The 56,612-nt window shown below is 33.5% G+C and overlaps 1 protein-coding gene and 1 pseudogene across 1 annotated transcript; one reads left to right on the top strand and one right to left on the bottom strand.

Moving 5' to 3' along the window:
- Window positions 1-3,452: 3,452 nt before the first annotated feature.
- LOC132739158 (cullin-5-like) lies at window positions 3,453-28,288 on the top strand (annotated as a pseudogene).
- A 1,122-nt stretch (window positions 28,289-29,410) lies between these two features.
- On the bottom strand, window positions 29,411-50,748 carry LOC132739159 (methylosome protein WDR77-like). The gene is made up of 8 exons (XM_060726811.1): window positions 50,588-50,748; window positions 42,950-43,135; window positions 38,995-39,136; window positions 38,558-38,607; window positions 37,927-38,052; window positions 35,132-35,315; window positions 34,800-34,877; window positions 29,411-33,899 (listed from the first exon to the last, which is right to left on the bottom strand). Exons 1-8 carry the CDS (start codon window positions 50,643-50,645, stop codon window positions 33,617-33,619), a joined length of 1,107 nt encoding a protein of 368 aa, XP_060582794.1. The 5' UTR covers window positions 50,646-50,748; the 3' UTR covers window positions 29,411-33,616.
- Window positions 50,749-56,612: the final 5,864 nt, after the last annotated feature.

Below are 56,612 nucleotides of genomic sequence, written 5' to 3' on the forward strand. Positions count from 1 at the left end.
AAACACTTGACGTCTTCATCTATCAGTTAAGCTGAAAAATCGTCATATGACCTTTACAGTGTTTGTGCATATTGCAACCCAACTACAAATGTTTTAACTTGATTCTTTCTTGATCTGTCAGGAAGTAGACTCGTTATACACTGTAGTTATGGTAAAAGTATTACTCAGATTACAATCACAACTTGTACGAGGCCCTGAAATCTTTGAAAATATTTCATGGCTTTATTTGAGATAGATTTCTGCACGAGAAATAATTCCGTTCTGCTGGAACTAATACAATACATGTATATAACAACAACAAAATACGATCAAACGGCACCTTCTCTTCAACTGCTAAGTAGAAATTAGTGAAAAAAGTATAACGTTAGACGCTCTTTTTAAAAAAATGTTTCTGTCTTCTAAACAAGACTTTCGCTAGAGCTAAAAAAAACCACTTTAAATGACATGTTTTCCTTAATCGCTGGAAATCACATGAATGATCTTTAATAAATACATATCTACTAAAATTGTTCCAGTTTGCCGAACAAGATATCCTCCAGAGTTATAGACCTTTTTACGACGCTGTCCATTGTATTGCAAAACCGACCGGATGAAGTATTTTCTCCCGCATGCGCAATCTGCGAAGGGCAAAAGATCATCGCCCTACACAGAAATGTAAATCAGATAAAGAAGATAACCTATTCCAACTACAAGAGAGTTTTGGTCTTGAGAGCAGCTCGAGCCGAAAATTATGGTCGTCCTTCACCTAAAATGAATATCGCCGTATGTTCCCCATGGCGTAAATGTGTGACGTATAAACCACCAAACTTCATCACCACTATGGTTTTAACTTCAATAGTTCCTTTTGTCACGTATTTGAACAATATTAAGCTTATTTGCTCATAATAAGAAATCAAAGCACAGAAGGCGCTGAATTCGTTTGGGTCTCAGAATGTCAGAAAGGTGAAGGTTCTGAGATTATAAACCAATTTGTTTTTGTAAAGTGCCACCAATGCTTTCCAGTGTTTTAACTGTAGTAAATTGGCTATAAGACTAATTGCAACACTGATATTCAATTCAATGCTTATTTGACTTAAACAATTAAAAAAAATGAGTTGCCTTAACTGGGATTTGAACTCCAGACCTCTTGATTCCTAAGCGAGCGTTCAAACCACTCGGCCAGGTTGAAGCTATATGTTATTGGCCTGAAGAAAACCATATTATTCTAAATTCGGGTCTGTAACTCTTATTATTTCGACACTAAACCTGTTGTTTAACACAGATGTAAATAGTCATGGAGCTCACTATAAGCATGTATATCTATAAAGAATAAAACAATATTAGAAATCTTCGACCATTCGGGAACTATTTTGCTTGAAAATTAATGCGCTGTCATTTGACAATCTTTACGCAGTGATCTCCCCTGAATTGTTCGGCGTTAGTGTACATATAAAGGGAAGTAACCGCTTCAAAAAAGCGGACTACTTTCGGCATTTGCAATTAACAGCATCAGGGTCTAAAATTTCGCTACCATTATTTGTTTGGTCTGACGACCCAAACAAATAAAAACCGTATGGAAATCGGAAATTAAGCATGATATAATATCATACTTTAAAACAATTGACATGAATATAAAGCAATGTGCTTTATGTGAATGGAATCTAAAACAATGATAGCAAGTTCTACGAAAAGTAACAAATGTTTGGTAGAAATTTTGTTAATATAGTTACATGTATCTCTAAGATATTTTATAATGAATCGCAACTCTCTCACGCGATAGGTATTACGTGGCCAAAAGAAGTGTATTGCGAGTGCACGGGATAAAATCGCGTGACTATGCGATAAGTATTACCTACGCGTGCGCTCGTGAAAAATATCAGCGGCCAAATGTCAAAACCTATCTCCTATATATGCCGCTGCAGACTTGGTTAAGGTGATCGAGCTAGATTGAGCATGGTTTAGATTTAATTTGAGAACAGCTGCTTTGAAATACTATAATCACAGTAGTAAGGCACTGTAAGCTTATGGTGTGTTCAAATAATATGGACCAAATGCCGCAGGAACTGCAATGTTCTATGCTAAGTTTGACCGTAAACATTTTCTTTTTTCACTAAGTCTTGTAGAATTATGAACAAATTTAGTTGCGAAATTATTAATAAGCATTGCCTTTTTCAAAGTCACCAATTATGTTGCTAGGGTATTTAGTTGTGCATAGATCCTCGCTTTCCTCTTTAGATACTGAAAGCGGGTAACCAAGGGTAATTACAGCGTAAGTGTCCAGAAGTTACACCAATTACGTAATTTGTTGATATGAATATGTAGTTAAATAAAGATGACAATGTGTATATTATCATCAAAAATCGTTGATCTATTTATAATTTGTATTTGGCTCTCGAGAAAATTACTAGTACGGTTCACATGCGGCAATTCCAAACCTCGTTAGATTCTTGCCCGAGTGAAATAGAGAAAATAGAAATCCAGAAATCCATAAAGAAAGTCCAAAACGGCAAAATTTAAAATATTGCAGGCTCAGTTTGATTGAGCATGTTCATGATGCAAACAGAGATCTAGATAACATTATCTAAACTACCGCCCCCCCCCCCCCCCCAGCACAGGTTCAGCAGATGAAAATGGTAAAATTTTGAATTTAGCAACATCCATGCTCCAAATATACATGTCCCAGATTAGAAACTCCTATAATAACTCAATGTACAGCTAGAGACATTTTGCCCAACTTAGAGTATTTATTGAAAGAGTAGGTTACTTTCAATTCTATCATTTATTTCGCAATTACAAACGATTAATAACTTAAGTAACCCAAAGGTGATTTTGTAAAATTGTTTAACTGTAAAGTTCGGGCAATAATTTTAACAAGAAGCGGGGTAGTCTTTTCAATTTTAGGCAGATATATATATATACAATAAAAATTAAAACATTTTCCATTATCAACTGTCAGTAAATCACCATTTTAACAGTCGATATTTTAATATATAGATCTAGTCAAGCTAAATTTGATAAAAAGAGCATAATGTCACTTTAGTTATCGTGGGAAACTTGAGAAATTTATCTTAGAGCTATTTATTCTGAGGCCGATTTAAATTTCCCTGTTGGGTCTGTGTGACTTTTTATGTGACCGATTCACATGTATTTTCCTAGAATATAGTAGACCGATTTCTTATTTTATCTTTATCAAATGCCAATGTGTCATCTTAAACCATTTAACGTTGGCTCATTTCCCGTTTCAAAAACACTAACAATTTTACGTACGTATTCTAAATAAATGGCTATTGTAACGATAACTAAAGATTCTGTTACATCCATGATATTCGTAAGATATTTAGAAACACGGCTGATTAACAAATTATAGAGAGAACATATTCTTGTTCCAGTATCATGTTAATTATGTTATAATTTGTATACATTAGTTATTTTATTTCAAAAGCATTGAAAATAATTGAAGATAAACTAAATAATCATCAAAATTACACTTCAGTAGATATTAGTTCCTTCCCTAGAATTATATCATTTTGTTTCTTGCTCGGTTAATTATCGAACATAAACATTGCTGTGGCGTGAAAATCAAGTGACAACTAAAGTTGTCAAAATGTTGAAGGTAAATTAATAAATATTTTCAATCTTTTGAAGATTATATAGCTCATTCGCCATTTATACGAATAATGTGAATAAAAACAAATTTATTTGTTAACAAGATGACGTGCATGATATAGAGTCAGAAGCAATGTTATTTCTATTTCTTTGATTCATGGGAGGGGGGAATCAAAAAATGCGTTTCTTTGTCATGTTTGCACATTCATGTCTCTAATTTTAATACTTTCACTCTCTGTAGTGCCGATTACAAAATATTACAAGTGCAGATGATTTCTCTTGAATATAGTATTGTTAAGCATGAAATATGATTAGTCATCTGGTTAAATTAGGTCATGTTTTTTAACATAGAAAATAGACAAATAAATTAATTTTTTCCTACAACTTACAAGTAGCCTATATACAAGGGTAAACAAGGTTTATTTTAACAGATTTAACAATATACTTGTTCGATTTTATTTGTAAATGTTTAAGATAGTCCTGCCTGTTTAAACCAAATGAATATATTGACATCAAAATATTATGTGATAATGGATGTAATCAATTCTAAATGATTTATATCCAGTTAAAACAAGATCGGATTTACAATAGTTTTTAAGGCTATAAAAAACAAAGCTTACGCTTTTAATAGCTGTGTCTGTGAAATCCCAAAATCTTACATTCTTTACTTTGGTTAAACACCAAAAGTGTAGTGCTTCAAGTTCAACGCATGCATTTACTTTATTCAACACCAACAGTGCATTAAACTCTGCTTAAGTGAAATTGTCCTCAATATTAAGCATGTCTTAGATGAAAAAGTGATTCAAATGATAGTTAGCTGCTCTGAAATTGGGGAATACAATTTTCCACAGGCAATTATCATTGCCCTGCAATAATGGACCATTCCGGTTTCCACAGGCAATTATCATTGCCCTGCAATAATGGACCATTCCGGTTTTTCGTAGCGGAACATTTAGCCACATCTTTTCCATTCATTGCTAGGTCAACTGCTCACAAACAGTATCACAAACATAACCATGTGTTCTTTTGTGCAAACCAGGTCAACCAGTGACTATGTTTTATCTCAGTGTAGCAATTGGATACCAAGTTAGCCAATTTACATAAAACTGGAAACACTGGAAATGTCAATTGCTCAGGACTTATTACAGTTTGGGCTATGTAAAATCATTACATTTTAGGCTTTTCTTTGTTATTTTAAAACAGTGAAATGGGGATACAAAGAAAACTTTTCCGGGCTCTTTCATGGTAAGCCCAATAAGGGTCTTACAAATAGAATGGTCTGTAGTCAGACCAATTTTACGAAAAAAAGATGTCTCGGCTGAGTCACATGTTTAGGTTATCTATCAACTATGATTTTTGTGCCCCCACGTTAGTGGCAGGCATTTAGATTTACCCTTGTCCGTCTGTCAGTCCGCACTACCGAATAGGGATAGGGGGCCATCTAACTGTAAACAGAACAAAAGAGAACAATAGAGTTCATTCCGTAACAATAGAGTAAGGGGCCATTGGCCCTCTATTAAACAATAGAAAATAACAAAAGAAATGGCCCCTTATTCCATTTCGGCCGGACGTCCGTCCTTCCGTCCGTCCGTTCACTTTTGTGTCGCACGTAACTCAAAAAGTATTTGACCTAGAGTCATGAAACTTTACAGGAATGTTGATCAGCATGTGTAGTTGTGCACCTGGGTATTTTCGTCTGGATATTTTTAGTATTTTCAGAGTTATTGCCCTTGACTTAGTAAAATTTTGCAATTTTCAACTTGTGTCGAATGTAACTCAAAAAGTATTTGACCTAGAGTCATGAAACTTTACAGGAATGTTGATCAGCATGTGTAGTTATGCACCTGGGTATTTTCGTCTGAATATTTTTAGTATTTTCAGAGTTATTGCCCTTGACTTAGTAAAATTTTGCAATTTTCAACTTGTGTCGCATGTAACTCAAAAAGTATTTGACCTAGAGTCATGAAACTTTACAGGAATGTTGATCAGCATGTGTAGTTGTGCACCTGGGTATTTTTGTCTGGATATTTTTAGTATTTTAAGAGTTATTGCCCTTGACTTAGTAAAATTTTGCAATTTTCAACATGTGTAGCACGCAACTCAAAAAGTATTTGACCTAGAGTCATGAAACTTAACAGGAATGTTGATCAGCATGTGTAGTTGTGCATCTGGGTATTTTCGTGTGGATATTTTTAGTATTTTCTGAGTTATTGCCCTTGACTTAGTAAAATTTTGCAATTTTCAACATGTGTCGCACGTAACTCAAAAAGTATTTGACCTAGAGTCATGTAACTTTACAGGAATATTGATCAGCATGTGCAGTTGTGCACCAGGTATTTTCGTCGTGATCTATTTAGTATTTTTAGAGTTATTGCCCTTCACTTAGAAATTTTTTGCAATTTTCAACTTGTGTCGCAAGTTACTCAAAAAGGATTTTACATAGTCATTAAACCTTATGGGCAGCTTGCTCAGCATATTTAGATTTGCACCCTGGGTTTCGCTTGTGGATTTATCCAGTATTTTGTAGAGTTATTTCCCTTGACTTACTAAAAAGATTGACAGAACAGTGGCGCGGTGGGGGCACCCGTGTCCACTAGGCTATGGACACACATTTCTAGTTCTCAAACAGTTGTTATAGTGTATCTGGCTTGTTACTTTGAACACTTGGTAGCCCGAGGAAGTCAGGGGCTATAGGACTACTGCTAAAAATCAAATTATAAGATAATTTATTGTTTAATAAAAAAATACTTTAACCACAAGTTGGCTACATTACATTATCAGTTTTTACTTTAAAAAGTAACAATTGTGTAGATTTGCAATGAAATTAGGAATTTTCTTTTCATTCCCAGGTTTTAAGTAAAAATCTACTGTTCGTATTTGAAAATAGGTCCGAGAATCAAAATCTTTTTTAAGATTATGCATTGTTGAATGACAAAATAGAAATTGATTTTACATAGAGAAAAATGTTATTTAATCGTATCATGTAAATTTTTTATGATATTTCATGATGTTATTTACAAATATATGATGTGTAAATTGGTGCATTTTCAAAATGGCGCTGTAATATGTCGGCAAATTATCTGAACAAGCAATCAATGTTTTTCATCAGAGCATGGCTTTAAAAACATTATTTTCTGAAATATTTATCTTTTTTCACAAGCTTAAAGGTTTTTTAAGAACATCATGTTCTTGGAATTTTTATTTTTGCTCTTGTATTTAATTTTCGCCCTTTTCTTGAACATTTACATAATTTGTGCAGAGTTATACCGAGACATGTTTAATTGTAGCGAGAAGGGTTTACACAGCGCATTTCCAGCCCATTCTATTTGAAAGACCCTGGCCCAATAGATTTTTTTTCTTTTTACATTTACTAAAATAGAAAGTATTCATACTGGCCAGGGCTTCCATTAATGAAAGTTTGGGTGTCATTTACTCCTTGATTTTAACTTACAAGAGACTTCCAAAATCTAATACTTTTTTCTTTACCTATATAATGTGACTTCCAAAATCAGAGATTTTGCAGAATCTGACTTTCAAATTTTGAAACTTAATGGAAGCCCTGACTGGCAACTTGAATACAGTCAGGTTAAAGTACATTGAAGAACCTTCGTTTGAACAGTATTGTTTTCGGTTTTTAGCAATCTTGTAAATATTTACATAATATCGTAAATGTGGGTGCCCTAGTTTATAGATGGATTTATTTTTATTTCGCTGTCATGGCCCACTCATCAGCTTTGGTTAAAACCTTTTTGCTTTAAAAATGATTTAGCATTCAGCGCTACTTATTTCATGTATTAAGCATCTAACAAGCTCTAAACCATTATATAAATGTTACAAAACTCATGTTTGCTCTATAAAGATGGAAAAAATTATTCATTCCTGAGGCATAATGTCATTTTATTATTTCAGCAAGGGCAGTCACAATTTGAAGAGAAATGGCCCTCTATGAGACCATCAGTGCTGAAGTTACTAAGACAGGAACCTGTCACCAGATCAGAATGGCATGATCTATTTTGGTAAAATTACTAATATTTTATTTTACTTGTGTTTATGTACCATAAAATTTTATAACTAAAAGATGAAAGTTATGAATTTCCCAGCTAATCGAAGCCATAATATGTAGTAATATCGTAAATTATGTGCTGGGCAGATTTTTATAATGTGGTTTGTTTTTGAGGTACATTTGTGTAATCTATTGGTCAGGACTGAAAATATCAATTCAATACCAATTAAAGTTTTATAATTGAATGTGAAAATGTATTCTGTAATTGTATGAAAGGTTAAAATTTCTTTCTTTTATTTTGTAAATTCTATAGTTATGAATGATTCATTTCAGGGCTGTACATTCAGTGTGTCTATGGGATGACAAAGGTCCTCAGAAAGTTTATCAAGCATTACAAGATGATATTCTAGAATTTATCAAACATGCCCAAAATGTAAGTATTCTAGAAGTTAGCAAACATGCCAGTAGATATTATCAAGATTTGAATCATGAATATCCCAGCATCTTAGTAATCGTTACAGCTCTATCAAGCTCAATCTGCTTAACTATGCTACTTTGATTGAAACATGTCCAAAATATTTCACAATATATTTGCACATTAAATTGAAATTGTTTAACGATATGTATAAATGTTAACATTTTGTAATTTCAGAGAGTATTACATACTCAGGAAGATTCGGCTCTATTAAAAGCCTACATTGCAGAGTGGGGTAAATTCTTCACACAATGTGATTACCTACCTAAACCATTCATGCAGCTGGAGACATCTCTAGCCAGCAAAACACACACACCCATGCAGAAAAAAAATCAGGGTGAAGAAAGTATTGTCAGAAAGGTAAAACATATATTTGTATTTGGTGTATAAAAATCTATGCAGTTTTCAAACTAAAATTCTTCTATAATACATAATAAAGTATACAATTTAATGTAGAATGTATGACAAACACATCTCCAGAAAATCATTATGTAAAAGGTAAATACTGTATTACAATCAACATTACACAAATGTTGTGATTTTATTTTTCCCTCACCTGTCACAAAGTGACAGGGTGAGCTTTTGTGATCGCTTTTCGTCCGTCGTCCGTCCGTCCGTAAACTTTTACTTTAAATGACATCTCCTCATAAACCACTAAGCCAATTTCATCCAAACTTCACAGGAATGTTCCTTTGGTGATCACCTTTAAAAATTGTTCAAAGAATTTAATTCCATGCAAAACTCTGGTTGCCATGGCAACCGAAAGAAAAAACTTTAAATATCTTCTTTTAAAAAACCATAAGAGCTAGAGCTTAGATATTTGGCATGAAACATCTTCTAGTGAGTGTCTACCAAGTTTGTTCAAATAAAAGCCCTGGGGTCAAAATTGGCCCCGCCCCGGGGGGTCATTGATTTTCCCTATATGCATATAGTAAAAACTTAAAAAATCTTCTTTTAAAGAACTCAAAGAGCTAGAGCTTAGATATTTGGCATGAAACATCTTCTAGTGAGTGTCTACCAAGTTTGTTCAAATAAAAGCCCTGGGGTCAAAATTGGCCCCGCCCCGGGGGGTCATTGATTTTCCCTATATGCATATAGTAAAAACTTAAAAAATCTTCTTTTAAAGAACCCAAAGAGCTAGAGCTAAGATATTTAGCATGAAACATGTTCTAATGGGTGTCTACCAAGTTTGTTCAAATAAAAGCCCTGGGGTGAAAATTGGCCCCGCCCCGGGGGTCATTGATTTTCCCTATATGCATATATAGTAAAAACTTAAAAATCTTCTTTTAAAAAACTCAAAGAGCTAGAGCTTAGATATTTGGCATGAAACATCTTCTAGTGTGTGTCTACCAAGTTTGTTCAAATAAAAGCCCTGGGGTAAAAATTGGCCCCGCCCCGGGGGGTCATTGATTTTCCCTATATGCATATAGTAAAAACTTAAAAAATCTTCTTTTAAAGAACCCAAAGAGCTAGAGCTAAGATAATTAGGGGGGGGCCTATATACAGGTGAGCGACCTCAGGGCCATCATGGCCCTCTTGTTCTATATTCTGCTTGATAGTGTTATTGTTCTGTGGTTGTAGTACAGTAACTATTGCTTTAAAAAAATGTAAATATTGCCCTTTCAGTTAATGTTAGACAGTTTGGAAACCAGCAATATTTTCTCACAACTATAAAAACAGCCCGTACTGCAGGGACAGACGCAATTAAACTGTTGTACGATGCTAGAGAAAATGGGGTGACAGTTTTATAACTCAAAACTTTGTTCATGGTGTAAAACGAAGAATCTCTATGGAATAAAGAATATTTATGATATCGCAATAAACCTAATACTTAAAAAGCTCATATAATTAGTATGTGTGAGGACAGTCATATTTCCAGCAAGAGACCATTGATGGTAAAATTTAATCGTACATTTACAAATATTTTATTTCTTACGATTCTATTAATTGGTTTTATGATTTGATACAGTACAAAATGAAATTAGAACATTTTTATGCCCCACCAAGTGTGGGCAGAGATAATAATGCGTAGTGCACTTGTCATGTCCGTTCATCCTCAGGTCCAGTCCGTATGTCCCACTCTTGTGAACGCTAACTCTTCTTATAACTGGATGGCAGATTTTGCTCTAAACTAATCAGGGATGAACACCTTAATGAATGTAGGTGGTTAAGTAAAGGAAAGATTTTTATTTACTGCGCCCACAAATAACAGAATTATCGCCCTTTTGTTGATATTTTTCACTATGAACTATGTAGAAAATCACGTAGAACGAACTCTCTTAAACGGTGGCAGAATTTGCTTAAAACTTTAAGGGATGAACAATTTTTGTGTAGAATGATAGATAAAGTAAGGGAATTTATTGCTGAACCAAATCTTACAGAATTTATGGCCCTTTGTTGATTTTCCTACCCTATATTACTATGTAAATCTTTGTGAACCGCAATCCTCTTTACGCAGAATGGAGATTTTGGCTTAAAACTTTTTAGGGATGGAACACGCTTAATGGTGTAGCTGGCAGTTAAAGGGAGGCAATTTTTTGCCATCGCAAATTTAACAGAATTATGGCCCTTTTGTTGATTTTTAGCTCACCTTGCACAAAGTGCAGGTGAGCTTTTAGGATGGCCAACCAAATGGCGTCCGTCGTCTGTCGTCCGTCCACATTTTAGATATTCTAAGGACATCTTCTATGATACCGCAAGGCCAATGTTAATGAAACTTGGCAGGAATTACTCTTTGTATGAAGCTCTATCAAGATTGTTTCAAAGAATTCCATTTCATGCAGAACTCTGGTTGCCATGGCAAACGAAAGAAAAATCTTTAAATATCTTCTTTTAAAAGAACCCAAAGAGCTAGAGCTTAGATATTTGGCATGAAACATCTTCTAATGAGTGTTCTACCAAGTTTGTTCAAATAATAAAAGCCCTAGGGTCAAAATTGGGCCCCTGCCCCAGGGGGTCATTGATTTTCCCTATATGCATACAGTAAATACTTAAAAAATCTTCTTTTAAAGAACCCAAAGAGCTAGAGCTAAGATATTTGGCATGAAACATCTTCTAGTGAGTGTCTACCAAGTTTGTTCAAATAAAAGCCCTGGGGTCAAAATGGCCCCGCCCCAGGGGGTCATTGATTTTCCCTATATGCATATAGTAAAAACTTAGAAATCTTCTTTTAAAGAACTGTAAAAGCTAGAGCTTAGATATTTAGCATGAAACATCTTCTAGTGAATGTCTACCAAGTTTGTTCAAATAAAAGCCCTGGGGTCAAAATGGGCCCCGCCCCAGGGGGTCATTGATTTTCCCTATATGCATATAGTAAAAACTTAAAAAATCTTCTTTTTAAAGAACCCAAAGAGCTAGAGCTAAGATATTTAGCGTGAAACATTTTCTAATGAGTGGTCTACCAAGTTTGTTCAAATAAAAGCCCTGAGGGTCAGATTGGCCCTGCCCCAGGGGGTCATAGATTTTCCCTACATGCATATAGTAAAAACTTAAATAATCTTCTTTTAAAGAACCCAAAGAGCTAGAGCTAAGATATTTGACATGAAATATCTTCTAGTGAGTGTTTACCAAGTTTGTTCAAATAAAAGCCCTGGGGTCAAAATTGGCCCCACCCGGGGGATCATTGATTTTCCCTATATGCATATAGTAAAAACTTAAAAAATCTTCTTTTAAAGAACCGTAGAAGAGGTAGAGCTTAGATATTTGACATGAAACATTTTTCTAGTGAATGTCTACCAAGTTTGTTCAAATAAAATCCCTGGGGTCACAAATTGGCCCTGTCCCAGGGGGTCATAGATTTTCCCTATATGCATATAGTAAAAACTTAAAAAAATCTTCTTTTAAAGAACCCAAAGAGCAAGAGCTAAGATATTTTAGCATGAAACATCTTCTAATGAGTGTCTACCAAGTTTGTTCAAATAAAAGCCCTGGGGGTCAAAATTGGCCCCGCCCCAGGGGGTCATTGATTTTCCCTATATGCATATAGTAAAAACTTAAAAAATCTTCTTTTAAAGAACTCAAAGAGCTAGAGCTAAGATATTTAGCATGAAACATGTTCTAATGGGTGTCTACCAAGTATGTTCAAATAAAAGCCCTGGGGTCAAAAACTGGCCCGCCCCGGGGGGTCATTGATTTTTCCTTATATGTGTAATAGCAAAAACTTAAAAATCTTCTTTGAAAAACCCAAATAGTTTGAGTTTAGATATTATACATGAAACATTTTTAAGTAAATATCTACAAAGTTTGTTCAAATAAAAGCCCGGGGGTCAAAACTGGCCCTGCCCCAGAGGTGTCATTGTTTTTTAACTATATGTGTATAGTAAAAACTTAAAAAATCTTCTTTTAAAAAACCCAAAGAGCTAGAACTTAGATGTTTAGCATGAAACATCTTCTTATGGGTGTCTACCAAGTCTGTTCAAATAAAAGCCCTTGGGTAAAAATTGGCCCGGGGGGGCTATATACAGGTGAGCGACCTCAGGGCCATCATGGCCCTCTTGTTTCATTATATACTATGTAGAAATTTTGTGAACTCAACTCCTCTTAAACCGGATGGCAGATTTTGCTTAAACTTCCAGGCATTAACAACCTGAATGTGTAGATGGTAGTAAAGGAAGAATTTTTGCTGCAACCAAATTTAACAGAATTATGGCCTTTTGTTGATTTTTAGTTTTCAACTTGTGGCCCATGTATTCCAAAAAATATTTAAACTAGAGTCATAAGATTGACTGAACAGTGGCATGTGGGGGCATCCGTGTCCTATGGACACATTTTTTAGACACATCTTTTGTGTCTGTAACTGTGTATCAGAATACAAAGAAATTGTTTCAATTTTGTTCTTAATGGAGAATTTGGCTAAGAGTAACTGGTTTATAATTTTAAGTAGCAAACTGATTAATTGTTAACTTAACCTGCTTGTGGAAACTGTACCTACTTATACAACTAGTGCAACAAAGTTAATAGTCTGCAGTGCTTGCTGTTCAGACAGGACTTATTTTAAAATTATTCCTAAAATTATTAATGGATTTTGTCCACATTGAAATATCAACAAGTCCATTTAAGATAATTAGTGTAGTAAGGATTAAAGCAAAGAAAAGGTTATCATGAAGTTCATAATAAGATTGTGTTTCTTTTTGTAGTGAATCTCAGCTCTGATGTAGATGATAAATTAAAGATCTACAGAAAAAATTTGAGAAGGCTTTTTAGAGGCAAAAAGGCTTTTATAAGAAGGCGCCCCAAAAGTATTTAAGGCAAAAGGGTTAACAGAATTTTTGAAAAATCCCGCTGATCCCAAAGTTAAAGAGGAAAAGGGAGAGCTCGCAGTTTTTTGAGAAGGGGGGGGGTGTACGTCTGTCAGTGCTGTATGTATTGTTTACCTGTGTTTTATTTCAACAAATGTTTCATTGAGAACTGTAGTTTTGAATACTCAAAAAATATTTACATTTCAAGTTAACACTTTGAACAAATACAAATGATTATGTTTTTGTGCACATTTTAACTCTTATTTTGCCAGGTTGATTAGTCATCCAGAAAAAGCTTTTCCTACTATTTACTTCAAAAATAATAATTTATCAATATATCAGTACTTTGTCACTTTAAATTTTATCAAGTGGGCGGATAAATAATTGGCTTTATTACATGCTTAACAATATATTTATATAAAATGATAATTACACAGTGACGTTATCAACATATTCTGTAACCACTCATGAAAATTTTGCATCTAGTCTGCAATCCAAATTCCATGATATATATTATAATTTTACACTGAAACAATGATTTATTTTCTTTATAATATCACAAATCTATTATTAAAGAATGATAACTCCCAAATATAAAAATATTCTTATTGAATAAAACCAACAAAGTATTTTACTGATAGTTACCTTGATATATTTCAGCTGACAGAATGTTGTGTGAATGTGTTGGTTACAGCATTCAAGGAGACAATACTCCAGGAATGTGCTCAAATGATTAGATCAAATGAAACTGAAAGTAAGTTCTACTGCTGCATAGATGTGTTTATATTTTATGCTCTACTTGATGCTATTTAATGCTTATAAGATGGGGCGTCTGTTTATTGGTTAAGGTCATTGACTTCAAACCACTTGATCCTCACCGCTGTCCTGACAGGGACTTAGGATTCTTTCATGTGAGGGAGCTATCCAGCTAGCTTACGGAAGGTCGGTGGTTCTACTCAGGTGCCCGTTCGTGCCTGAAATAATGCACAGAAGGACAGTTGAGGTCTTCCTCCACCAGTAAAGCTTGAACACCGCGATATGACCTATACCTTGTCGATGTGACGTAAAACCCAATCAAACAAAGCTTGAAAAGTGAGTGCATCATAAATTCATCTGATACAGATTGCTTCAAGCAGTCCAAGGAAAGTTGGGGTAATAAATATTTCAAATTCTTTTGAGATATTTAACTCTCTTTCTTGTTTCTTGTATTTACAAATGTGATATTGTAAATTATTTTCAGGATTACGTTTGATGTTTAATTTAATGGATCGTGTACCTGATGGTATAACACCGATGCTACATGATCTAGAAGCACATGTAATAAACCAAGGTCTAGCAGACATGATTGCGGCAGCTGATATCATTACATCTGTAAGTTATATTAATCCTTTATTATCACACAAGAAAATCAAACTTGAGAAAAATGTACTTAGAAATTAGGAAAAGTATAAGGATTCAAGTAATAATTTTCATGTTATGTGCAAGTAATGACTGATTTTGCTGTATTTATCACTGGGTAACTAACACAAGGGCTACTTTTGTATATTTTGACCTCTTCTTGGTAAATTACTTGGATTGTTAATTGCTGTTTGCAATGTGTATTTTTACTGTCTTTGTTCACTTCACAATATTTTACTTTTATATACATTTACCAAATATTCATGAAAAATACCATGAATCTGGAGGCAAACTGCTTTAAAACCCTCCATTTGTTTGTCATTATATTTAATGCAGGTAGAAAAGTATTCTTTTATTTTTGTTTTGTTATTTCTGTTAGAAAGATGTTAAAGACTATTGTAGCGATTTGACTGTAAAGATATATATATATAAAGTTAATAAACTATAGATATGGTAAATGAATACATATATAACATTTCTTATATTTTAGGATTCTGAGAAATACGTAGAGCAGTTACTAGAATTGTTTAACAGATTCAGTGCTCTAGTACGTGAAGCTTTCAATGATGATCCTCGTTTCCTCACTGCGAGAGATAAAGCTTATAAAAATGTTGTCAATGATACTAGTGTATTTAAATTGGAAATACCCATCAAAAATAAAGGGTAGGTACATATACAAGCTATTTTAGTATGTGTTGAAGTAAATTTGACATCTGTGTGACAGATTGGTTTGTTGTATATAGGTAGAAAAACCATAGCGATTTGATATACTTCTGTTAAATATTGATGATGTCAGCACTTCTTTACTTAATGAATGTAACATTAGAGGTCCTGTACTAGTAATATTAGCTTTTGTTTTAAGGTAATTTGTATTAGTTTGCTTCTTAATGATCAATTTTCAAAAAAAAGCTAGAAATTTATTAAGAAATGTAAGAAACTGTGTTGATATATGCCATAAACTGTTATTCTCTTTCACGTATGTATCTAGTTGATGTTTAAATCCTTGTCTGGTACATTAGAAGAAAATATCATAAGTTCTTTTTAAATTTTCATGAAAAAAATATTGGGAGTAAAAGTTGTGAAATGGAAGTTTTTGGTAGTGTCTAAGCGAACCTATTAGATAAATCTGGTTTTATTGGCTGATATTTGCTGCCCTGAGCAAAGTAAAAGACTCCTCAGGGAGACTGATATATGGAGGTAGCAGCCTAGATGACCTAGTGTAAATGCTGTCTGAAGTATGTGAATGTGCTAGGTAAATGTACTATTAATTATTTTTATTCATTTTATTACAGTATGGGTACAAAGACACAACCCGAGTCAAAGTGTCCAGAACTTCTAGCCAACTACTGTGATATGTTACTGAGAAAAACTCCACTTAGTAAAAAACTTACATCAGAAGAGGTGGAGAAAAAACTCAGAGATGTTGTAAGTTAAAGTGTTGCTATGTTACTTATTTAAGTTATATCTTCACAGTAATAGTTTCTTAAGATAGTTCAAAACTTAATTGTGTTCCATAGTATTGTTTTGTATGTCAGTTTATGTATAAGTAAATTGTTTATTATGATTTATGAAGTGGTAAAAAGTGTTTAAAACTCTGGTAAATGTGTTTCAAATATGTTTAGTTGTGTTGTGAAAATAGCAAAGTCATGTTTACTTCAGTATTATACTAAATGATATTGACATAATCTTTTAATACTAAACTCAAGTATGAAAAGGTAACCTAGTTGTAATGTAGATATATTGTGTATGTAAACAGTTATTGGTGCTGAAATATGTACAGAATAAGGATGTGTTCATGCGATACCACAAAGCTCACCTGACAAGACGTCTAATCCTTGATACGTCTGCTGATAATGAGAAAGAAGAAAACATGGTAGAATGGTTACGGGTAAGTCTGGCAGTGATATTATATACTGAAACAAAAAAGAAACTTTCTCCAAGTTTGAATGTAGATATGTTAGTACAGTTTTTCAACCCTTTTGAAACTCGATTTTAAGTATAGGATATCGACCGAGTACGAGGTCTTTCCTAAACAGAAAGATCGATGTACGAGGCCGATATCCAACTTACACACCGTAAAACTATATTGGCTTGAGCAATCATTTGATGTAATGCACAAATATTATTATTAACACAGCGCATATACAGGTAAGCTTTTATTAATGTTCTGCTTAAATACATTGCATATTTGCTTTTCCCTTTAAAATAATAATGAAAAAAAAAGCTAAATGTGCAATATGCCAATGAAAAAGTGAATAGGACTGTAATGGAAGGTATGTTAAAGAATGCATAATTATGTTGATATCATTTCGCATCAGACATCGCGGAATCTAGGACATTTGCACCCGGACAGTTGCCCCCCCCCCCCTTGGAACGTTTGCCTCTTTTATTTTGCTGTTGCGACTTGTCACTTGTCAAAGGTCATCTCGTGTATATATTTTTTTTGTATGTCAATGGAAATATTAAAGTTTTTTTTTTTGATGCTAGTTTGATTTTCACAAATTTGCACGAGATTTTTTGTGCATTTAAAGCAGCACGCCTCAAGATTAATGTAAATTTTTATGAAAATTTGGAAATGTATTTCAAAGTAAAATATTGTAAGGTGAACAAATTAAGTAATTTACATATTGCAATCGGCACTTACAATCCAAGAAAATAACCAAAAAGTCGTCAACATATGCAAAAGTAGCCCTTACTGCGTTAGCTACTCAGTAGAAATATGGTAATAAAATACTGCAAAATCATTCGTAAACCGCACATTACATGAAAAATATAACTTGGACCTTGAATGTTTTTACCTTTCTTAAAATTGTATTACTTTTTTCTCAATATTGATTTTCTTGAAATATTTGGGCTCATCTTGAGGCGTGCAGCTTTAAGGCGATGAATTTTGGTAGCAAACAATTCAACAATGAAATATTTTAACGTTTTTAAAACAGGGAGGGGGAAGGGGAATGTCCGACACTTCCAAAGATATGAGGGGGGCAAATGACAGCCACTGCAAAGAGGGGGACCCCTCCGAGGTGGCAACTGTCCGAAGGGTAATGTCCGAATATCCAGCAGACCACGAAAGACTAACATATGTATATTGTTGGCAAGTGTGAGATACATGAACCGAAACTATATTTTATATAGCAGATTATATAGTCTTCTAGAATAAAATATGATTGTTCATCATAACATTTTTAATACTAAACCACTAATAACTTTATTGACATTTCTTTTTCATGACTTTTTAATGATATCCGAATAATACATTTCTATCGTTTCTATCGATATTTGAAATAATAATAGAAGATGTGCCCATTGTAGACTAATGCACATAAAGTACTTGTACATGCATGCCACTATAAGCAAGGTTTGGATTCTATCAATACAAATTTTCTTTAACCTTGTTGTGTAGCATTCTTTGAAACTAAGCCCTGGCTTTGAAAGTTTTCAGAGATGTGTGGAGTTGGCCGCTGGGCCGCCAACTTCACACATCTAGTTTTCAGCAGAAATCAGTTATGATTTTTCTCCGGTTTAATAGAAAAACAGGATAAAGCCTAACTCAAAGAAAGAGGGCGGGGTTTAACGGGGATTTAACAATCTGATTGATCCCGCGGATGGGAATGCTACCAGAGACTTTTCTTTTAACTGTGGGTAGCTGCGGTTCCTAATGCAAAGCGTATATGAAATGGTGAAAAGTTGTGAAATGGACATATTTTTGGTATATTTTTTCGATATGAATTTTTGGTACAATTTTATGTACTGTGAATTTTCTAGAACGTTAAAATTGTTATGGATTAGGTGATTTAAAATCGTAATAAGTATGCTTTGATTACTGATATAGTTTCATATGAATGAACTTGAAGCGTCCATAATTTTATTTTGTGAACTTAATGACCGAAAAACCAGTTAGATACGCGATTCAATAAATGTCAAATGTGTCCTAACTTTGATATGCTGTCCATTATTTTTATTCAAAGATTTGATATAGGGATGCTGGAATAATTGCTTAGTGCATTCAATAAACATCATCATGTTTAAAAAATGAATTTGTAAGACAGGAACATTATGATAATCATTTACATTTTAATGCGTTTCATGTTTTCTTTGTCTGCGCATAGGCAGGTCTATTTTTTTCACGTGTTTTTCATGACCGGGTCTGTCTAACTAGAACAGACCTGTGCACGTGCAAAAGATAGACCTCATTACGGACTTTCTTTTGTTTAAATAGGTCTATCCGAAAAAATATAGACCTGTCACAAACAATAGAGGAGGTGTGTAACGTTGAATAAACATATTGGCTTTTATACGGGGATTAGCTGACCGATTTTGCAAACAAAACGAGTTTTACAAGCTACTACATGTATATAAGTGTGTACATCTAAGTGGTACCCTTGAACAACTGGCACATACTTTGCGAAAGTTTCTTTTTTGGTTCAGTATAGTAGTCAAATGGACTAAGGGGAGCAGTGGCCAAGTGGTTAAGGGGTCTGCCTCTCAACCCTGGGATCATGGGTTCAAGCCCTTACCGGGTCACAACCATATGTCTTCGACTCTTCGTAAGACACCAGTATTGGTTTGTTCCAGGATAGGGACTTGAAGTGATTAATATAAGTTGCAAGAACTTGTTCTGCAATTGAGCTTAGATAAGTATGTTTTAACCGAATGGACTGACACTGTGATTGAGCAGATAATATGTTATACCTTCACAGTCTAACCAAGCATTTAAATATAACAATTTATAAAAAAAAATGTCATGAAATCAAAAGAATTGTCAAATGTTACAGAAATGAAAATAATGCTTGCATTGTCGTAGGTGACAGTGCCAATTGGATATATTTGTGTTTGTTGTTAAATGGGCAAGCTAGTTGGTGGAAGATATTTGATATTGACCTATCTAACTGAAGCAAGTTGTAAGCTGTATGCGTAAACCTGATTTTTAACTTGCTTAATATGAGATAACTGGGGTTCAATGGTATAAAAATATTTTCTAAGCTCAAACTCGGATCTTTAGTATTTGATTTGTCAGAAACCAGCTCAGAATGTACACTGACCAATGAAAATCCTGAGATTTGAGACTGAACTCAGATGTATATCGGCAATTTAATGTTTATGTTCTGCTAATATATGTAACTAACTGAAATAGTTAAGTATTTGCCAGTGAACATTGTGTATTTTTATATACAGGAGGTTGGTATGCCAGCTGACTATGTGAACAAACTAGCGAGAATGTTCCAGGACATTAAGGTCAGTGAGGATCTGAATCTAGAATTCAAAGATGCCCATAGAAATAATAATGAATACATTGCAGGTTTGTATTATAGAGTTATTTGACATATGAAAGAATTGACTTGATGTATAGCAGGCATTAGTTTGTCAACATAGTATACAGTGTAACTTCCGAAAACCGAACACCCATGGGACTTGTCAAAAAGTTCGGATTTCAGAGGTTTCCGGAATTCAGAGGTTTATGATAACGTGGACAAGACTAAGCCACTTAATATCACTAAATTTCAAGTGGTCATTACTCAAAGTCAAAACTTAACTGCAAATGCTTTTGAATTTCTATCAGTTTGTAGAAATGTTGTTAATTGCATAAATTTAAATATCGTCCGATGCTAGTTAATTAAATATTACATCAAATGCAATAAAATCCCTAAAGACGTTTGATGCATACATTGTCCAATTAATTGTCATTTAATCAGCTAATAAACACTTCAAATTAACTGACCGCCGTAAATTACTTTGATTAACCGCATCACTTCAAACATACCTATCACAGTTTGTGATTTTAACGCGTGTCAAATTACACGATCACCGCTAATTAGTAAACAATCGATAGGGAGATTAAATCTTCCTGCAGGGTAAACTTTCTCGATTTACAATGTATTTCACACCTTTGGATATTTCCGGTTTTTGGAGGTAAAATTGCATTGATTTGACTCTAATTTTACGAAAATATCGTCCGGAATTCAGAATTTAGAAGTTCCGGAATTCAGAAGTATTATATTGATAGAAAATAGAAGGGAAAAAATCGGGACCGAAAAAATTGTTCGGTTTTTAGAAGTTTCCGGATTTCAGAAGTTCCGGAATTCGGAAGTTACACTGTAATAAATTTACCCAAATTATAAAAGAAGTTATGATAATCATTTCAGTGCATTTTGCCTATTGCCTATTGGCCCGAATGATATATTTTTTGGAGCCTTTTTCGGAAGTAATGTCCCATAAAGTGAAAAAAATTATCATGAGTGGGACAGAGGGGCATTTTAGTTAAACAAAATAATGCTATTGAGTATTGCTTTACAGTTCACATAGAATGAACTGTTTTATATGTTTCTAGATTTTCCCCAGCCCCCATGGGCCCTGCCACCTTTCCCCTTAAAGTGAAAAAAGCTCTGCTTTTAACAGATGAAATTGATACTTAAACATGGATTGACTGAAAAAATGCTAAAAAGTTAAATTATGAAATAGTTTGCTTATATATTATAATCATCATGTTAATATTAATTGTAAAGATTGAATTTATTTAAAGCTGACACAAACACAGTGTATGCTAGTGTATACTGCTTATTAAGCTCTGGTAACAATGTTATTCTATCACTGATGTTGATATAACATGACATAATGATATTTATTTCAAATGATTATTATTGATTATTGATTAGTAATTGTAAAATGCTTAAGTAATGTTGCTGTATCATTTTTGCTAAGCATTTGGTGAATTTGTGTAATAGATTTGTCACACTTTGGAACCAAAACTAAGCATTAAAGAGCCTGGTCAGACTGCATGGATTTGCTGGCTAACTGAGCTCTATACTAATGACTTTCAACTTCTGATTCCTGTAGATTATGGGTTGGAGAATTTAAAAGGAGGAAGGTAATTTACTTCAATGGTATGTTTCAGATTCAATAAATATAAAGATACTAAATGCTGGAGCATGGGCTAGGTCAAGTGACCGTCTGTCTGTCTCTCTACCAATGGAATTAGAGGACTATATACCACAAGTTGAAGATTTCTACAGACAAAAACACAGTGGAAGAAAACTACAGTGGCACCATCTTATGTCAAATGGAATAGTAAGTTCTTGGTTGTTGTTGTTGTTTTACTGTAAACTTGTTACATTACGAGTCATTAAGAGATACTCTATTATCATAAACAGTTAAATGTTTGCCTTCCTATAGTTAATACAAAATTATTTAGTTGATAACCATTTTGATGAGAACCAAAATAATTTAGTTGATAACCATTTTGATGAGAACCAAAATTATTTAGTTGATAACCATTTTGATGAGAACCAAAATTATTTAGTTGATAACCATTTTGATGAGAACTTAAAGTTTATTTGAACCAGTCTGGCATCTACTACCTGCAAATAAATAGTACTGTTGACTTATGACTAAAGTTGGTCATGATTTCAATACAATCCCTGTATTGAAAAACATGGTACCAATATGCCAAAAATTTTCTTTGTTTTATATTGTTTGAATTGATTTATTAGATAAATATACTCATTGAAGTCTTGTATGGCTGACCTACAAGAATATTTCAACAGTTATGTAAAAAGACTCTCATTTGTACCATTTATTTGTCTATGATTTGTACATGTTACTTTCTAATTACCAGATTTATAATGATTTGTGACTACAGCTGAGAAATGATATAGAAAAACTAGTGCTTGTTTTAACAGTTTTATGTTAATGTTTCAGATAACATTTTGTAATGATATAGGAAGGTTTGATGTTGAAGTGACAACGTTTCAAATGACAGTATTGTTTGCTTGGAATCAGAGACCAAAAGATAAGATATCTTATGAAAGTTTGAAATTAGCTACAGAATTACCTGATACAGAGTTGAGGAGAACGTTGTGGGTGAGTAGAGTTAAAAAAAACACACAAATGTATCAATATTGTCCATTATATTTATGTGTTATATGATAAAATATAAATGTTAGGTGCAAAATGTGATGATTTTTTGTGGGTCATGTGCACAATTTGATATAGACAGTTCTGCTATTAATCAGCAATGAAACATATACATGTAATTTAGTTTCAAACTTAATTGCCTTTTTTTTCAGCAAAGGTTATTGCATTTCTTTATTAACCAGGTTTTCCGAAGGAAAAATCTGGTTATTAGGTTGAGGTATGTCGGCGGGCGGGCGGGCGTAAACAATTTCTTCTGTGTGCAACTCCTCCTACATTTCTCAACAGATTTTGACCAAACTTTCACAGAAGCTTTGTCATCAAGTGCCCTGGTGCATATTGTCAGTGTTTTGTGATTGGATAATATTTGACCTAATTATGGCCCTTTGTTTTTTTCCCTTATATAGAATATATAGTGAACAATTTCTTCTGTACGCAACTTCTTCTAAATTTCTCAAAGGATTTTGTTCAAACTTTCACAGAAGCTTTGTCATAAAGTGTCCTGATTCATACTGTTGGGGTTTTGTGATTGGATAATTTTGACCTAATCATGGCTCTTTGTTTTTTTTCCTTATACTGAATATATAGTGAACAATTTCTTCTGTGCACAACTCCTCCTACATTTCTCAAGGGATTTTGTTCAAACTTTCACAGAAGCTTTGTCATCTAGTGCCCTGATGCATATTGTCGGGGTTTTGTGATTGGATAATTTTTGACCTAATTATGGCCCTTTGTTTTTTTTCCCTTATATAGAGTATATAGTGAACAATTTCTTCTGTTGCCCAACTGCTTCTACATTTCTCAAAGGATTTTGTTCAAATTTTCACAGATTAGCTTTATCTTCAAGTGCCCTGATGTGTATTGTCAGGGTTTTATGATTGGATAAGTTTTTACCTTATTATGGCCCTTTGTTTTGCCATAAAATTTAATTATTAGTGTAATATATCCTATTAATCACAACAAACTTTATTTAGTTATAAAACAGAAACTATCTAGGTTGTTGCAGGGTCCTGTAGAGTCAAGGTCAAGGTCATTGTTGCTAAAAATAGAAAATCTGTTTCCAGTCAGGTCACTGTTACTAAAAATAGAAAATAGGTTTCCGGTCAATAACTAGTTTGGAATAAGATATTTTTATGAAATTTGGTATAAAGCAAGTTTTTATGAAGACCTCACTTGGGATGGCTTTTTGGCCTCCTAGGGTCAAGGTTACAGTTACTAAAAATAGAAAATTCATTATTCATGATTTACATTGCACATAGTTACATTGTTTGTTGCTTGTATTTGTATTTCAGCTACTACATATTTATCTACAATGGTGATAATTGAAAACCTGGTTTCATGGCTTTGCCATGTTTCTTGTTTATTATTCTTTAAAAGTGGTCATCAAATGATGCCAATTGCAAATAAATAATAAATCTACATTTGTGTACTGTTTGAGAAGGAATATTTATTGAGTTTAAAGTCATTTTGTACTGTCTGTGAGAGATACAGACATCATAAATGAGATTTTTTATGGTATGTTGACATTTCAGTCATTGGTGGCATTTCCGAAGATCAAGCGTCAAGTGTTATGTTGTTCCAGTGAAGTTAAATCACCCAAAGATATTACTGATGGTACTCAGTTCTGGGCTAATCAGGAATTTGCCTTAATGTAAGTTAATAGTAACTGAATACTTAGTTTCTATGACAGGAAAATAGATATATCATGAGATAGATAAAGTAGAAGTTGATAAAATTTAGAATGAATTTACTTTAAAGGCCTTTTATGCCTCAGAATGCTTTTATTTATGTTTCTCAAAAGCTTTTTAATTTTGATTTGCTTTTTAGTATCCAAAAAGTTACTTATTGGCCAATTACCATAACAATATTTTTCACGTTTTGCTTTTTGGCAATAAGTACAGTTAGTGAACTGATATTTTCTATGGAAGTCAAAATACTTCTTTCCAGTTACCTCTCTGGCGTGGGTTTGATTCCCGGGAGATGCTTTGGTAGTTTAGCACAGAGGAAGGTAGTCTAGTACTGGTGTAACTCTCCAGGAACGATGGTTAGGAAACTACCCGCCTATATGACTGAAATACTGTTGGGAAAAGGCGTAAAAATGAAACAAACAAAAAACAAAATACTTCATTGTTTACATTTTGCTACTTTTATGACAAATAATTTCACATTTAGCGTTACTTTCATTAGGCAACAAGTAGGGAACATTCTCTTAAACTATTATTTAAAAATTATGTTTATGTACGCCCTTTCTTTAGGAAGTAAAATTTATTTGTTTCTGAGGCATAATGTGCCTTTAATAAACCTATTTCAAAACAATTTGATTATAAAAATATTGTATTTTTTCAGCAAAAATGGTAAAGTTCAGAAACGTGGTAAGATTAATCTGATAGGACGACTTCAGTTGTCAACAGAAAAGAGTAAAGAGGAAGACAATGAAGGAATCATGCAACTTCGTATCTTACGTGTACAGGTATGATACTTCTGTTATTAATGATTTATATTGTTAATGTGTAATTGCTACCAGTGTAGTATCAAATTTTAAACGGATTTTTTTTGCTATGTTATAAATGGTAGAAGTTAGAAAACACTATCGCTTCCCTTAATCAGAAGTAGTTGATTACAGAAGTAGTTGATTAATGTGATTTTTGTTAAGATTATTATTATCAGGAGCAACTGTTTTCTAAATTTATCATTAATGAAGTGAGTAAAAAAAAAAGTTTTCTAAAATTATACAAGCTGTTGATTATTGGTCTACAAGACATTGAGATTTTTCTGTTGATTTATTTCAAATGTAGTGGAATTATCTAGTCTTTTGTCATAATTAGGTTAATATTTTTCTTATAAATGTATGTATTCAATTTCAGGAGGCCATTGTAAAAATAATGAAAATGCGTAAAAAGATCACAAATGCAGCTTTACAGACTGAGCTTGTTGAAATCCTAAAAAATATGTTTTTACCATCCAAAAAACTTATCAAAGAACAAATAGAATGGTTGATAGAACACAAATATATGAGGAGAGACGAGGATAATATCAATCTATTTATTTATATGTCATAGTGTGTGTGTGTGTGTGTGTAAACACAGTCTTGTCCTGCTTTCATATACTGACCTCAACCAATCACAATCAAGAATGTCAATTACTGTTAAGCTGGATGATATGAAAACCAATCATGACTAAGAATACAGATTGGCAGTTGGAAAGTCATTTGTAACAGCTTGTCTGATTGGATGAACAATGATATTGGATTGAGAGCCATTTTAGAACAATATGCATTAAGAATGCAGAAGCAGGGGAAACTGGGAAATGTGCACTGAACTGCCGGTCAAGTTAGTGTACTCTGAATTCCTTTAACAGACGTGAAGTTTTGATTTTATATTATTATATCTTCATCAATATAAGGGCTTGTGTCACTGTTACTGTTTAGTTTACCACCAGACATTTTAGTTATTTTCTGTTATGAAAAATTTGAAGACATCTGGGTACATGAGGTCTTGTTTTAAAGTAAATCAAATATCTATTAAATATTCTTTTTGTTCTGTAATGGCCTTTCTGTTGAAACGTCTTTAGGTCAAGAATATGATGTTTGATCACTATTACATAATGAATTGCTTTTAAAGTGACCAAAATGAAATTTATGGTGTATTCATTCAATTTATAAGGGATTTAGTGTATTTTAGAGTTACGTAAGAAGGAGCTTAAGTTAAATATTGTATTGTCGGCTTATAAAGTCAGCTGGTAAAAATACCATTGTTTATAATGGATTTGTAATTTAAATTTTAAAGTGCATTATTGAAAGAAGTGTTTATAAAAATAAGTTTCTTTCTGTCCTCAATATTTCATAATGATTATCAAAGTAGTGATTTATACAATAGTCATATTAAATGCAAAAACATTTCTTTCAAAATTAAAGATAGTATTATCTGGTGTAGACAAGAATTGCAGTACTTATGAAAAACAAGCCTGAATATTTCATCTGTTAGAATAGAAATATACTTGGTAAAAATTCATAATTTTCTCCATTTTGTTTTATATATCATATATGATGTTTTGTCATCAACCTACTGACTAGTGTGGGCCAGCCCAAATTTTTCCAGACCTCAAGATAACTGGAAAACTATCAGGAAACCTGAACATAATTTATACTGTACAGTTATAGAATTCTAGTTCTGCTATCCCAACTTCTCTCGGCTTAAAGTTACTTTAATAATAATAATTTGTTCTTTATAATTTTACATTTAAGTTAGTTAGTAATTTATTCAGTGGCTCAGAATTTTCCTATAAGGTTGTGATAGACACATTTTAGTAGGGTAACATTTGATCATACCTGCAAACCCATTATGTATATGATCAGTAATATCAACTTGCTGCATTTATATGTCAAATACTGCTTGGTTTATGTTTCATTACCAGTATATTAAGTTATTATATTCCTGTCCTTTCTTTAATTTTTCTTTTTGGACTGTGTTGAAATTTGTTACAATCACCTCATTCAATACACATACACATAAATATATATAGTATCATTTAGAAATAAAGTGATACCATTTTTTCCCATATTTTGATGTTGTTGCCTTTTTAAATTGATATCTGCAATAAACTACAAAAAATTCAAAGGAATGTTTGTTAAGTCCATTTTTTGTAAGCAATTTCATTTCTAAATCTGAATGTATTTTTGTATTCACATAAAACTGTTAAAAGCTGTTTTTGTACAAGAATGTTTGAATAAGACAAGCTAGAACAAGCATAGAAGCAAAGTTAAATCAAGTAATAAATACATGTATATAATTCACTAGTTTCAAACTGTTATTATAATTTAAAGAGGCTTACTGCCAAATATTTCTAAATTACAATATCATTCTTTCTGGATTTTTTTATTGGTTAAAAAATTTCTATTTTAATTTCTATTTAAACGATGCTAATGATTTCTTTATTGCAGGTTTTTTATCCTTCGTGCTTTTAGAATTAGAAAATTTTAATATTGTTTAAAATGCTTCTGTTTGTAAAACATTAAATGAAATCTATGAAGCTTAATTTTGGGAAACAATCTGGTCATTTAAATGCTTGTGGTAGAAGTTGTTTGTTCATAATCTGGCTAAGTTTAAGTGAAACCAAACATAATCTGGCTAAATTAAGGTGAAACCAAACATAATCTGGCTAAATTAAGGTGAAACCAAACATAATCTGGCTAAATTAAGGTGAAACCAAACATAATCTGGCTAAATTTAGGTGAAAACAAAACATCTGGCTAGGTTTAGGTGGAAAAAAACCCAGCTTAGGTGAAAACAAAATATGATCTGGCTGAGTTAAGGTGAAAACCATGTTCTGGCAGTATCAAGGTGAAAAAACAAGACATGACCTTGTTAAAGCCAATGCAGTGATCATTTAATGATGTGTATTTTGCGTCACATATAGGAGGCAGTATGCACTCTTGGAAGTTAACGCTGTCATGAAATGCTATTTTCAGTTGTTCTTTTTTTAATTGAGGCATTGTATTAGATACTAGTTTTATTTTTCTATTATATCTGCCTGTAAATGATCTACTTTTATATATGTGCAGAAATTGAGACTATGCACCAGGCCTGTATATGTTTCTTAAGTTTTACATCCAGTTAAACTGTTGCTAATATACAGAATATAGTAATAGTTATGAAATTGCTGCAAATAAAAACTTGAAAAGTTTGTATGGTGTTTGTTTTTGCGTTATCTAAACTTTATTTATTTTTATCCTTGATGCTGAAAATGTCTGCCGGTCTGCCCTTTTATGTTCTTCTCAGTATTTGCCGGGAAAATATCTAGTCAGTCTTGCCTCCTGTTGGAATAAATGATTCTTGCATAGCAGACTGGCGTTTCTGTGGGTTTTACCCATCCCAGAAATTTCATCTGCCATGGGGGGTGCCAGATGAGTCGCGTGCCAAACAACGTCATTTTAGCGCACTTTATGAATGAACCGCGTTAAAATGACGTCGTTTAAGAAGGGATATATGTGCTTAGAATTACATCATTTCGACGTTGTTATTTAAGTTGTAAGTTCATACGCTATTGTAAGAAAATAGTTATGGATGAAATGACTTTGATTTCCATGATAATATATCATATTGAGGAATATCTGTCCCTCGGGGAACCTACCCATTGGCGGTAACTCGACAAGCCTAGTTACCGCCCATTGGGCGGGTCCCCGCGGGACATATTCCGGTCCGAACCGCAACATATGACAGATATTATTAATTCAACAATAACTTAAACATGGCAAAATGTGCTTCGTTGATTAAACTAGTATTCGATACGAGGCTATTTGGAGATCATGCATATCATTTTGCTTTTCCTTTCACCAGAATCCTGCTTGCCATGGCTGGTTACATTGTATTGTAGGTGAATAGAGTAATTACTCAAATATACAAGTTAGGGTAAAAGACAAGAGTAGTTTCATGATGATGTATAATGTACTTTAAATGCCAGGGAGAGTAGGCTCCACCTATAAGAATAGTTTTGTCTGGTTTTGATGTCAATTTATACACATTTTTTGTCACATCTTGGATGTCAGTTCACTCAACTGGCTTTCCTGCCCATTTTACCTTTAATCACCAATCCCTCGACATTTGTCAAGTGACAGACAAAATATCCCACATGATATATAAATCAGAGATGAGAGACCAATAGACTCAATTATCACAGTGAAGTTTTACCTTGCCCGAGGATCAAACCACTGACCTCTGAATAACAAATATGATGCTCTATATATTTAGCTAAATGGGACAGTTAATCTAGAAATATTGGTTTGGAAAATTCACAACAAAGAAAATATCAACTTTCTATATTTAATTATATATCAATGACCTATGCATTACAAAGAGCACATTTTTGTAATATCACACAGTTATAGAAACTTGCTACTATCCTACTCGTATATTCCTGACTTCTAGAGTAACAAGTTTTATCTCAGAAATCATTCTAGTCTTATTATCACAGTGATTATGTTGTGTAGGTTTTGTAAAATCTGACAACTCAATGAACATCAACCAAGCTACCTCAGAGTTCTAATAACCCTGAAAATAATATTCTGAATACGGTAGTTGTTCCTATGAATCCACAAATTATCATTCAACTTGCAACATGAGCAAACTTCTATCAAAATTTCAAAACAAAAACAATACTGGTAAAAAATAATAAATCACCCGAGTAAAGGGTATAAAGTTATATATCTATATATATAGGGCTATCTATAATCAGTGAATTTTTTGTTTGGATGAAACAAAAGTACCTAAATTCAAAGAACAATGTTGATATCTTAAAATACCTGTCCATATACAAAATGTTTTGTTTAACATTCTAAAACACAGTTGAATATTTTTATAGGGAGTGTTTCATTCTGTTTTCATATATAATACAGTAGAACTTCTATGTGTCGAACTTTGATTAGTTGATTTTCTCCAATATACCTGTCATTATTCTAATTGCCGTAGTTATATTTCAAAGTCAACAGTACCAATAAGTTTGGTTGAGATCTTGTGAGACCAGGTAACGCGTGATAATCACACCGGATATATTTTACTATAAGCTGGTTTAGTTATCACAATTTCCTTTCATTATGCCTTTTGTAACTCAATAGTAAAACGATGGCTTAAATTCTTGTCAATTTACGAGTCAAAGTCCCGATGTGTCAAAGGTTTTATGCAAGTCCCTTCAACTTTGACGAACCTAAGTTCTACTGTATGTTAATTTAATAACACTTTGCACAATCAAGACAATGCACAAAAGAATAAGAAAACAATGTGACCATACAGGCTTTGTAAATTTTACTATTTGCCTGTAATAACTTTACACCCTTTCATAAATTCAAATGTGAAATAACTTTTAATCAAACTGCTGAAACTGTAGAAGGTCTTTCATCAAAATTACCATCATTTTACATATTTTAAATTTCACCCAATCATTAACATGTACTATTCAAACTTTCCCTAGACTTCACCGCTGATTAAACTAACAAAAAATAAAACTGTCAAAAAACAAATTTAAAGAATATACAAAGAACAATTATCATTGAACTAAATCAAAGGTAACAATTATTGTAATGCACAAAAATAAAGCTGGGTTTTAGAAGGTAATTGCAACAATGTAATAAAACAGATTTTCTTAGAAAGCCTTCAAAACAACATTCGAGTCATTAGAAAACATAAGAAAGCCTTCAAAACAACATTCGAGTCATTAGAAAACAGTCATTAGAAAACATCATTTATATGATAAAAATCTTTATATGAAAAGTACATGTATGTTAAACATTTGGCATCTATGATAACCAAAACTGATTTATGCTTATAAAAACATCTCGCATACAATCAGATAAACTTAATTGCAACTGTGAACAAATTTCCCTTGTTCCAAATGATTTGAAAATCTGCTGTCTAATGTAAGGTATTCAACTGTTAGAGTCAATCCTTTCCTAACAAAACACTGGTAAAAATTCAATGCCTTTCTGTTTTTGAAATACAAAAAGTAAGATTTGTCCAGAATAAACTAGAAATGTGTCCATAGGACACGGATGCCCCCATACGCCACTGTTCTGTCAATCTTATGACTCTAGGTCAAATATTTTTTGGACTACAATAATATTGTAGTAACATGTGCCACAAGTTGAAAACTAAAAATCAACAAAGGGCCATAATTCTGTTAAATTTGGTCGCAGCAAAAATTCCTTCCTTTACTACCATCTACACATTAAGGTTGTTAATCCCTGGAAGTTTAAGCAAAATCTGCCATCCGATTTAAGAGGAGTTGCGTTCACAAAATTTCTACATAGTATATAATAAAAAAATCAACAAAGGGCCATAATAACAAAGGGCCATAATTCTGTTAAATTTGGTTGCAGCAAAAATTCCTTCCTTTACTGCCATCTACACATTAAGGTTGTTCATCCCTGTAAGTTTAAGCAAAATCTGCCATCCGGTTTAAGAGGAGTTGCATTCACAAAATTTCTATATAGTATATAGTGAAAAAATCAACAAAGGGCCATAATTCTGTAATATTTGGTCGCAGCAAAAATTCCTTCCTTTACTACCATCTACACCTTAAGGTTGTTCATCCCTGTAAGTTTAAGCAAAATCTGCCATCTGGTTTAAGAGGAGTTGCGTTCACAAAATTTCTACATAGTATATAGTGAAAAAATCAACAAAGGGCCATAATTCTGTTAAATTTGGTCGCAGCAAAAATTCCTTCCTTTACTACCATCTACACATAAGGGTTGTTCATCCCTGTAAGTTTAAGCAAAATCTGCCATCCGGTTTAAGAGGAGTTGCGTTCACAAAATTTCTACATACAGTCCGACCCCGGTTATTCGACAACCCATTATTCGAATACCCGGCATTATCCGAAGTTGATCTACGGTCCCGTTTTCATCTCTATATAAACTAATATAAATACCAACGTATTATTCGAAATGCATTATCCGAATACCTCCTATTTTTCGAAGCAAAATTTCGGTCCCGATTATATCATTATATAAGAATTTCACACCTATTATTCGAAGCCAGACTAATTGGCACTGATTGACTCGCTGACCGTCCCGACTTGTGAAAAACTTTGCGGAAAAACTTCTAACAACGGTGCGTGTATTTAGTTAATCGTGATAATAACGATTTGCGTGTACATTTTCAACTTTAATTACCGAACATTAATTGTACGCTTTTAATTGGACGGTTAAAAGTGTTCAAAATAATTATTTTAATTAGTGAATGAAACTAAACAAATGAAAATAAACTGTGATATTAATTGGACGGTTAAATCTGTTCAAATTAAGATTTTAATTAAAGAATAGATTGAAAAATTAAACAAATAAAAACAAACAACTAGCGAACTGTGTCATGTTTTTTTTTTATAAATGTGAATTCCCAGTTTCTATTTCAAATCAGTGCAATATGTCTACGTTAGCACAAGATATTCTTGCTGAGCAATCTTGGATGTTTAATATTACCGAAATGTGTCTGTGAAAATTACATTTAGAAGTGAAAAATAATATGACTTTTCAAGTTGCTTGTTTATATTTTGACGAAGATAAAATATTAATATTACTTGTATAATGTTGAATACATTTGTAATGCATGTACATGTATATCTATGATTTAAATCCTGCGCCGTGCCCGATGTTGTTTTTTTTCTCTCATACGGAAGATGACAGCGATATTTTTAATGTTCATGCATGTTTATATTAACCTATACGCTATATGTGCTACAGAATCTGGAAATAAAATGCAAGTAGTTATGTTTAAGTTAACAATAAAAATATTTTAAACATTTATCATTGTTTATTTGTTTTTCTCGATTGATTACCGGTAACAGATGAGTTGTAAACATTTAATTCCGCTAGAATTTGCGATATGGTCAAGTGGTGTAGTTTTTGTCTATCACTATGTTCGGATTTGGATTATTCGAACCCATCGATTTTTCGAAGTAAATTTTCAGTCCCGGGAACTTCGAATAATCGAGGTTGGACTGTAGTATATAGTGAAAAAATCAACAAAGGGCCATAATTCTGTTAAATTTGGTTGCAGCGAAAATTCCTTCCTTTACTACCATCTACACATTAAGGTTGTTCATCCCTGTAAGTTTAAGCAAAATCTGCCATCCGGTTTAAGAGGAGTTGCGTTCACAAGATTTCGGGACATGCGGACGGACGGACTGACGGACTGACAAGTGCAACGCTATATGCTCCCACATTGTGGGGGCATAAAAATCAAAAAACAATCATTTCTACAATGATTTTTTATATGATATAACTCAAACTTCCAAAGAACTGAGATATTAAGTATTAATAAACACAATATTTCTGTTATTTTCTGTGATTACTGCATCCTGTTATAATATCTACATAGCTAACATCATCTGACCAGCCAGTGTAGTATAATGTCTGCAAATTGTTCCTTAATCATTATTTTGTTCAAACATGAGGACAAAATATCTTTTTTTCTTCATGTTAATGACATGGATTCATAACAGATCAATATAATACAAGTAATCTCAAGTTGGTGTATCTGTGGTGGTATTAACATCTCCACTTCCATCTCCATTCATTCTACACTTTGTCACTAATTTTTCAGTGTCATTTACATCAGCTGTAGTTACCTCCCCTTGTTCCCCATTCACTTCCATCTTAGTGGGCCCGGCTTCACTATTTGCTGGTATATTATCCCTGGAAATGGTATGGGAGCAAACTTGAGCATCCCATCCACATGTAATCAGAGTATTCTCCCCTGACCAGGACACTCCCTTAACAAAGTCAGTATGTGAGGTACATCTATATCTGGAAGGTCAAAATATACAATGATACATTATCTACGTCTTAATGAATTCATCAGTCATTTTTTATTGCCAATAAAAGACAAATCTTTAATGGCAATATATGATATATATTTTCTGGCAAGATAAGACGTATATTTACTGACAATACAAGACATATATTTACTGGCAATACAGGACATATATTTACTGACAATAGAATACATATATTTACTGAATAGAATACATTTATTTACTGACAATACACGACATATATTTTCTGGCAATATATGATATATATATTTACTGACAATACAAGACATATATTTACTGGCAATACAAGACATATATTTACTGACAATACAAGACATATATTTTCAGGCAATATAGGATATATATTTTCTGGCAAGATAAGATATATTATCTGACAATATAAGACATGTATTTACTGACAATATAAGACATATATTTTCTGGCAAGATGAGACATATATTTACTGACTATACAAGACATATCTACTGGCAAAATGAGAAACATCTTTATTGCTATTATGAGACATCAAATGTACAATATCATATCCCCTCACCGCTGTGGGTTCAAATCCCGGCAGGGACTCTGGATTCTTTCATGTGAGGAAGCTATCTAGCTAGCTTATGGAACGTGGTGGTTCTACTCAGGTGCCCGTTCGTGCCTGAAAAATGCACAAAGGGGCACCTGAGGTCTTCCTCCACCAGTAAAGCTGGAACGTCGCCAAATGACCTATACTGTGTCGGTGTGACGTGAAACTCAAATCAAACAAACAAACAAACAATATCACATAATATCATCATAAACATCAGTCAAGTCATTGCCTTATTTTAAAGTGAGTACCATGCGAGAACACAAGTATTGAGGATATAAGTAAATATTACTGTAGGTGACTTACATTTGTTGAGGTTTATCAGTGGAAACATCTACAACAATTGCTGTACAATCTTCTGACACACTTGCCAACATGTTCTTCCTATCATAACATACAATACAAATATTTATAAACAATGATCACAGAATGAAGTAATAATTGGCATATTTAAATTTATAATTTCAATGAAAACAAAACTCAAATTTATAAGATACTAAATCTGAAATACATAAATTTCATTTCAAAATCAGATGTAGAAGAGCTAAGACATAAAAAAATAAACACAAAAGTTGAAAATAAAAGTTCAACAATTTTCATTTTAAGCATTTAAATAATGATTATAATAAGGAACATACTGTGTTGGTGAGAACTGTATTCTGTTGATACCTCTATAATGTGGTTTAGCAGAGACTGATTCTGTTACAGCTGCACGTGTATCTCGTACCACAAGATGACCGCTATTACTTCCTACACCATATACATGTTCCTCCCCTGGTTGCCAGGCAACACAAGTTGGTATATTTGACAATGGAGATTTATCTGAAATAATTTTCAAAACATTGTATAAAAATTCCTCTGAAATCAATGGGACACTAAAATGTTTTAATGTAATATTCAAATTCAAACAAGAGCCATGTTAAAATAGCCTTCCCCCTCCGAATGCCTTTGCTCATTGGAAGAATGTATATGTAGTAGAGCAAAATAATTCAATTTTGAGAGGTCTTTTGGACTGAAGTGATTACAGATTTGAAACCTATGTGAATACTGATGGCTGAAAATAACAAAGGGCAATAACTGAAAAATTATGCAGGGTAGGTCATCATTCTTGCGCACTGCACTCCTCAATATGATCTATCCACCTATGAAGTTTCAAGTTGATACCTCAAACACTTTTTGAAATATGCTCCGGACAAATATGTCAGACGGAAGGAATTTTGGGAGACATAATATTTTTCTTTGTTTGCAATTTTGCTTAAAAAAAAGACTCCTTGTATAAGATTAGTTGTTACACCCCCTAGGTATAACTTTAAATGATATCATTCTACTCCTTGTTGTGTATGAAGTTGTAAATTTGTGTGTGACTATATTAGGAAAAAGTTTTTAATAAAAATATTACTTAATTTCTTTTCAAACTATAATTAACATGCACATTGCTAGAAAATAATCCAATTCTGGCAGCCAATGAATAAAACAATTTCCTGATTACCAACTTAAATAGTTAGCCCAGGTCTCCACAATACCTGTGATGAGAATCACATATGAATATACTGGTACCATTTCACACTGGTATCACTGAGTTTGAGTATATCCTTGATCCAGATAATCTGTACTGTACCAGTACTTATTGAAACACTCGTGCAATCTTAAGTTTACATAGTGAAAAAATATAGATTCATTAGCAAAAACACGCTTGCTGGATTTTATCTTAACATTTTAATTCAAGCAGCAAGTCAACTATTTAATATTTATATGTATATTAATTTAAGAAGAATCTACCAATATAAATTTGTATTTCTCTTTATTAACGTTCTAAGTAAATTGTATATCCCTAGGATATAAGTATTTATAAACAATAAAACATTACAATGGTTGTAAAGAACTAGTCAATAACAAGATATGACAGTATTTACTCATTCATGAAAAAATTGATTTTGGTGTTTACACTTTTCTCATCAAGAGCAATGTTTAGTATCCTAATTCAGTAACATCTGATTTAAACAAAATTACATGTTGTACAAGACACGGAGTGTAATTTTTTAACATGTAATAATATGATTAATACAGGATATTGAATAAGTGTAAGTTTAATACTGAATTTATTGAATGAGTTGAAATAAGTTATATTATTTGAGCCTCTGGCAAGCATATCAACGAGTTCAATAAATTCAGTAATGAATTTACACAAGTTTAATATTCTATTTATCACATACCAAAAATAAAGACTGTTTGAAGTGATTGAGAATCACCTCATTGATACGCCTATAGTATAATGCTAACATTCAGCATGTCTTAACACTTTGTTTATATACAGTGAAATTTGAGAAAACCGGACGCTGAGAAAATCGGAACTCTCTAAATACCGGACGAATAATTCAGTCCCAAATTTTCCCTTCTTTAAACTTTTGTATTAAACATTGACAATACCGGAATCTGTAAAAACCGAATATCGGACGGTTGAAAGGGGACTACAAAGTCCATTATATAGACAATTACCCTGACAATACCGGACGAGGAAGGTGTGAATAACCTTGTGTACTTATCAATTGGTTGTGTCTAATACGCTAATTGAGCAGTAACGGAACAATGATTATCTGCTTAGTTAATTATGTCTCTTTTTACAGTTTGATTCATTGTAAGGTATAGATGTTACCGTTTTATATAAATGCCAAAATACACGAGAAATTGATAAGTTAAAATCAGTATGAATGAAAAATAGAATATTATTATACTGCATTGCTTTTTGTATATTCATTTCCCAAAATGACAACGCAACCGAAACGACATTTATCAGCGCTAAGTTCTATTCCATGGCCTAAAAGAAATCGACGAGAGCTGTCTATAAGTGACAAATTTAAATTACTTAAAGACAGTGAAACTTTGCTGAGACCTACTTTAAAAATCTTTATTTGACAAATATGGTATAAGCAATATTTACAATTGGGGCATTATTATAAACAAACAAAGTAAACTATGTTCGTTAAATCATTATCCATTACCCAAATGTAAACATATGCGGGTGTAATCGGACTTTATCGTTATGAGGTAACTGCTGTTCGTTTAAATCAAAAATTTTATTGTATTTATATGCAATAATGGGATAAAAACAATTAAAACATATTGTTTAGTATTTTTATCATTTTTTTATTAAGCAATATACTTACTCATGATCATGAAAATGCAAATATACGTTCAGCATCCTTTGTAAGTTATTGCTCGGTTTATAGGATCCTAAATAGCTTAAGGGGACATTGAGAATACCGGACCGCTGAGAAAACCGGACAAAACCCTCGGTCCGAAAGCCGTCCGGTTTTCTCAACTTTCACTGTATAATGCAAATAACGTCATGGCAAAATATATGAACAGCCGTGCAAAACCATTTTTACTGAGTCGAAAAGTGGCAGGGGTATGTGACAATTTAAGATATGTATACCTAATCTGGTTGCTGGTTTTTGTTTTCTTAAATCCCATAAAAATATACTCCCATCTTGTGATGCAGTGAGACATAGGTCTGGTTGTGTTGGATGACTTCGTACACAATATATGGCATCAGTATGACCTAAAATATACACAATATACTGAATCAGAACTGAAAGAAGGTGAATCAAATGCATTATAAACAATGGTAAACATAATGGAAGGAGACTAGTTTGTAGACTTCACTCACTTCATGAATGTTTAACACCTTTATTTAAGTATGTGCTATCATTAGAGTTATTATGTGTATATGTATGTATGTTAATGTCTCCCACTTTGAACCACTGACACCTTATCAATACCAATTCAAATTCCACCAGGAACTATGGATTTTTTCATGTGAGAAAGCTATCCAAATGGAAAACAGGAAAGTTGCCATTTGGCTTTAACAGTGTCGATGTGACTTAAAAGCCAACAACAACAACTAATATAAAGAAATCAGTATATCACTGAAATGTTTTATTACTTTTGATGTGCCCCATGATGTATAATGTATAAATATGTACAAATTAAGATGCTTAACATATCTTAAAAAAACAAAAACAAAAAAAACTTTGAAACAATCATAGAGGTTAAAATGCCTTTACCTTTAAATCTTCTTACTGATGCAAAATTTTCGAGATCCCAAACTCTTATCCTGAAAGAAAAAACACCATTTTTACCGTATTAAATGACAGCTGTTATTTTCAAGGTAGTGCAATTTACCACAGAATTTTCAAAGTCAAATAATTATTTGACTATATATATATAATCAAGACAAATATAGGTGTAGAACAATTGAAAACAAATTGTAGTCAAAGATTAACGAATAATATATTCATATAGTTTATATGCCAATTTGTTCATCTCTTGTAATATTTACTTGAAAATAAGATGCAAGAATGCAAATATTTATAAAAAAAAACAACAAAAAAACACAAGAAGTTTAACCAATGTTTAGGCACGGATGAGTAGGATATCCCCACTGTTCTTGGGAATGTGAAGCAAAAAAATTAATGGTATACAATGTAGTTAATTAACTTACGAATGATCGTAACTAGCTGATATGACTTTCTTTTTGTCTTGACATACACAGACAGATGATACTATATTGTCATGTTCTGTTGCCGAGCTTTGTTGTATAAATGTGTGTAAATTGTCAGTCAACTCCCATAATGCAACACCACCTAAATACAAACATAACAGTTTTTTAAGTAAATTTAGACTAAATTTTATATTACGCATTTTTAACAAAATAATAAGCATGTCTATAACATTTATCCTGCTCAAGTTGAGTAATGCAGTTGAATGCTTTGAATTTTGAACATCCCATTAGCAGTTAAAGTGATTTCGATCTCAAATAAATGGACTAGACTATGTTAGAAGTATAGGGTCAGGCCAAGCCTAGCCATAATAAATACACTATGTTACTAGTATGATTCAGGCCTGGCCTGGCCATAATGACTAGACTATGTAACTAGTATAGGTTCAGGCCTGGACTAGACCATGTTACTAGTAAAGGGTCAGGCCAGACTTCCCTATGTTACTAGTATAGGGTCTGGCCTGACCTAATCAAAATGATCTATGTTTATTAGTATAGGGTCAGGCCTAGCCTAGCCATAATGACTAGACTATGTTACTTAGAGATAGAAAATTACACTCGTCCCCTTGTAATTGCGAGTAGAATTTAAAAGAACTCCATGCAGGACAATCTCGACTTTGGATTTAGAAGCCACTTGTCCTGTCCCCCAGGATACCTAGCCATAATGACTATAAAGGCATGGCCTAATACAGGTCTGGCCTAGCGATAATGACTAGACAGGCCTAACCTAGCAATAATGACTAGACAGGTCTGGCCTAGCCATAATGACTCCTAGCCTAGCAATAGTGACTATACAGACCTAGCCTAGCAATAATGACTATACAGACCTAACCTAGCCATAATGACTAGACAGGCCTAACCTAGCAATAATGACTACACAGGTCTGGTCTACCCATAATGACTATACATGTTTGGCCTAGCCATAATGACTATACAGGCCTGGCCTAGCCATAATGACTATACAGGTATGGCCTAACCATAATGACTAGACAGACCTAACCTAGCCATAATGACTATACAGGTCTGGCCTAGCCATAATGACTATACAGGTATGGCCTAACCATAATGACTAGACAGACCTAACCTAACCATAATGACTAGACAGACCTAACCTAGCCATAATGACTATACACGTATGGCCTAAGCCATAATGACTATACAGACCTAACCTAGCCATAATGACTATACAGGTCTGGCCTAGCCATAATGACTATACAGATCTGGCCTAGCCATAATGACTAGACAGGCCTAACCCTAACCTAGCAATAATGACTAGGCAGGTCTGGCCTAGCCATAATGACTATACAGTCTGGCCTAGCCATAATGACTATACAGATCTGACCTAGCCATAATGACTATACAGGTCTGGCCTAGCCATAATGACTATACAGTCTGGCCTAGCCATAATGACTATACAGGTCTGACCTAGCCATAATGACTATACAGATCTGACCTAGCCATAATGACTATACAGGTCTGACCTAGCCATAATGACTATACAGGTCTGGCCTAGCCATAATGACTATACAGTCTGGCCTAGCAATAATGACTATACAGGTCTGACCTAGCCATAATGACTATACAGGTCTGGCCTAGCCATAATGACTATACAGATCTGACCTAGCCATAATGACTATACAGGCCTGGCCTAGCCATAATGACTATAACAGATCTGGCCTAGCCATAATGACTATACAGACCTAGCCTAGCCATAATGACTATACAGATCTGACCTAGCCATAATGACTATACAGGCCTAGCCATAATGACTATACAGGCCTGGCCTAGCCATAATGACTATACAGTCTGGCCTAGCCATAATGACTATACAGATCTGACCTAGCCATAATGACTATACAGGCCTAGCCATAATGACTATACAGGCCTGGCCTAGCCATAATGACTATACAGATCTGGCCTAGCCATAATGACTATACAGACCTAGCCTAGCCATAATGACTATACAGATCTGACCTAGCCATAATGACTATACAGGCCTAGCCATAATGACTATACAGGCCTGGCCTAGCCATAATGACTATACAGTCTGGCCTAGCCATAATGACTATACAGTCTGGCCTAGCCATAATGACTAGACAGGCCTAACCCTAAACCTAGCAATAATGACTATACAGGCCTGGCCTAGCCATAATGACTTTACAGATCTGGCCTAGCCATAATGACTATATAGTCTGGCCTAGCCATAATGACTATACAGATCTGACCTAGCCATAATGACTATACAGTCTGGCCTAACCATAATGACTATACAGATCTGGCCTAGCCATAATGACTATACAGATCTGACCTAGCCATAATGACTATACAGATCTGACCTAGCCATAATGACTATACAGTCTGGCCTAACCATAATGACTATACAGATCTGGCCTAGCCATAATGACTAGACAGGCCTAACCCTAACCTAGCAATAATGACTATACAGGTCTTACCTAGCCATAATGACTATACAGGTCTGGCTTAGCCATAATGACTATACAGGCCTGGCCTAGCAATAATGACTAGACAATGTACCTAGTACAGGATCAGGCCTGGCCTAGTCATAATGCTAGATATAGGTTAACTTAACCCAGAATGTAATTATTTCTTTTCTTAATATTTTAACATCCTTAATTTGCATGCTTCAAATGCTTCACACTCAATACAGTTTATACATAATGTATTAAAGCATTTTCTATTCAACTTCATGAATTGCTCCAGGCCAAAAGGAATATATTTGTTTCTAGTCTCCAACTCCTTGAAAAATGAAGGTATGTACCATTTTCTTTTCATAAATATTGAAACATATTTCCTGTAATTATATATATATTGTAAATAAAAGATTTTTAAAACAGAAAAAGGCTAATAAATAAAGAATTTGCAGTTAAAAGGGTGAAAGGGTGGTAAATAGAAGGGAAACCAGAAACAGTACATTCTTTTTGGCCTAATAACTGAGTCACATTAACATAAAATGTCAGATAAATATCTTTTATCAAAACATTAATAAAGTAAGTGACTGTAAGATATATTATAAACAACAAACATTTCTCTTAAATCAGCCTAAGTTTAACAGTTAACACAAAGTTATAATATAGAGCCAGGTAAGTATGTACATCACAGCTCTCAACTGTTGGTAGATCAAATTGTTGACTTCAAACCACTTGCCCCTCACTGGTGTGTGTTTGAATCCTGACAGGGAGTGTGGATTCTTTTATGTGAGGAAGCTATCCAGCTAGCTTACAGAACGTCAGTGGTTCTACTCAGGTGCCTATTTGTGCCTGAAAGGGCACCTGAGGTCTTCCTCCACCAGAAAAGCTGGAAAGGCGACATATGACCTATACTGTGTTGGTGCAGCGTAAACCCCAACAACAATTGTATTTTGATACTGAAATCCCTTTAACTTTGAATGGACTGGTTCAGAAGCAAAGTTGGACAAGTCAGCAGGTTTAACTTTAATTTGTAGATATAACTGATAAAGACATGAAGTATGAATGTGTATCATAGTTAACACTAATATGGTTATGACCCTATATTACACTAAGAACCATACCTGTCATAATTCTTTAATAGCTTAGATAAACATAATACCAATGTATACAGTATCAAGGAGATGTAAAACATTCTTTAGTTAATCAGGACATTATTTACAACTGAAATGGTCATTAATTTTTGACATACATAACTTGCTACCTGGCAAATAATAATTACCTGTTTACAACATTTTAAATGTTACAATTAGCATAGAATTATTGATTTATGAGTTTCAGAGTGTAAACAATGGTACAATCATTTAATAACTCTAGACTAAACATTTCGGATTTTTTTTTAATTTTTCCATACATTACATAACTCTAAAATTAAAATGAAATTAAGGACATAATAAATCAAATTAATTTACCTGTATCCAATCCAACAAGTACTCTTGTATCATCTACCCAGCATGCATCATTAAGTCCTGCCTCAAGTTGCACCCCGGCAGTGCATTTTTCAACATCTGGAGCCAGTTGAGGATTTTGGTAATACCATAGAGAACCATACCAATACCTACCAGTCAGACTTGATGCTCCAAGTAATATACCTCCATCTGAAATAACAACCATGCTGGATTAAAAAGTTAACAAAAGCACCACATGCAACTGTTACAACTTGTCTGGTAAAGTGACATGTGTATTCTTTGCCCTGTCAAGTTTCAAAATGTAAGGAAATATCTGAGGATTGCATGAATTATTGATTACTTTTGCATGGTAAAATATAATTTTGTTTTGTTTGTTTGTTTCATTTTACGCCTTTTCCAACAGTATTTCAGTCATATAGGCGGGTAGTTTCCTAACCATCGTTCCTGGATAGTTACATCAGTACTAGACTACCTTCCTCCGCGCTAAACTACCAAAGCATCTCCCGGGGATCGAACCCACGCCAGAGAGGTAACTGGATTAGAAGTCATCGACTCTAACCCCTCGACCACGGAGGCGGAGGTAAAATATAAAGGGGAGTGATGCCCAAGTGGTTAAGGTGTCTACCTCTCATCCTAAGGATCATGGGTTCGAGCCCTAGTCAGGACATGATTATGTTTCTTCATATGACACAAGTACTGGTTGGTTCCAGGAACCAGACTCGAAAGTGATTAATATAAGTTGCAAGAACTTGTTTTGCAATCAAGTTTAAGGTGACAACGGAGTCAATTATCACTGAAAATACCTAAAATGAGATTTTTTGCTAAGTAGATTTATCAACCTTTTTGAACACATTCGTGATTTAATTTTGGAAGCAGTTTGTCCAAAAAATGTGTTTTTAAACGTTTTAAAACAGTACCTATACTATTTGTATCTGCCATTCGCGTAACCTGTCGATTATCGATAACGCTCCGCCCCCTGTTGAGGCATCAATGAGGGAAATCGGTAGTTCCATATATCTGTGAATTACAGGTCCATACTGGTCCATACTTCTCGTAATACATGTATCATACAACTACCGTACATCTTTTATGAACATCTCAACATTTAGCCTTTTTTATAAATTAAGAAATTGTCGGCCAATGTACGTAACATAATGTATGAAACATGAATTATTAAGCATGGCGGCAAATTGCACGACCACGGGGTTGATTAAAAATGTAGTTGCTAAAATATCCATAATGTGATTGTCCCGTTAATCTGATAGATATTACACTGAGTTGATACGTTTTGTACGGATTCAAGGGCTTACTTTACATTCAACCTCGTTTTCTACCAATGTCAAGTAAAACAACAACAAAAACAGACAACATTTTTTATGTGAACGCCTATATGACTTGTGGTAAGGTGTCCCTGACAAATTTCTAAACCATTTTGGATTGTCTAAGGATGATTATTTCTCTTTGAATAAAAAAAAAGATATTAAAATATATTATCAGTGAAAATAAATTGTTCGCCAGAAAATCGGACACAGTACTAATAAATCTGGGACAAAGTATGGAATTTTTTGTTTATCCCGGTAGAAATTGGATTTCTATGCCGTGCATAGATGATATTCATGATGGCCAGATCATAATGATCGAGTAATACCTTTTATTTCTATTAAAATATGTGAAGAATAATCAATTTGGTGGAAAAAATATATAATATCCCGTTCTTATTTGTACATCGATCTACCATGGACTTTAAAAAACTGTCGATGCTCAGTTTTTTGTTATTTTATTTTATATACGAATACAAAGGCAGAGTGACACTGATATAATACAATAATAATGCTGATGATAATAAAAATAAACTTCAAAAAGGAAACAATTAAATACCCCGCTAGCGGTGCGCAAATGCGTTCCATTTCCCCCCACTGAGTGCCTCAAATTTTATCTATAGTCACGTGACATGTGCGACAGATACTAGACGCACAGTAAATCATGTTAAGAATTGAAGAAATTTCGGCTATAAACTGATATTAATCAGCAGCTTTTTAATTGGTCAGATGTCACTGGGTCATAAAATGTTGTTAGAGTATGTTACCGCAACTTGTGACCCTCTCTGGTGCGATATTTGTGTATTATGCAATTATTTAGCGTGAAACGTAGGGGTCCGAGAGAGAACAGCCGATTCATTACACTTCGTTTGAAGCGGGTCGGACTAACTTTGAATCGGCATAACTTTTTTAATAATCAAGCAATTAACATGCAGTTTAAAGCACATGAAAGGAAATTCATTTACGGAGGGAACCTTGTCAGGGATTTTTGTTTGCTCAATCAGCGACTTAATTATCTTTAATTACGTAATATGTATGGTGAAAAGTCGCATAAAATGTTTGACGTTATATAATATTTTTTTGAGAAAAGATAGAAAAAATTTGAGACACGGTTCCCTAGATAATATAAGTATGGTTATTTTCCAAAAGTTTGATGACAAAAAAATAAAAAATGACTTTGATATGACGATTTAAAATTTTAGGATTTTTATTAAAAATCAATCATTTACAAAGGCATTTTTTTCAAATATGTTATTTTTTATGATGATCAACGACATTTAATGCACAAAGATTAAATAAATAACAATTATTACTAAAATAACTTGGTTTAAATGACATTTATGTGTGTACCACGGAAAGTGTCTGTTGTCACCTTAACTAAATTTGTGTAAACAAATTTTTTTTTAAACTTACTTTAAATAGAAGAATGATTGTTCTAGTTGATATGTCTGCAATTTATATTTTTATCACAGGTAAACTGTAAAAGTAACTATGCTTTAAACAGTTCAAAATTTCTCACTAAACTTTTTTAGTTTCATTTTTGTGTGTGTCACTGTGTGCGCTAATTTTCACAAATCAAATGGCCTGGCCCCATTCATCATGAACGGACACCCAATATAAAACTGGGAAAAAGATGCCCCCACATTCCACTATTCTGTCAGTCTATGGACCAGTAATATGACAGCAGAATGAATTAACAAATCTGTAAATCAAACCCTGTATAAAGTAGTGGGGGCATAAATCAGATGCACCAACAGTGCTGTACATTATTTACTTACATTTGAGGAAAATCAGGTGGGGTTTCTTTTACTTATATTATAGCCAATACTAGTTCACATTCATAATTGAAAATAATATATTATTTTCCCAATCTACAGGAAAAAATTCAAAATTGAAATTGAAAAAAAAAATCTAAAATCTCGGAAAATAAGGACTTCCTCACTGTTATAGTTTTTTTATGTTTGAAGATGCCATACTACACAATAATTATTTGCATACAAGTAATCACTGCAAAAAATGTCTCCAGCATTTTTTCCACTCATTTTTTTATAAAACATTGGTGAAATTCCCATTGAATTCCATGGATTTTGGTAATTTTCCTAAAATCATGGGAAAAAATCCTGAAACTACACATATTTACATAATCAAACACTTTCATTGTGTTATTATCATTTACTTTAATCGCTTAATGTTAAACTTATCATTATCATTATTATGCTCAAAATAATTCTATTCTTCTTCACAAGGTGCAAACATGTTTTTAAAGCTGAATATTTCAAGAAATAAAAAAAATTGTTATGAAGATTTTGAGAACAGTGAAAAGATTTTAAACTCAATCAATAATTTACATGATATTATATGCAATTAATGATGGATTTTGCAGTATCGATCACCAGATTTCTTCTGTGTTACTGAGCAGTAAGGGGTCCCGTTTTTTTATTGTTTTGTTTTTCTTTAATTCTACAAAAATGTGGATCTAATTTGAATCAATTGTAAAAATCTTGCCATTATTTTAAATGCTACTTTTTGTATCATATCTCTTACCATAATCTAATCAAAATATTGTTTTCAAGTTATGCCCCGGACAAGGAAAAGTAACAAAGGGCAATAACTCTGTAATTAGTCAAGATAGAGTTATGGTTCTTGTGCACTGCACTTCCTCTCAATGTGCTTGACCATTGCATCTGGTTATATTGAATTCAAACTATTAGTCTTCAAGTTATGGTCCAGACAAAAAAAAAGCAATGGAAAAGTAACAAAGGGCAATAACTCTGTAATTACTTTAGATATAGTTATGGTTCTTGTGCACTGCACTTCCCCTTATTGTGTTTGACAATTGTATGAAGTTGTTTTGAATTCCAACCAGTAGTTTTCAAGTTATGCCCCAGACAAGGAAAAGTAACAAAGGGCAATAACTCTGTAATTAGTCAAGAAAGAGTTATGGTTCTTGTGCACTGCACTTCCTCTCAATGTGCTTGACCATTGTATGTAGTTATATTGAATTCCAACCAATAGTCTTCAAGTTATGCTCCGGACAAGGAAAATGCAACGGACATCTGGACCGACAGACCGACCAACCAACCGACCACCGGGTGACTCCTATATACCCCCCAAACTTCGTTTTTGGGGGTATAAAAAGTATTTGTTTATCTAAACATAAGTAAAGTAAATAAAAACCTTCATAAAAAATAATACAATACAAAAATTGGCTATTTTTATCTGATCAGTCATACATTGTACATGTAGGTAGATTATGGTCCATTTACTCCAGGTACTGAGGTAGCTTCACTTTTTCATAAACCTTCAAACTTTTCATAATTACAGCAAATCTCTTTGATAACTTTAATGCATGATTTTATTGTACAGCAATGTGTAGATAGGGCCATTAATGCAATGAATGATGTACATACATATTTGATTTTTGAGGTCAGTGGGCCAGGGTAATCTTGAAATTCTTTGGATCTTAACAAGTCTTTGACAAGATTGCCAATCTGCTAATGGACAGAACAATTGTTGTGATATGACCTTGGAAGATTGCACAATATTTAACACCATGCTGTGTCTGCTTAGTGCTATCTAAACAATATTTTAATGCACTTGAAAAGACCACAGCTTCCAAATATATATTTGTCAGTCAACTTTATGGCAGAATCCCCGTTGCTACCGGAAATATTCTATAGCAGGGGCTAAGTAATTAATCTGTGTGTACCCTAAAACACATTAAAACTTTAACATGGTAAGCTTATAACCATAATATGAAATTAGGCAAAGCCTATAACGGGGAAGTCGTTAAAAATTCCTTTCATTCTTTCCGTTTTAAAATTGTCATTCGGTATTACATGCACAGCTTCCGTTTTCACTCGGAATACTCTACGTTAATTATTTATCCGAAAAGTTGAGATTTGTTCCGCTATCGGAATATCCGCCTTTTATCATTGAGTTACATTGTAAATGGCGGCGCCCAACTAGAACTGACACTGAAAATTTCATTGATAGGTATAGAATTCTACATATTTTTTAAATGTTTTTTATTTGATTTTCTTTTAAATATACACGTGTAGTCTATAGCCGGGCAAGCCAAAGCCCGGACCCGCTTCGCGGGCCCGGTCTTTGACTTCCCCGTATAAATGCTTGATTAATATTCATTAGTTGAACAAACATTATTCCACAATTCAATTTGATATGTTCTATAATTTGTTAATTGCCGTGCCCATGCAGTAACTACAAGATGTTAGGAAAACCCCTAGTCTGGTTGGTAGCTATTTATGTAAGGCCATCCTTAAAAAAAATTTTGTTTGCAGTAACCCGACCCAGAATTTTAAAAGTGGGTAGGTAGGTCGATTTTTTTTTTTTTTATTGAACTGTACTCCCAAATAAACATGGAATTTCAAAATGCTGGACAATATATGCTTTGATAATCTGGTAACAATTAATAAATTGATAACTGAATTCTAATTTAATAAGACCTACATTTTATTTCTTCTATTAACCTTTAAAGGAACGAAAACAAAGCACAAAATTGATTCAAAATTTTTTTTTTTTATCCAGACCATGAAAAAAAATTTTGAGTAGGGGCAAATTTTGTGAGTCGGTCGCGTTACTGCAACCAAACATTTTTTTAAGGATGGCCTAAACACTCTAAATAATAACACCCTAATATTATGCATAGAATGCCCTTATGAATGATCATTCTTTACAATATTACACTTGACATGTATGCTAGTTTTCATATCAAAATGTGATCTTCCTTCCGATTTATTAAAAAACTACATTTTTTCCAGAATTCCTCTATTAGCCGCCAAAATTTACTTGTCCATGGAAAGTAAACTGCAGAAATTATTTATCTGCAGAATTTTACTTGCCCGGACCTACAATTGTACGAACATTGAAAATTGATTTTGCCGGCCCTATTAGGTCAAAGTATTCCAATTAAAGGACAATCCAAACTTTTCGGCTTTAAAATAAGATGTTTTGAGTGAAAACAGAAGTGTTGCATGAAATACCAAATAGCACCTTTTAAAACGGAAAATGTAAAATAAAAAATGAACAACAGGGCTCGACATTAACGGTTGTCCGACTGCCCGGGACAACTAAAAGTTTGGTCCGGGCAAGTTATTTTGAAAAGCTTTTGTCCGACAGGGCAAGTGAAAATAAAGAGCATCATTGACAAATGCATGTACAAAATGAATAGAAATAACATCTTTTCATTTATAAACATCTTTAAAACAAAAATACACCATGAATTATTATCAATAATGTGAATATACTACGGTCATGTACATTTGTTGATATAGGAAACGGAAGCAAAAATATGAGCATGCGCCGCGGTAAGGTAATTCTCTGTTCTAAAAATAGACTATATCTAATTTTGTACAAGGTAATTCCCGGGTTATGCTGTTGTTTAAATTTTGATGTTTGCATGTAAAGATATCATTGAAAATATGTAGATAATCATATTGATCTTTAAATATAATTGTTAAATAAAGTTTTTGCATTAAAAATGATTTATTGTTTAATCTAATATAACAACATTATGAACTTAGTAAACGAAGACTCGTTTACGGCTGTTGACTTGATGATTGAACTGGGAATTTCCTTACCGCGGCGCATGCTCATATTTTTCCTTCCGTTTCCCATATCAACAAATGTACATGACCGTAGTATATTCACATTGAATAAACAGATGAACCGATGTTTTAGAAAAACTACTAAATACAAAAAATATTTATGAGCTTGTTTGTTTTTCTGATTTATACATTTTTACCATTTTTAGGTCAGGACAAGTAAGTCTTAGGTCAAGTAGTTTTAAAAACTACTTGCCCGACAGGACAACCTGATTCAAAAGTTAATGTCTAGGCCTGAACAATTATTTTAACCTACTTCCCGGTTGGCCTAATTTCATATTATTTTATAATTTTCACTGAAAAGCATGTAACAAAGCTTTATCATAAAATAAAATTTTATAACCTATACAGTAAGTATTACTGCACTAGGGTCTAGGCTTAGCGTTTTCATTCCCAACTTCACCAGTTAACAGGTTAATTGAGTTATTGACTTTCCCAACTTCACCAGTTAACAGGTTAATTGAGTTATTGACTGTCTGTGGTGATTGACGTTTAATTCATAACGCAAGCTTACAAATATATTATAACATTTCACTATTCTCCCACGTGTTTTTAAAATTGTTCCATTATTGTTTTTTAAACAGATAAAGTTACAAAAAAATTTAATTGATGTCAAACAAAAAGGAAATACGGGGTGGGTTCATTTTCGACGAAAACTTTCATGAAAGTAAGAACTTAAACAAATAAATATAGCAAACCTTTGTGACACTGTACAACCTCCAAATGTTTATCCATTACTGCAGGTGTCTGATCCATTACAAGTCAAGCGAATCAGGTTGAATAAGTAGCAAACACCATGTGCGAAAATAGAAAATTCGTAATCGGTCTTCCGTGCAATGATATCAGCATGATATTTACTTTATTACGGGTCAGATTTAACTCATGGCGTTTCCGTCCTTGCATAAAATGGTACATTAAAACACGGTGTCAAGGGTATACGCATCATTTTTCCGCGTACCGCCGATAATTTATCATCATGCGCGCAACACCGTATCATTCTTACGTAATCTTCTGAAAAGTGCAAGAGGTCAATTCAAAAATGGGGAAAATTCTTACTAATATTGATTTTATTTAGAGAGTTTGCATACACCACGGAAGTTTTGAATGATTCATCTATGTGTGCAAAACATTTTGCAACAATATTTGTCTATCATAGCCTGAAACTAATGAAAACAGTTTAATACATGTGAAAAATTTGTGTTCTTGATGCGAACATTTTTCATCCTTTTCCGAAAGTAAATCTGTCGGAAGAAGTATCATATGTCAAATGATCACAAAAAGCATTGACCCGAGCTGATAACATACCATTTTTATACAAATAATGCAAAATAATGTTGTAAAATCAAGAAAACTTTGATAATTGTGGTACCGCATCATGCAGAACCATGGCACCGCTTCTTTTTGCGCGGTAATACTGCATACATGTACTTAAAAATGTGTTTAACCGTTTTTTTTTTTGTTTTTGTTTTTTTTAGGGGTGGGGGGTATTGTTAATTTTTATTGTAGGATTGACAAGAATAGATAGATGTTGGTTATCGGAAAGGGTAAGCTTGGCAGTGTATTACCTGGGCCTGGATAAAATCTGGACCTCTATAGGTTTTTTTTAAAGAAAATTTCTTGTTAAAATTCTATGCTTTCGTAGCAGTTGCATTTTATGTCTTTTGTGAAGTTGAACTTTTCTTTGGACTAGGGAATTGCATAATATTTGCTGATATCAGTAATTGAAATTTTACTCTCAAATTTGTTAATACAACACACAAGCAAGTCAAAGCTCATATTTCTAAAATGGTATTTCTTTTTTACATTTGAATTTTAGTTACTTTAACTAAATGACTGGGCACTTAACTTACGCATGTAACTGAATTTAAGAATTATAAGGTGGCAACTATGTATGGTGGCTGATTTGGTACATTGCGCGTTTCGTTGTCGATAGCGACGATGCAACCTATATCGTTATCGCATTTTCGCTGGCGACAATACGACAAAGCACCAAACGGCACGTTGACGCGCTGTCATCTTGTTGTCCTGTCTCTAGCGCGGCACCAGAAACGGCGCGTTGTTGTGTGGCGTGTTGTCGCGATGTCACATTGTGCTTATAAGCTTATAAGCCAGCGACAGGGCGACATCGCGCCGCGGGACAACGTAAAGTTTATCGTGCCACACTAGAGACAGGACCACAAGATGACAGCGCGCCGTTTGGCGCTTTGTGATGTTGTCGCTAGCGACAGGACAACAAGACGAAAGTAGGACAACGCGCCGTTTGGCGCTTTGTCGTGTTGTCACTAGCGCCAACTAGACGCGCAAAATCGTACCAAATCAGTCACCATAATGTGCTTGAATTATCCTCCCTATATTATTATACGACTATTATCCCCCCACCAGGAGAGCTATTCAAAAAGTGTATTTTTAAGTCTGTAAGATATGATGGCTGATTTGGTATATTACGCGTTGCGTTGTCGATAGCACCCTTTCATCTTGTTGCTACCGACAACACGACAAAGCCCCAAATGGTGCGTTGTCGCGCTCTTGTCTTGTCGCCCTGTCTCTAGCGAAGCGCTAGCCAAACGGCGCGTTGTCCTGTCGCTAACGATGTACGCCAAACGGCGCGTTGTCATGAGAGTGTCATGCGGCGTGTTGTCGCGATGTCACCCTATCCCTTGGCTTATATTAGCAAATCCTTCGATTTGAACCGTGCGACAATGTGACATCGCGACAACAAGCTACACAAGAACGCGCCCTTTGGTATGCCGTGCTAGATACTGGACAACAAGACGACAGCGCGACAACGCACCGTTAGGTGCTTTGTCGTTTTGTCGCTAGCGACAAGACGAAAAGGTGATATTGATATAGGTTGCGTCGTTGCTATCGACATATGACATATATGACATCGCAACAACACGTCGCATGACAACGAGCCTTTTGGCGTACTTTGTTAGTGACAGGACAAGACGAAAATCCGACGCGACGCACAAAAGTGTTCCAAATCAGCCATAATAGTAAGAAGACACTTTTAAATAACCTTTACTTTCCACATGGATTTAGTGCAGTTGTAATATGCGGTGTCCTTCTTTGGACAATTTAAGGACTGTTTTTTTTGACATGCTCGAATTTTTCTTAAAGTTTTGTCCGTCTTTCTGTATTTTTATAGATAAAGTAACAAGATTTTACATTCTCATAAAATACTTTTCGCGCCATTCAACGTTAAATTTGTCGAATAGTTGAACTTAAACAAGAGATTTAGTCAATCTTTACATGCGATACCGGTATTTAACTGCATCAAAAAGAACACTATAAAAACCGATGGAAAGTATTGCGCATCTCATTAGAATATCCAGTTTATCGAGAAATTGGATGGCCATTTCCAGGACCAAAATAACTGTTGATTTTAGCATTGACGAAACTAACAGTTGTTCGTTGGAAGATGGTTCAACACTTAGTTTTTTAATATCGTCTGACATTCTATAAATAAAACAACATTAACGTGACATTTACTGTACCCATCGACCCACACACCTAAAAATCAACTGCCATAAACGGCTGAACATTGCGTTAAGGTAAGCATGTGAATAAGGCAACTTCTAAATTTGGGGTCCAAAACGTAATCCATATAACATTGACGCAAAACCAGTTAGAGACGATTTCAATGTTGACTGACATAATCGATTTTAGTAAATTTGACATTCTGTTAATTGATGACAATTTAAGATTCTTGCTCAAGGAAACATGGCGCCTCAACAAGCGATGCTAAAATTCCAAGTCCGCCCTTTCAGTCTAGAAGTCTCGGCTTCGATTCCTTACTCTTCCAATGTATTTACTCAAATTCTTTAGTTATAACAATATTTTATTTATGAACATTTCATTTACATGATAATTGACAAATATTAAATTGCACGGATTGAATAGGAAGCTTGATTTTTTTTTAGAAACTCTCTCCGTAAGCACTATCTCAATGAGTATGTATTTGTTTGTTTGTTTCATTTTACGCCTTTTCCCAACAGTATTTCAGTCATATAGGCGGGTAGTTTCCTAACCATCGTTCCTGGAGAGTTACACCAGTACTAGACTACCTTCCTCCGCGCTAAACTACCAAAGCATCGAACCCACGCCAGAGAGGTAACTGGATTAGAAGTCATCGACTCTAACCACTCGACCACTGAGGCGGTATAAAAGAGTATAATGTTTAAAATGGTAACAATTATATAAGCATATTCGTGTTAAATATGCATAACATTTTCGGCAATTTGCATCCAGGTTGTCCTAATCGAACCGATCTTAATTATAAAGTAAAGACTCAGATTCTTTCGCATGTGACCGTGGTCCCATGTGTTTACACCGGACACACAAAGAACCAATTTTGCTTCTAGAACAGACTAGTATTTATGCATTTCCCTCCGATTTGTAATTAATTTATATACATCTACATGCTTCGCCCAGATGGGCAACAATATATAAATACAAATAAAATTAGTCACCATTAGGTTAATCATCATGATGCGGTGCAAGTCTAGCGCTAATGTATACGGTGCCACAATTTTCGGTGCGGACCCATGATACGGTACCAAGAACTCGGTCAGTTGTCACGCTTTTATGACTTTTTTAAGAAATTAAACAGCTTAAATTTGTGTGCAATATTTTTTGTATACAATTCTTTGATGCTTACAGTTATATCAAATAAATATTTTGATTGACAACATAATTTTCTCCTTTTAAAAGTTTTCCAAATGATCATTTTTCCCAAGCCAGCTCTAGCTGTTTTCATTAAAACACAGAAATCGTACAAGTCTTTGATAAAAACTAGGTAAAGACATAAGCTTCAATGATCATAATATTCCGTAGACACACTTTTATGAATACACATACTTCAAAAGTGTGATTTTCAGGTCGTTTTTCATCATGCATGTTATGTTTCTGTGTTAGTTTTGTCTAAAATGATACGGTGCTGCACGCAGGATGATAAATTATCGACGGTACGCGGAATAATGATGCGTATACCCTTGACACCGTGTAAAATGAGCCTCAGAAATTATGCTTTGTAAGAATACTTTGCAAGTTTTATTCTTATTTGTCATTTTTCTCATATTTGTTAATGATGATGATAAATTTGTTAATAAATTTGTAAATTTGTCCCCCCCCCCCAAAAAAAAAAGAAAATAATAAAAATAAATAAATAAATGAAAAGATCATTATTATTATTCATTCCACGTATTTATAGTATGTAATATAAATCCGTGTTCATTCTCAGAAAAAAGATGACATAGAAATTTTCATAACTCTTTTTTGGTATATTTTTATAAATGTAGATCTACTGGCTATTATATATGCATTGCTTCTGTTAATTGTTTATATTCAACAGAGACATAGAAAACATGAACAGAGACGTTAAAACGCGTATTTATATTTCTATTTATAGATCTCTTATATAAAAATATGTTTTAAAATGAAGAAAAAAAGAATTGGATTGAAAAATTAATTGAAAAGTTCAATTTGACGCTTATGCGATATAATAAATGGTAATGAAAATCTTAATCTGAATATAAATGTTAAATGTTTAGGTTTATTACCGTTGTTTTAGAAAACGTCTATAGATACACGGATACATCTTTGATATGATCTAGCTGTTTTGGATCATGGCCTATTCACGGGAGAGGAAGTGTTACGAGGGATGGAGTTCTTATGATAACTTGTCAAGGAATTTTTGTGATAACTGTCACGGAGTTCGTCGGAAAACTATTGTATATACTGCAAAAATACTCGTCAAAAATGGCAAGCTAAATTAGCACCTAAAACTCACTTTTTAAAGATATAAAAATTCATTTTGACGAGTGTTTTTGCAGTATAGTTTTCCGACGAATTCCGTGACAGTTATCACAATTAAGAACTCCTTGACAAGTTATCATAAAAACTCCATACCTCGTGTAACACGTACTTCGTCTATCCCTGTGCTATTTATCGTATAGGGTCCAGCTAGATATTTCGGCTGTACGTGCTTAAACTTGAAATAACCAAACTGCTCCTCTTTTTATAAGGGGTTTTGGGGGTACTCTTCCGAAAAAAAATCTGCATGGTTTATGATGTTTTCTTGTACATTGTAGCAGCACATTTAAAAATCTAAGCGTTTACTTTTTTCAAGAAATTCCCTAGCTACTTCTCTAAACCTGTGCTTTTGAATTGTTCTGAAAAAAATGCCTATTTTTAAAGAATTAAGTCGCTTTATTCAAGGTGAAATATTGTATGACTATCAGGCCTAATTTTTGGAATTGCATGTCATTATGATTGTGATCAACAATAAAAGGAAAAACATAATTCGGACGTAAAAACAAAATTATTATATATATGTATGTTACTTTTGTATAAGTTATCTGCCCTTGAAATGATATCAAATGAGTAAAAATATTTTGATTCACGGGCAAATTACTCAGAAGTGAGATCGGTAACGCGCAACTTTTTTCACTCAGAATGGTTCCAACAACAATCCAAGTTAAAAGAAATTCTGTTGAACAGTTTTAATTTTGCATTTATGTATAGATGTTTATGAAAAATCCCGAAAATGTCCCTAAGAAAATGTGAGCTAGTGTTTTAATTAAATTGTAGTGGATTTCTCTAAAGAAAATAAAAACTGAAGCAATGTACACAATTAAAATTCACGTTTATATATTTTGAAATTCGTCTAAAATATAATTTATAAATAAATGTAATATCAGGTTTAATAACATTACATTAATT

This window comes from Ruditapes philippinarum, unplaced genomic scaffold, assembly GCF_026571515.1.
Source record: "Ruditapes philippinarum isolate M1 unplaced genomic scaffold, ASM2657151v2 ctg2258_1_1_1_1, whole genome shotgun sequence".
Lineage (NCBI taxonomy): Eukaryota > Metazoa > Mollusca > Bivalvia > Venerida > Veneridae > Ruditapes > Ruditapes philippinarum.

Excerpts from the sequence above, each read along its gene's own strand:
- LOC132739159 (XM_060726811.1), bottom strand. The coding sequence starts at position 50,645 with ATGGATCAGACACCTGCAGTAATGGATAAACATTTGGAGGTTGTACAG. Across the intron at positions 43,136-50,587 it reads GGTTGTACAGTGTCACAAAG|ATGGAGGTATATTACTTGGA; the intron begins GTTTGCTATATT and ends TTGTTATTTCAG. Across the intron at positions 35,316-37,926 it reads AAAACCAGCAACCAGATTAG|ATAAATCTCCATTGTCAAAT; the intron begins GTATACATATCT and ends AAATTATTTCAG.